The following is a 72,089-nucleotide window of genomic DNA, read 5'->3' on the forward strand; positions in this document are numbered from 1 at the left end:
GGTGTTAGGCAACAATATGTTAACTGATTTTTTGTTTGTTTTTTGAATATCACCAGAAACAGAATTTAATGCAGCAAGGGAAAGGTTTTAGGTGTTGAAATAATGAAAAAATAAATCTGGTAAATGCTTGCATCACGGCAATTAGTAACCTCGATCACACCAAAGTCTCTTTTGTTATGAAAATGATGTGAATAAAACATGAGGGAGGCCCCGTTCCTGCGGTTGCCTAAGGCCCGCGAATCACTAAACGCATCCCTGTTTGCTGTGGATTTACATACCAGCTCGCTGTCAAGCCCCAGTTCAGATTTAAATGAGCTTGTGTGGCATGACAAATGCGTTCATACCGAGGCACAAAACAGCTGCAAGAAGCAACTCTGCAACAAAGAACGTGTGTTTATTTAGGCACTCGGAGCCAGCGCGGCAGCAACACGGGAGGCACCCCGGACTACAATATTCGGGGAAACGTTACATAAGTATTACAATAATTTTATCGCCACAGTTGAATGAGTTTCCGTTAGGAGTGTCCATGCGCGTTAATGCGCTCGTGGCCTGCGTGAGGGCCATATGTGCTCGCTGTGAGTGTGCGAGCCGCCGTGGTGTGTTCCCTGCGCCTCACAAGCCCAGAACGCACGCGCAGCGGCCACGAGAGAGAGAGAGAGAGAGAGAGAGAGAGAGAGAGAGAGGGGCAACCGCCTCCCGTTATGTAGCACGAGGAGTCGCTCGCGAGGACCATCCTCTTGACAGACAGCAGATCTGCAGCCTCACTGACTGCTACACCTGAACACTCACCAAACAGTGCCGACAGCACACAAACGGAGAGCCAAGTGAAGGCGAGGAGGAGGAACGGCAGGGTCTCAAAAAATTAAAATAAAAAATAAAAACGCGGAAAAAGAAGAATAAAAAGGCGGGGGAGGAGGAGAGGGGAGAAGCGGCAGCCGGCTGGCCGGGACACGCAGCCCGTCTGAGGGGAGAAATCTCCGCCACGACCGTCACATCACATCACAGCTCGGAGATGACAAAGGTCGGTAACGGTGTAATAACAGCATCCCTGTCCTACATGGCGGCTCTAATCGCCCTAGTAGTGTAGTAGTAGACATGTCTGATGTGGTCTTTGAAAGAGAAAGGGGCTGGTGTGACACAAGCGGACATTTGTAAACGATTTATGTTTGTTTCTTTTGTGCCAGTGCTCCGCTTTTCTCGCTCTGTGCTCCTCTGTGGGGACAGTTACGCACCGATAGCCGCGCCGTTTCACTAAAACGGGATTTATGGACGCCTGCTGACACTTTTTCCGCAGGAAAAAAAAAAAAAGGAGAAAAATTAAAGGTATTCAGAACCGACATATGTGCCATTTGGAAATGCGCCGCGGAGGGATTTCACTCCGGCACGACCCTCAAATCTAATCGGATCTGGCCCACGTACATTTTGCTTTGCGAGACCTCTGGAGTAGATCTCTGTTTTATTGTTTATGCCCTCTAACAAGCGCCTGGTGTGTTACGCGTGTCCGTGTTGCGGGGAGGGAACAGGGCATTTATCTTCTCCTTGAGCGCCCGAAGCTTGTCGGGATGATTGATTTCTCTTGCTCAATCAGATGAGGATAGTGTGTACACCTATGCCGGCAAATTAATTAAACTTCACGCAGAGATTAACCGCGCGGGATTATCAGCCTGAACTCTTTTGTGCACCCGGAGCAGAAGAGGGCAACAGTTAATGACAGACTATTTATATCTTTATTGAATCGAGCACGATAGGATAGTGATCCCAACTGTTGCTTGAGCGTGTTCAATATTTTCCATAACGCAGATTTGTGTTCTCTTCCATTAGTTGATTAGTTTGTTGTTGGCTGAAGTTTTTCAGTCTGCCGCATCACTTGCTATTTTGACGTTTAAGTAGCCCTTTTTTGATATAAAATCTGCTTTGGGTATTTTGTGAATTTCATTCATCTGATAGCTGACATGCAGAAATCTGTTTTTTTATTGGGGGGGGGGGGGGGGGGGGGGTGAAGAATCAGGATTTTAAAGAAGCATGAGGAGCATCAGAGGAGGTGTCCCTATTTCAGCTCAGTCACACAATGAAATAGCTGCCACAACTGATGAATAATTCAAGTCATTTAGTAAGCTTCAAATGGAAAACATTTGGCTGGCTCCAGTCTTGTCAAAATGAGAACCCCACCCCCACCACCACCGTTTTCTCTTTTTTTTGGGGGGGGGGGGGGGGGGGGGGGCTTGTCTTTAGTACATCTTTGACTTTTGGACAGACAAAGCAAGCCACTTAAAGACATCAAGTGGCTTCAGGAAACTAAAAGGCCATTTTTCCCCCATTAAGCAAATCATCCATGACCGTGGGAATCCTTTGTAAATGCCTTACAAAACCGAAATCATTCCCAGATATTCTTATTTTCTTTTCTTTTAAAGGGATTTGACTGCCAACTTAAAATACCGAAAAAACTGTAATCTCATCAGCCCTGTCCCCCTTGTCTATCTGTCTCCTCTCTGTCCGTCTGTCTCTCTCCTCCTCTGTGGCTTCAGGAAGTAGGTTAGCAGAAAGGAGGCGAGGTGACTTAATAAACCCCTCTCGCGGCAGGTCATTTACAAGCACAGACCTAAAAAGGTTCCCTGCTCCTTTTTTTTTCTCTGGCGTGTCCACAAGAAAGGCACAAGACCGAGTGATGAATGTCCGCTCTGTTGGGAGAATAGCGATGCTGGGAATAACAATGGAGGTGAGGTGGGGGTGGTGCGTGTGTGTGTGTGGGATAGAACAGTGACACACAATTAAACGTTCACACAAACGCACAAAAAAGAAGAAAAAAAAAATTCAATATGATAAAGTGCGCTGACTAAGATTATCTGCATGGCTGTGTTAAACCTCATCACAAAAGTCTTTTTAGATGGAGGGCACCCTTTAAAAGGCTCTGAGAAAGGAGTTTATTTATACAGTAGCAGACTATGATATACTGCTCTGTGGCTGGATGCAGCACACTGTCCCCTCAAATGGTTGTTTTCAGGCCCTGAGCCAAAAGGCAGGAGTCTTTGTTTACAGGTTCCCGGGAAGCGGAAAGAGTCAGACATGTTGGTATGTAACATAAATTCCTCCATTTGTCTAAGATAGGAAGTTATTAAAAGAGGAGAGGAAAAGGCCCTTGAGAAGTAGGTTATGGAGTTCTTGTATATGACATAATGCGGTAATCTTTCATAAAATTAGTGCTGAATGACAGAAACACTTGTATTTAACCTGTCACGCCAACAAAGATGAAATTCTGGTGATGATGAGAGGTGATAAGGAGCCAGATGGTGATCTGGGGAAAATAAGGACAGGGTTTTGTGAAAAACGCAACAGTAGCAGCAAAGCTTTGATGGAAAGGGACAGTTAAGTAGCGCAGAGCTCAGCTGCACAGGATAACTTGCACATAGAGAAAAAAAAAAGAGCAGAGAAAATCATAGAGGAGCACAGATGGTGAGTGTTGTCTTTTTTTCCTCCTTCTCTCTACAGTTGGTATTGACAGGAAGGGCTTTACGTGCACGCAAGTTTCAGGGTGCGTGAGGATGTGGTGTCCAAGTCCGCCAGGGACCGGCAGGTCTTCTTTTATTGTGCATAAGTGGAGGTCATGACTGGGGTTTAAGACTGACTGTGAGCCTGTGTGATTAGAGTGCATGTGATTAAAAATTTACTTGTGGGCATCTCGGCTCACCGCGGAGAACTGAGGGAATGTGTGTGCATGTGCTGATTTTAGCCTAAGCGAGATTAATGCTCCATGTTAACAAACCTCTTGATTTGACCCTGGCCAGCCGGCAGCAGTGTGCGCACACACCACACACACACACACACACACAACACACACACACACACACACACACACACACACACACACACTCTCACGCACACACCATCCACTTGATCCCCTGTTAGGTTGATGATGGTGGCCTTGAGCAACCCTCCTTGCAGCAGCATACAAGTGTGTGCGCACGCATGCACACACACACGCGCACACACACACACACACACACACACACACACACACACACACACACACACACACACACATTGAAGACTGTCCAACTTTCAGCCACTTTGATGCATTTTAGTGCAAAGATGCATTTTCTCCTCATTGCGTCTTGGGAGCAAATAGATTTTGATGTGCAGGCGTGCACCTTATGTCAGATTAGAGACTATATTGGATACAAAAAAGGAAAGTGTAAAGTTGAAAATGCCCTCTAACACCCCACCCCACCCCACCCCCACGGTGCTGCATATCATTGATATCCCTGGGTCTGATTGATTCCTCAGAGAGCCCATCAGCCTCCCAGATAAAGAAGAAGAAGAAGAAGAAGAAGAAGAGGAGGCATCAGTAATTTCTTGTATAATTGTTAGAGAGCTAAGACTTCATAATGAAAATTGAATGCTAGGGTGCTCTTTATTCCTTGTCAAGAAATGAGAAAGGCTTTTATCCTAGTTCCCTGCTATGTGCGGTTCTGACTGTGGCTGCTGGTGCCAGATTAAGACAGATGGGCGAGGGTTTTGTCAGGGTTTGGGCCCGGCTCCAGGGAGCTGCCCTTGGTATGAACGTTTTCATCTACTTGTAGATGTCCAATAGCCAGATACCAGCAGACCCTGGATTAAAGCGGTCTGGGCAGAAAGATTATGGGAGCCTGTATCTGGATGGCCCTGCTGTTCCACACAACACGAAATGCATTATTCATATTAATACTGGGAGCTTCTCAGTCTGGCTGCTGTTGTTATTGTTGGGTAGACTTCTATATTGCAGAGTCGTCTCTTTTCCACCAAAACGCAAAGTCAAAGAGTTTTTTCATTGAGAGACTCTCTGCTCGTCAGAGTTTTGGAAAGTGTTTAAGTGAACCAAAGCCTAAGGTTGTTTTTACTCGTAACTCTGAATAGCACCATGACTAAACTGATTATGTGTAATAAAAGCAGTAAAGATTTAGTTGTTGGGTTAGTCTAGTCAGAGAAGATACAATGCAGGAGAACCTTGAAGGTTTATCAAGAAATATGCAGATTTTTATAGATTTACTCAAATATATAAAATTTCAAAATACAGTGAAATAACTGTTTTTTGTGACTCGCATAATGACGATAAGTGATGATAAGGCTTTCTTTATGATGAAAACGGCCTCTCCTAGAGTTTGACTCATATTAAATTATGCTTAATGCAGTTATCATAACAATAATTCTTTGTCAGAATATAAATTCGATCAATATTATTATAATGACAACAATTATTTATATTCTTGACTAGGAATAATTTGGGGTGGATTCCAGTTTAACTACTCCGTGACAAAACCCCTCATCTATCAGCTGCTGATGCCCCTTTAGGGGTGGCTGTAGCTCAGGAAGTAGAGCAGGGCACCTACCAATCGGAAAGTTGGCGGGTTGATTCCCGGCTGCTCCAGGCCGCATGCCACAGTATCCTTGGGCAAGATACTGAACCCCAAGTTGCTCTCCGACGCAAGCATTGGAGCACGAATGTGTGTGAATGTTAGACAATAAAAGCACTTAGCTTAGATACACATGGAAGTGCTTGTATGAATGAGTGTGAATGGGTAAATGTAAACGTATTGTATAAGCCCTTTGAGTGCTCAGACAGAGAAGAAAAGCGCTATATAAGAACTAGTCCATTTACTCTTTAAGCTAATTCCTGTGATCACATGGTAGTACTCCAATCAGCCACAACATTAAAACTTCTAATGTTGCATAACGCTGTGTAAGTCCCCCTCACACCTCTATAATCTCTGACTTAAGTCAGTGTATTTGTTTCCTTTGTGTCTGTGGTATTCTTGTATTGTCTGTACATAATATTCGTGGCCAGTGGCAACTGAGAGCCATTTCTTGTATGTTATGATTTGCAGAAAACTGAAGGCTGTACTACAAAGCAAGAATTAAGGGTTTGTGAGCTAAGCTGAGCTTAAAGTCAGTCAGTGCCATGAAAATGGCTCTCTTTTTACCTGGCTGTATTACCAAGGTAACTTGAACAGAAAGCCTGGTCAGGAGGTTATGGGTTCATTTGACTCTAGAATACTTTAGTACACAGAGGAGTTCAAGGTGATCAGCTCCTGTGGCTGCAAAACAAGCCTAAATCATCTGCCCACCACCGCCGTGCTTAACAGTTAATATGAGGTATTTTTATGCTGATATGCTGTGCTTGTTATTCTCTGAACGTAGCGCTGTGCATTATAGGCCAAACATCTCCACTTTGGTCTCATCTATCTAAAGGACATTGTTCCAGAAGGTGTGTGGTTTGTTTGCAGCTTTGGAAACTTAAGCTGTGCTGCCATGTTCTGTTTTAGAGAGAGGAGGCTTTCTTCTGGTAACCCTTCTAAACAATAAGGTCTGTAGAGTGGGAAATGTGGTTTGGGTTTTTTTTTGCCATTTCTCTGAGCATTGCACAGTCTGACCTTAGCCTCCTGAGACCTGAGCTCTTGTTTGTGATGCATTTTTAATTTCTCCCACATATTTGTGATTAGATGGACCTGATATGCGTATAAAATAAGCTTCCTCTTTGAACAGGAAGTTGTATTTTGTTAAATGGTTGTTACATAGTTTTGTGAAAACAAAAATGTCCTCAGATGTGGACATTTTATAGCATAACACAACAAAAAAACACAACACAACAAAAACAGACTTAACAAAGTATAAAACACTAATGAGCAGAATAAAGTATAAGGTGCAGCAAAGCCAAACTGTAATGTCCCCATATGTGGACGCAGGGGCTCAGGAGGTTAGGGTGAAATTGAACATTACTCCAGACCAGCAAACTCCCCACATTTCTGCTTTTATAGAGGTGCTCACACTTGCTGCTATTTAACCTCTTAATTCCTCATAATAATTTTATGAAAACTCTTTTTTCAAATGACTCTATTTATGGTCTCAACATTCATTGCAGTGAACGTACCACAGGATCACGCAAGCACATGGAAGATTCATTTTCATAAGATTATGTAGTTATAAGTTAATCCTTAATCTTGGGAACAACAATTTCACCACTGTGTCCATTTAGTTACTGCTCTGGAGCTTTCAATTCTTTTTTTTTTATATTACATGACCTTAACTAGCAAAAGCCAACGTGGATGTACAGTCTTAGTAAAATCCACTCAGTAAAAATGGATGTTTGCACGTATATAACCAAAATAAAACAAGTGATCAAACAAACAGCTACTAAATGGACCGTGGTGTACTTTTTTCCCCCCCAACAAACCACAACACTGACATAGCTGTAACTAGTTTTGCCCACCAAGTTATGATTAAACTTCTTATTCTGATCAAGATTATCAGATTAGAGTTTTTGCCATAATCGGATTATTTCTTCCAGTGGGATGAAAGTGAACTGTTGGCACAAACTTCTCTTTTTTTTTTCCTTTTTAAATTGATTTCTGTGGAACTGGACCCCACCTAAGGCACTGAAATGAAATAAGGACAGATTCAGTTGGCACGTTTGTTGTACCCTGGCATCTATTACAGTTCCAATCAAAACAGTCGGGCGGTGTATTTACATCTCATTGTTGCCCTCTGAGTAGTGTTGTTCCCATGACCCTGGATGAACACCTGGGGGTTAGAGAGACAGGGCTTACAGCACACATAAAGTCACATAAAACAAGCACAACAATGATAATGGTCAGTAAGAACACACTGTTGTTGCCATTCGATACGTTGTCTGAATCGCTGGCACAACTTCAGGCGGAAAACAGCTACTTCAAACTGAATATCACTTTTCCACACCGTGTTCAGTGCAGGGCTTCATCAGAAAGAACAAAAAAGTGTTGCAGCATGTAAGGGACTTGTATTGCCTTGCCTCAGTTTGAAAAAAAAGTGAGTCTCCTTTTAATATACTAAACCTCTTATTCATTAGATTCCAAGGAGCAAGATGAAGCGCATGGATCAATAGCGGACACCTCCAAGGCTGAACAGTGCTGACAAATGCGCTGCTATTTATGTTGAACACTGCAATAGTTCAATGATGATCATTTTAGGCTTAAGTCAAAGCAAATAATTATTTTACCAGCAGATTTATTTTACCCTTTAAGCATGTGGCGCTGTTTATTTTACCTAAGAGCTTGAATTATTGAAATTGGAGTATTTGTTGTAATTTTTATTCTCTGTGATGAGGGGGTGCAGAAAAAAACACAACACAGGTTGTGCTTTGATTTTTTTTTTTTTTGCCAGTTTCCTTGTGATTATTCTCCTTTCATTTTTACCACCCGCCTTGCACCTCTTTCATCCTAAAACAATATGTTTGGTCTAATAAAGAGGAGGAAGTGAGGGTGCTGAGCTGCCCGGGCAGGTGAGTAAAAACCTCTGTGAAGTGCTAAAGATGTTTCTTCCGGAGCCTGCCAGTGTCAGCTTAGAGACCCGTTTTACTCCCCTTTACTCCTTTCACCTGCGTCTGAATGTTTGCGATTGTAATTATGAGGTCTGCTTCCCTGTGCACGTGCATATGTGCTTTATTTATTCACAGCAGCATCTGTGCACTTATGTGTGTACTGGGTGGAGTTTTGGTGCACAGGGCTGCCCACCCCTGGGGGATTCTAGTCTGGCCCCTTAATTAATCCGTTTTCTGGCCGGAGGGCCTCTGTTATCAGGCCATTACAGAGAAGCTGGCTGAGTCTTAACAGCACGATCTCCAAGAGCAGAACACAGGTACACACACACACACACACACACACACACAGACACATACACAAAATTGTGCTTTTAGCCATGTGAGGACTCGCAGTTCACATGATAAAACGTTTTCCTTAACTCCTAATGAATACCGATTAAAAAAAGCAACTTCAATGGATCAACAACATGTTATCAGTTAACAGCCCTTTCATATGATCAAGCTTGCAAATATAGCTTAACTCATTTAAAAGAGAAAATCCTAAAATAATGCTAAAACTCTGGCTGTAAAAGATGCCTGGGTTTGCATCAGCTACTGTACACACCCCAGGTTGCACTACACTGCATGATGACACTCTGACTCTCGATCGTCCTCTTCTTTGACTTCAAAAGTCAACCTGTAGTCAAAAGTTAAGCTTTTGTCCTCAGTTTCCAGAAATGTCCTAACTTAACGTGTTCACAAACAGAATTGCAAGAGAACAGACACACAAATACAGATGCAAGAGTAAGCATGGCACAAGAGCACTGTAAATACAGGTGTGTAAGCAAAAGGATATGCACATGTGCACGCTTGCATACACAAAACTGTGCACATAAAAACAGATACCAGCATGCTCATAATCTCAAAAAAAATAAAAAATAAAAAATTCATACAAACACATTTTGTCAAAAACATTCTGTGGAAATTTTTGTGCCCTTGGCATTTACAAAAGTATTACACTTAAAAATGCATTACAAAAAAAAATGCTACACTTCAATGAAAATAAATTGTTTTCGTGTTAAAGTAAACAATGTACAATTTCAACAATTTTTAGAAAAAAAGTGTTTTTTTTGTTCTTGATATTTCCTGGATTAGTTCCTTGTTTATACTCTCAGTTTAGTCTTTATGTTTCTTTACTTCTGGTACATTTTGGAGGTAATATTATTGTGGTTATAGCTGTAGTTTATTTTCAGTTTCTAGTGTTTCACCTTCTACCCTCGTGTCGTGTCTTGTCATTATTCATCTTTGTGTTAGGTGTTTGTATGTCATGTTACTTCCTGTGTCCACTTCCCTTGATTACCTCAGTGTATTTAAGCCCTGTCGTTCCCTTTAGTAGTTGCCAGTGTCTGTTTTATCTTCCCTCTGTTTGCACGGCTGTTTAAGAGTTTGAATTTTTCTCCCTTTGTTTATAGACTTTTCCACTCAAACTAATTAAAGGTTAGTTTTTGAATTACCGGTTCTTCTGGGAGTCCTGCACCTGTGTCCTCTTGTGAAAAACTTTATTTCATGGCAGTCATTGGCATTACCTTCCTAACGGGTGATACGAGGGCCATTTCTCAGCGACTCTGTAACGCCAGCAACTCTCATGCATAAGCAAACTTTATAAATAGCTGTTCATTGAGTTGTTTTACATCAAATATTAATGGTTTATGCAAATTCTAACATTTATCACTATGAATCCTCCTGTTCTCAGATATTGCGTCACCCTCTTAAAATAATAGACCAAGTCATTTTTTTAATGAAAGTTTTATTTTTGCCTAAATCATATTTTCAGTGTTTGGTTCAGTTTTTTTGTCTTTTCTGAAAAACCTGAAAAAAATGGCTTGGGCCATTATTTTAAGAGGGTGAAGATGTTTGAAAATCAAAGTTGCTGTATGCGTGACAATGTTCGTTCAAAGTTTCAGCCGTTAACGAGCAAACAGGGTACATACAAACATAAGCTATGATCGTTATTGTAAGATTTAACTGTTCTTCAGATATTTTCATTGTTATTGCAAATAAATGTTTATGCAAATGAAAAAAATCATATAATTATACTTTTAACAAACCTGATTAAAACTGATAAAAGATAATCTCCTGATTGCAGTCTTTAAGTAATATCCAAAAAGATGGAAAAAAAAAATTTAGCTGTCATTTTTGTGAGTACATAAATCCAGAAGTGATGTAATAATGTGGTCTAAGTTTAAATGTTAGAAAAAGAAATACCTTTAAAAAAAATTAATTCTCATCATCCCAGAAGTGGACATTTCTGTAGAATGACTCAACACACTGCTTTTTATTTTACTTCTCCTGTAACACACATCACTTCAGCCACCTGACTGCAGCAGTGTTTGCTTGAGATGCTTGAGTGATGTGTGAAATCTGATTACAGTCTTGCACAGCTTCTCTCAGTGGCGGGAGGGCGATCACTGTTACTGCCGCCTCGCCTGTCCCATCTGGCTGCCCCCCCTCCTGATATTCCTCTTCCCCTCTGTGGGACTCTGTCTGCATCACTACTCTGTATAATGGTACTGTCTGGCCCAGTGGGTAGATCACATGTTTTTTCCTACAACAGCTGATGCAATCTGCTCAGGTGCTGTAGAAATAAAACTTCAAAGAAAAGGTGCAACTTTTTTGTGTTCATGTGGACATTGTTTTTGCACCACAGCAACAATTTGAGGGAAAATAACCTAATTTAAGAGCCACTGTCTCTAATATTATGGGATTCTTTTAAGACTAAGATTTATGCACTTATATAAAGCAGTGACACAGAGAACTCTACCACTAACAGCAGCGTCCTCAATACACAGCAATGAGGACGTAAATAATCTTGTGCTTTAAATATGAAAGCATTTTTTTTAAGAATTGCCACTTGGCTTTGATCTGATTCAGCAGTCTTAGTAAATTTTGGAAAGAAGTTAGGCTTTGCTAGATAATTATGGCCGTAGTCATACAGACCTAGAGACTGGTTAGCAACCATCTGGCAACCAACCGCTTGCCAGAGATAAATTATGTATTCCCCAAACGACTGCAAGTGGTTGCTAGAGGCTGCTTGCTGGACCTCAAATGTCCTTGCGATTGCTTTGGTTGCAAGCAGATTGCTGTGATCACCCAAAGTTTTTGTGGAAAATGCCTACTTGCCATTTTACTCTCCAAACTACAGTTAAGCTTAAGAACAGAGGATGTTTGTCTTCAAAGTAAAAGCTGTTCAAGAGGTACAACTTTTACTTTGAAGGTGACCATCTTCCTTTTCTGGTTTGCGGGGCACTTTTCACAGTCTCACTACCAGTTTCACCACTAGTTTGCAAGTATTTAAAGCCAATTCAGCGTCTGCCATGCAAATATGATGGCGGCAACCTGCTAGTGACCAAAGCAATCACAAGGTGGTTTTCAGTACAATACTGTATATGGTGACCCATATCATGCTAGCAACTGCCAGCAGCCTCCAGAAGCCACTCATCAGTGGTCTCAGAATACATACTTTTCCCTCTTGACTGTTGGTTGCCAGGAGGTCACTGACTGGTTTCTAGGCCTGTGTGACTGGGGCTTTAGCAACTGATTACACAAATACTGCCAGCAACCTCCAACAACCATTGGTCCACATTTTTCCCTTGCAACAGGTTGTTGCCGGATGGTTGCTAACCAGTCTCTAGGCCTTTATGAGTGAGACCCAAGATAAAGGAATATATTTTCTTATCAAGCAAATGTGTTAACTTGCTTGATAAGAAAATGCATATCACCTGGTTAAAGTTGTAGATAGGTATGAAATTGCAACTTTAACTTGGGAGAAGAGAGAGACCAATTTAAAACAAAATCTGAAAGAGCATTTGGACACAGAAATGAGCAATCCATCAGACTTAGCAAGCAGATTACGTTTGGGTCTGATAGAATAAGAAAAATACCATTCAGACATTTTTTTGCAATATAACTCATATGAATACAGTAACTGGGGTGTTTTTGGAAACTTTCAAATTTTTGCCCATACATATTTCAGAATTCATCCTGCTACCTGTATCAGCAGTCATCAATAAACACTAGTGGCCCAGTTCCACTGGCAGCCATACGTGCCCATATAAGTTAATCTTGGTTTCTTTAGTCCAAAGAAGTCATTGTTTTTTTTGTTTTTTTGTTTTTAACTGTACAGGCTCCTTTTTAGATGTTTTCTGTATTTACATCAATGAAGGTGTCTCTTGAGTGTAGACTTGATTGTAGACTCCTCAAGAGTGTTCTTGACTTGGTTAGATGTGAAGTTGGTTTTCTTTACCATGAAATTAATCCTGTCATCATGCATTTTAATTGTCTGCTGTGGTCTTTTAGGGTTTTGAATGTTGCTGAGCTGGTTAGTGCATTCATTCTTTCTTAGGGCCTCACTCTACTACTATTTGACCTATTACATTGTTTCCATGTTCTTATATTTTACTGAAAGAGATGGGCAGACAGACCAACCATTCATGCCAGGAGAAGGCTCTTCTGCTTTTCTGTGAAACTGGGAGGAAAAATTCAAACCACAAGGACTTTGTTCGACTTAGAAGCCTCGGACTTTTATCCTCCTCCATCTGCTCTGCAACTTGCCTTTATCTTTTCAGTGACTCTCTGCTTGCATATTTTCTCTCAGCTCAACACTTTTTCTCCATTTGTATCTCATCTGTGTGATCATCTGCATGGTGAATATCTCTGCTTATTCTCCTGCTTTGTTCCTGCCATCATTGTCTCTGCTTTATGTCCTGCCTGTAGTGATGCACTAATAAAAAAACATACCTCCGGCACTGTAAAGCAGTATCACAAAGGACAGTTGCATTTTTATAGCAGTATTACCTAAGAAACCCGGGTCAGTTGTTCTTCTTTCACTTGCCAAAACCCCCCCGGCCCTTCCGTGAGTTTTTTTCTGTGCTGCCTCCCTTTTTTCCCCCCCCTCCTCAGTCCATTCCCGCTCCTCTCCACACCAAAGTTTTGCCACAGGCAGCATGCCATCTGCTTTTGACATTTTCAGAATGAGGAGAACTTGTGAGAACAGCCTGTTTATTGTGGTTAATTATTCAAACTACGTCTCTCAGTTATCTGGAGGTACTGCCCGGCGCAAAACTGGACTGACACACTGTGGAGAATCCAGAATTTTGAATCCATCATTCCGATTCTGTTCTTCCCCAGTCTGGAAGTGACCGTTGGAGATGACAGCAGAATAAGACACTCCTATTGTGTGTCCAGCAATTAATCTTTGACCCCCCTGTGACACTGAGCGGAGAAACAGTAGTGTGAATGACTTAACAATGGGCCAACAATTTGCCTGTGAAAATTACAGCAGAGCACCTCTGTGGCATGCTGCCCATAGTGGGCAGATGTGTGGTGACCCACCAGTAAATGATTTTAAATGGGGTATTGGACTGATTTTACATATCAGTTTGTTTGATCAAGAACTATGAAATTTGCCTCAGTGTCATAAAAAGGCTGTGTGGATGGTGGATTAATTTGTGCACCCAGATGCACGGCATTAATAAATGTTTAGCGAAGATAATTTTAAGAACTCCGAAGTCCAGGGCTAAACCAGGGAATCCAAAAATCACTTAAGCACAGGGAATCCAGAATCAGAAAACACTCTGAACACCAACAGAGGGAGTACTCAGCTGAAAGGTCACACGCTACGCAGACAACACGACAAATTACAAAAGGCGATTGAGACAAAATATACACGGGATACCGAGGGGCAGGGTAACAGGTTGGGAACTAACACAGGTGAAGATGGTAAACATGATGAGACAGCGGAAGTTAAACTCGATACCAGACGATAAAGAGCCTGTAAATATCAGGAAAAATAAACAAGACCTGCAAACTGTGATCCTAAGAATAGAAAACTAAATTCTAAGTTTCAAAACAAAAGGACAAACCTCAAACATCAATAATTTCTCAAAATCAAAAGAAGCATAATCTCCCAAAAACTCAAAACCCAGGGACCATGACGAGGTTTAACTCTAACCTGCTCCTCATCTCCACTTCAGGCTATTGGCTCCAGGGTTGTTAAGTTGACTTGTGGGTAATGCAGGTTTCAGACTTCGATGGAAGAATGTGTCATATGAATCAGTCAGTCACTTTTAGTCATTCGGGAAAAGGAATTTAATAGGTTTATACTTTCTAAGCAATCTGATACCGCCTAGGGATGGTCTGATGGTCTCCATAGTCCAATCATCCTGTCATCTCTCTGGGAGATCACCAATAACTGACACCACCAGCTGAACAGCTAAAAGGATATTAAGCCATAACATGTGCCTGATTTACTTGCTCTTTCTGCATCTCACCTTTCTCCTCTGCTCTCCAGTGGGAACTCACTGCACACCTGTTGCAAGAGTCTGTTATATGTGGAGATGCCAACAAGTGTATCAAGTAACATTAAAATTTAATATCAAACTAATAATAGTGATAACGTAATGCATGAATGGAAACAAACTAAAAATACCAACTCAGCTAATTTTACAGAAGAATTTCCTTCCTGCTCACATCTAGCTGTACTATAGTAACCTTGTGGGACACACTTCCATGTAGCTTATTCCAGAATATTAGCCGTTGTCATCTGCAGTGAACCAGGTGGAAACAGTTCATTTGAAAATTGGGGTGTTAGGTAAATCTGTAGGCTGTTGAGACTACACTACAGTATGTACACTACTGCCTATTTGCATTTCTATAACTATCACAGAGGCTCTGGGTATTTAATTATTAAGCATCGCTGCTAGTGGGCGAGCAGAAGCCCTTGGTGCCTGTAACAGCTGCTAGTCCTCTTTAGACCTCATTTACATTATTCTGTCCACATCAGTTATCAGTACTGTGCTCCTATTAAAATATAGCAGTAATTTTAAACAAATTTCAGAAAATTGATCAAAAATAAAATGTGATTCAATGTATTTTCATCAGCAAAATGTACAACCCCAATTCCAAATAACTTTGGACGCTGTGTAAAATGCAAATAAAAGCAATGGTTTACAAATATCACAAACCCATATTTCAGATCAGATCAGATCAGATCAGAATACTTTATTGATCCCAAAGGGAAATTACTATTGTTACAGCTGCAACCGTTTCATTTAAACGAGTAAACCTAAAACACAATAACATACACTAAAGGCATAAAAGTATAAAGACTAAAGAGATATTTTGACTATGTACACATCTAAATCCATACACATATGAAAATTGTGAGTGCAAAAATTTTTAAATAGGTGTCATTATATATATATATATGCACAGTCCTTTTTTGTACAATGTATAAGTGTATGTACAATGTACAATGTATATAGTGTATGTACAATGTATATGGAAATTTAAACAATTTTATGTACAATTGAATACTGATAAGTGAATGACACTGATGAACCACAATGTCACCTATTAAGGGAGGAGTTATAGAGTCTGATGGCCACAGGTAGAAATGACCTCCTGTGGCGCTCTGTGGTACATTTTGGTGGGATGAGTCTTGCACTGAATGTGCTCCTGTGTCCCATCACTGTGTTGTAGAGTGGGTGGGAGCCATTGTTCATAATGGTTTATTCACAATAGAACATAGAAAACAGATCAAATGTTTGAACTTAGTCATTTAATATTTCATTCATTTTGGATTTGATGGCAGCTACACATCTAAAAAACTGAGACACGGGAACAAAAGACTGGAGAGATAAATGGTGTTAAAGAGAAACAGCTGGAGGAACATTTTGCAACTAATTAGGTTCATTGGCAACAGGTCAGTAACATGACTGGATATAAAAAGAGCATCTTAGAAGGGCAGAGTTTCTCAGAAGTAAAGATGGGCAGAGGTTCACCAAAAAACTGCATCTCTGATGGTATGAAGGTGCATTATAGACCTGGCAGCTTGCACGTTTGAAAAGGGAAGGCCTTGCATATTTCAGCAAGACAATGCTAAACCACAGCTATTACAGCAGCATGGCTTCATAGTAGAAGAGTCCGGGTGCTGAACTGACCTGCCTGCAGTCCAGACTTTTCACCAACTGAAAACATTTAGAGCATCATGAAATGAAATATACAACAAAGAAGCCCCAGGACTGTATCTATCAGACAAGAATGGGACAATAATCCTTTCCCAGAAGTCCAGCAGCTGCTCTCCTCAGTTCACAGACATTTACAGACTGTAGTTAAAAGAAGAGGGGATGCTATACAGTGGTAAACATGACCCTGTCCCAGTGGTTCTGAGATGTGTTGCTGCCATTAAATTCAAAATGAGCTGATAATTTTATTAAAATAGTTAATTTTCTCAATTTAATATATTTTCTGTTTTCTATTGTGAGAAAACTACGAGTTTATGAGATTTACAGATCATTGCATTCTGTTGTTATTTACATTTTACACAGCAGCCCAACTTCTTCTGAATTGGGGATGTATATGACTGTGTTACATATGTAATGAAGCATCGTAATTCCATCAATGATTGCATTAGTATTCATAGTAAGTGACATTTTTCATTTTCTTTGACTAATGAAATTTAAAATAACTTTTTCTAACCTCTGCTGTAGTTTCTGCATACTGCTAATTAGTCATTGCAAGCATCCTAAACATTATATTTGCTAAACATCAGCACTTTAGCTTAAAAACACTTTGAAAGTGCAGCATGGCTGTTGACTCTCATGCTAGTATGTACTCCAAGAGTATAATTTAAAACAAACAGGTGAGGAACAGCTTCACATACTAGCGAGCTTCCATATGATCCACAGCTTTGGTTTTAACAAGCTTTGTATGTTCATAAACTAGCAACAAAATGTAGTAGTTGTTGCCAAATTCTTCTCATTCTTTCTTTGTTTTGGATTACTGTTCAGTGCCAGTCCTTTGTGATAAGCTTCCGTTTGCCAGGTTTAATCAGAACTGGACATCCTTTCTGCCTGTTCCGCTCACTAATTACTCCACAAGTTATCCTGCAACGCTGACTGCAATATTATGGTTTATTTGCTTTTTAATTTCTCAATTATCACCGCAGACACAACCAGAATTAACCAGGGACCTCTTTTCTATCAGTATGATAAACTGTGTGATCCGCCGGCTTCACAAATAATCAACAAGCCAGACACCCAATTAAACCCATTTGACCCAATCATAATTGGGTTTGAATAAGGAAGGCGCCTTCCCCGGCGCTTTTTAATTGCGTGCAGGGATTTTCACTATAATGTTATTTTGATCTAGTATGTATTGATTGTTCCTATTGTTGCTTGCATGCTGATTATTGGCTCATTAGTCCATGTTATGCAAGGATGAAAGTTTAGCATCGGGGTAGTGGTATCCAACTGCAAGATCAGATTTTGTCTATATAATGTTGTTTTCCTGCATTTTCCTTTTTTAGTTTTGCTGTGTGGATAATACAGTTTTATGTGCAAACTACTACAACAAACAATGAAAACATTAGTTGCGTAATGTGTATAGTGCTACTTTACTTAAACTTTTAAAGTTGCACACTTCTACTTCACTGGCCTCCCTGACCAGATGAATTTTTAGGTAGGGCAGGTGAAATCCATGAAAAAAAATTCCTACTCATGACAACGTCTACATGAACAAAATTCAGGGATGTTTACCTGTGTGCTTCCTAGGTCTAGATTTCCTGTGCTTTCCAGTGTTCCCTGGATTCGTTTTGGGCTTGTAAATGTCGTCAACCTTCACCAGTAAAGACGCCACACAACACTTTATGAAGAGTGCTGATATATGCTGAGATTTCAGACTGCGAACACTTTGACTCTGATTCCATTTTGTTGATTATTCCCTGCTCTCCCCAGGGAAGCAAAGAAATCCTCATTATAAAAAAAGCATTTAAAAAATATTTCAGATGTTCATCACAGCATCTTGGGACAATTAGGCAGAGCAAAACTGATGTGACACAGTGGATAAACATTGGGTACTTTCATTACTACATGCCATCTTATTTGCTTATGCTCTATTATACCTGGGTTAACTAGCTGAGTTTTGGCATTGAAACTGAAGCAAGTGCCAATCATTTAGCTCTGACAATTACAAGCCAACTGAGGGTAAATGTCATTAGTTTTTTGCATTAAATCAAACAAATACATATTATATATATCACAACAATGGCTTTAGTGGCGTGTTGGGGGACTGAAAGTCATCAAACATCTGTATAAAATTTCACGAGAGACTGATAGTAGTAAAGATTCTGCTGGCATGGCTAAAAAAACCCACTGTAACTTGTGCAGCTGCTTAATATTAGTGTTTTGATGTGGAAATGGTGAAGATTTTTTCTCTGTAAGAGAAAATCCATTTCATGTTGAAGTACCTTTCAGTAACCGAACAAACAGAGAAGAGCAGGCCTTGGGCAGGAATGAACAATAAAGACGTTTCTACGTATTTTAGCAGGCCTCTACACTACAGGCCGCTTCCCTCTGAAAAATAAAAAAAGCAATTTAGATCATACACACTCGAAAGGCTGCTGTTTTTTGTCTGGGTGAGCAATAAGTGTCTATGTACATGCCTACAGTCCAATCCAGTGGGGCATGATGTATTTGTGTGTTTGTGTGTGTATGTTCAGGGGGAAACGCTCTTCCAAAATATCACTCCTTCCTCTTTCTGCATTCATATTCTGCTCAGGGAACTCAATGTGCCTTTTGCAACTCAGCTGTTCATTTACATAAGACACAGCCTTCTACTTTGCCAAATTAATTTGATGTTCTGAGGGAAAAGCCAGAAAGCATCTTCACAGGATGGAGCCGCAGCTTCCTGTTGGCCAGACTGGCCCTACCTGAGAAGTTCACGTGCGCTAAGCTTGCACAGTTTGTTTTGCTGCTGCTACAGAACTGCAATTGTAGGATTTACATAAAGCCCCCTGTGCCGCTGCTCTGTCTTTAAGCCCGGCACCAATTACTAGTGAGAGAGCAGAGTGATCCAGCAGGTTCGTTTGGACAAGAGCCTATTTTATATTCTTGGTTTACTGGATGACAGTTTATTCTGCTGCAGTGTGCCACTTTTTTTTCCCTCTACTCACTAAAGATGAAAGAGAGAGCTCCACTTCATCAGCATGACAAACAAGCAAGATTTGTGAATCTAAAACACACCAGCTTCTCTCATAATTACTATATATTTTCAGCAGAAATCCTTTACCAAATCCCTCAACTGGAGTATTTCAAACTGAAGAGCTTCGACTGTGCCAGCACCAGAGCAGAAAACCGAAAGAGCTGCCTGCACACTGCAATTAAGTTGAGACGCTGTCACAATAGGAGACAGAAGGAACATTAAAGACTCCTCTGCGCCGCAGTGGAATGTGTACAAGCTTGTTTAAAAAGCTTGTTGGCTTTTATCAGTGAGTTGCAAATGCTCCTGAAGTGGACAGACAGATGAGGTGGCCTTTGGTAATTAGTAAAAAGGAAAGTGTGTGGATTAAATCCAGAGCAGCCTAGAAGGCAGTGGGCAATCATTTTGTTTATGATGCAGATCAATTAAAGATGGGAGTATCAAGCCATGTTAAGATGCATACATGAACTTTAAAGCGACCACTTATGCAGTCGAATTTTGGCTGTGAGCCGCAACTAGCCTGCATATTTTAAATACATTAGAGCTTTCTAAAGTGGTGATGCAGTAGGAAAAAAATGAGCTGTTAGCTGAAAACTTGGCGTATCTCAGCAGAGTGTGCAATGTGTTCTTAAAAAATGAGGAAAGTGAACAAGTGAAGGACAAAAGAAGCTTCAGGCCTAAAAAACTATCTACAGCAGATGAACAGTATCTGAAAGTTAAGAAACAGGAAAAAAAAATCCAGCAAAGTCCTGACACAGGACCTGAAAGATGCATCTGGACCTTCATCTGATCTACTGTTCACTGAAGCCTCATCAGAAATGGTCTCAGTGGCTGTGGAGTCAGCTTCAAGTGGCCATTCAAGGAACTGCAGTTTTAGCAACCATTGCATCACTGCTTGAACTTCATGAACCCTTAAGTCTTAAAATTTTTAGGGCTGTGTTATACCATGTTGTAATGTGTTGTCTGATAAGAGTGGAAGACAAAGGCGTTCACAGTTGTTCTGAATGTTTCCTCAAGTGCAGAAGGGGAAAAAAAAAAAAAAAAGATCATCACAAAAGCTGCAAGATGTGCCATTATTGGTTTTTCAACATCCCGGTATGTTTCTGATGCCTGAAAGGTGTGGATGGAAAAGATAGGTGCAGAAAGGTTTCTGAGCCCTCTGAAAGCACCTTGGATAAAGCATACTGGAAGCTTCAGTAGTGTGTGTGTGTGTGTGTGTGTGTGTGTGTGTGTGTGTGTGTGTGTGTGTGTGTGTGTGTGTGTGTGTGTGTGTGTGTGTGTGTGTGTGTTTTTAAATAAAAAAGCTCTACTTGCTGCCGCTGTATTGTAGCGGTGAAAAGCTTTCTTCAGCCTTTGCCACTGTAATTCAGATGCTATCTCAAATCTGTTGTTGAGGCAAAAGGCAACACATTTCAGTGTGTGGATTAGGCCATAGATGATGTCTATACAAGAAGAAAAAAAAACAAAACAAAACAGAAGATGTGCCTGTCATTTGACTTTGCTGAAGGGAACATTGTGCTGCTGATGTTCTGTCTCTCTCTCGTTCTTTCCCTGGATTTGGCTTAAGGCTTTTGTTAGTAAGAAATGATCTAAAAGGCTTTCATCAACACGCACACGAGTACAAGGCCTGATGTTGATTCTGCCCGCTCATTTGGTCTAAGGCCTCTTTCATTTTCTCCTGACATGTTCTCTGGTTGTCTTTTGTCAAATCTCATCTTTCTCCCTTGCTGCCCCCCCGCCTCTCATCCTCCTGTCTCAGTCTCCCTGTCCTTCACTCACCCCACATTGCCCCCCCCCCCCCCCCCCACTCTCTTATCACTCTCTCTGGGGGGTCATTTGGGCCAAGATAAAGCCTGTATGTGTGGGTCCACGGGGAGTCTACCCTGCAGACAAGTAATGATCCAGACACGCTCTTAGGCGCAGTCATGCACAAACGCACGCACACAAAGGCAAGCAAACACCGCTGTGCGCTCACACAGACACACACCTACACATTACCTTACATGTTACAGTGTAATTCTGTCTTTATGTGTCTCTAACAGTTCCAGAAACAGGGTGGGGCACATTGTGAAAAAGCACTGTAGGGACACTGGCAAGAGAGCCCTCACTTCCTTTACTGTAAAGATAAAGGGCTGGAACATGGAGAGATGGGGAGAGGAAAAGCCCAGCAGAGGGGAGGCATGGAGGAGGACAAGGGTGGGTCAGTGAGGTGCAGCAAAGATTAAAGTAATGAGAATAGGAGAGAAGAGACTGTGGGGAGAGAGTGATAAAAGAAATAGTCTTTGGACAGGTGCAGATAGAAGCTGTGATCCTCTTCGGCTCAAGGCCTCCCCCCCAACAAAATAAGAAGTGTTTGATTTGCGCAGATTTAGCGCGGTGTTTATTGACTGACTCGTGTTGAGCCCCACCCTCCAAGTTCAGAGGGATTAACACTGCTTATCTCGTAACTAACAACGAATCTGACCTTTTAGCAAAATTCATAACAGGCAGCAGCTACTGTGAGCTTTTCAATCAACGGAACGGACGCCTGCACGAGTAAATTAAATTAATTTAGCGATTTCACTGGTTCGTATCTGCAGCGAGGAATGCAAATACATGATCCTGGTAGAAAAATCAAGGATTAAAGAGTAGTCAGATGTGAAGACACGGAGAGTCACCGAGGCTCCTGAAAGCTACCTCAGAGGCAGTTTTTTTAACCTCTGATGTGACAGTTTCGGGAAAGAAACAGTAAAACAGCAGCATGCATATTTAAAAATGTATTTTAATGCACATGTTTTACTGACCAAAGCTGGACCAGGTTTGGAAGCCTCCTATGTCAACACTGAAATAAAGTGCTTATCTGTCTCACAGTGCTATGTTTTAACTTCACAAAACTGTCAGTCATGCCCACTTTATGCAGCAGTATGTAGGGCTGTAGTTTACTCTTTCCCTTTCTTTCATTTTTCTTCCAGCTACTTCCATTATTTTTTATGTGCAGTGTAACACCGCGCCTTCCCCCGTTTTTTGCTTTGCTTTTAAGACCTTAAACTGATCTTAGTTTTTTGCTTAATGCTACAATCCTCTAAGTATGTGTACATTTTGATATCAATTATAATGGGGCAGCTGTGACTGCGGAGGTGGGGGGGTGGGGGTTCAATCCTTTTGGACGAGACACCAAACCCCAAATTACACTCAGTGCATCAATCAGTGTCACTGAATGCATGCGTGAGAGCTAGAAAGCACTTGAAGGTGTAGACTAAAGTGCTGTAATGAATACCTATTTCCCATTTTCCAACCAAAATGTAAGGAAATCAGGTGTGGCTTTTGCATGGTGATATATAGATATCAGTGTCAGGTAAAACAGAAATGAAAAAAAGTTGCTAAAAATGAAATAATTGTAATGGATGCAAATGCCTCTGTGAAGAAATTTCATACAGAAATGACAAAATTATCACATTTGTACATCTCACTCATTAGAAGAGAAAAGACATAAAGGACGATGCTGATCTCAAATCTCGTTCTAGTGCTTTTAATTCTGTCATAGTCTCATCACTGGTTGTACGCTGATACATCAAAAGGCACCTTTATCTTGCTGTCACTGGAGTGCATGACTTCCCAATATTGCCTTAAAGCACCCGTCTAACCCGAGTATGAAATGGGTTTAAAAATATCTCTGCTCTTGGAGATCTTTAGCTTCGCTCGGCGGCATTAAGTGAAAGGGTGGAGCAGTGGAGGCGTGGGCGAAGAGGTACAACTGTAGAAAATAACTTCAAGCTCAGATTGATTTTGAGGATTTCAGAGATAAGGGATCAGACATTAGCAAACAGCCTTCCTGGAAAATGAATGATTTCTTAGATTGTCCTGAAGCCTCTGAGGATTTCTGAGAACTTGATTAATACAGTAGCTCCGAATGGCATGCTTCATATTTTAAACAACAGTCTAAGCATTTCAGTGTCCTGCTCTCGAGTAAATCCCTTTGATCGTGAACAAAAAAAAAATCTTTGTCCTTAAGCAGCTGCAGATATTAATGGCAAGACACATGTCTGCATCAGGCTGCAGCTGTCAGCACAGCTTCGACTCCACTGCCGCTCATCCAAATATTGATTCATTCTTGTCCGACAAGGGCACCCCATGACATTCTACAATTTGAAAACAAAGTCAAACCTAAGTCACTGTACCTTGTAAACAAAAAATAATAATCAGATGTGATACTTATTGATTCCTGCAGGGCAGAAAATTGCTGGACTGTGTTGGGAGGTCAGATTGAAAGGCCAGGAACCCAAGGACTTTTCACCACCACAGGGGTTTCAGTACAAACCCTATTGATACACTATGTTCGTAAAAATATTCACTCGTCTGCCTTCACATGCTTATGGACTTGAATGACATCCCTCTAAAGAGTTTAATATGATCTGAGGCCACTCTTCTGGGAAGGCTTTCCACAAGGTTTAGGAGTGTTTATGAGAATTTTTGACCATTTGTGAGGTCAGACACTGATGTTGGATGAGAAGGCCTGGCTCACAGTTTCTGCTCTATTTCATCCCAAACGTGTTCTGTCAGGTTAAGGTCAGGACTCTGTGCAGGCCAGTCAAGTTGTTTCACACCAAACTCACTCATCCATGTCTTCATGGACCTTGCTTTGTGCACTGGTGTGCAGTCATGTTGGAACAGTAAGGGGCCATCCCCAAACTGTTCCCACAAAGTTGGGAGCATCAAATTGTCCAAAATGTATCTTAGTATGCTGAAGCATTAAAAGTTCCTTTCACTGGAACTAAGGGGCTGAGCCCAACTCCTGAAAAACAACCCCACACCATAATCCCCCCTCCACCAAACTTTACACTTGGAACAATGCAGTCAGACAAGTACTGTTCTCCTGGGAACCTCCAAACTCGTAAATCGGATTGCCAGATGGAGAATGAAACCCATTCCATTAAGCTCTCTATTAGCTCCTGAGAGCGACCTATTCTATAGGTGCTTGGTTTTACACACCTGTGGCCATGGAAGTGATTGGAACATCTGAATTTATTGATTTCAATGGGTGAGTGAAAACTTTTGTCAGCATAGTTATCTAGTCTTGGAGGTTCATGCAGTGGCCAGCATCTGATTGAAAACAATGTTTTTTAGCTCTTCAATTTTAATTTCATGATTTCAGCTTCTGTCAGTTTATAAAAAAGATGATCTAGAGAGGATGCTTTGTTAATTTTCACAATGGTGATCTCATCTTGTATTATAAATCCAGCAGACAGCTTTTCTTTACAGTTGGGAGCTTACACCTCTTCCTATGAGCTCAAACTGTTGCACAGATTAGTTTGGTTCAAGCAAGATGAGGAAAAGAGAGCCTTTGGTCCCCAAGTTCTGTCTAGAGGAAGTAAAAACTTTAATGGAAGGATTATTAGCAGTTGCCTGCTCCTTTTTTTTTTCTCCATTGCTCTCTCTGTGCTGGTCTCCTGAGGCCCAGAAGTCTGCTGCACTTAGAGGTGGGTGGGCAAAAACACCCCCTGGTCTGTGTTTAAGTCTGAACCAGACAAACCTGTGTCTTCTCCCACTAACTTCATCTCATTTTTGTTATATTTATTCCAAGTTCAAGTTCAATAAATGCATGATGTTTCTTGTGTTAAATAATGGCAATGGACCAAGAAAAAAAATCATTGTTATAATTTTATCATTGTCAAGCAGCACTGATAGTTTTTTTTAATTTTTTTTTATCTTGCAGTACACACACTGTGATAAAAATTCTCAGTTCGAGTTACTTATCTGTTTTACTGGCCCAGAGCATTATTCAGCAGATGGCACTTTATCACTGTTTTTTATGAAATGACCCTTTGACCCAGGTTTGCCGTTATGGTCACTGCAGCTCTCATTACCAATGCGAATGAAGCTTGAGATTGCCACTGGAACACGTGGCTCTTACACCAGGATCACTGGCTTGCTAGCTTCTTAAAATTTTCCACATGCAGTAGCTGTTGAAGGGCAATGCCAGCGTAACCTTTGATCGAGTGTGTGTGTATCTGCTCAGTTGTTTGATGCTTTTCCCCCCTGCAAACGTCATTCTGTTACTGGTGGCTGGGGCGGGAATGGCTGCACATGTGAGTGTGTGTTTCAGAAAGAAGTGGGGTGGCAAAGTTGATGCATGCTCACCGGCCACTGCATTATGGGCCCATTGTACCCACCAAAAGCGACATCACATCCGCTGGCAGTTTTGACTTCTTCTCTGCCCATATCAGCGCTAATGTGGAGGTTTAGAGTGAGTGGCAGTATCTATTGATCAGAAGAATACTGCATGAATACTTGCACCTTCAGTGCTGGTATAAAGGATGTGGTACTGTAGCAGTGTCTCTGTTGTTGGTGCGTGTGTGTGTATGTGTGTGTGTGTGTGTGTGTGTACTGTCATGCTAGATTCATGGCAAATGTTGTGTGTACCCTCATGTCTTATGCTGCTGGGCAATCATGTTGGCAGACTGATATGGTGCTTTTCAGGTCTCTTCGTGTCAACTGATGAGCTCTTCAGGGAAGATGATATGATAGAAGACAGGTAGCTCCTTAATAATAAAAAAGTTGTGTTTCTCTCTTTAGGTGAGGTGATACTGTAAGTGATTGTGTGCTCGTCCCATTTTAAACTTCCAGCTTAACTGTAAAATAACTGCAAGTGGTAGTGGAAATATATACTGTATATATTTCAGCTGCTTGTTGTATCTGTTGAACAGGATCTCAGAGATTAGAGATCAGACATTAGCAAACAGCCTTCCTGGAAAATGAATGATTTCTTAGATTGTCCAAAAGCCTCTGAGGATGTCTGAGAAATTGATTAGTACAGTAGCTCCAAATAGTAGTCTTAGCATTTCAGTGTCCTGCTCTTTTATTTTTGTATTTTTAAATTTTAATACAGCCATTTTTTTTTCCCAGTAAAGGTTTTAATGGTGATCACCGGAACAAACGCTGCTGTTTTGGACACTAGACACCTGAGCTCACCGTCTCAGTAACAGCTCTGCCTCTTTGCGCTCTGCCGTGTGTGTGTGTGTGTGTGTGTGTGTGTGTGTGTGTGTGTGCGTGTGTGTGTGTGTGTGTGTGTGTGTGGAGGGACTCCATATTAAACTGTGACAGCATCATCATCACTGCTGCAGTTGTGTTATTAGTGTTTTTGTTGAAAAAACTGGGGGCTGCATTGGCTTAATGTTGTAATGCTTTTTATTCACATGCATGCTCATAGATACTTTTCTACTGCAGGTCTATTTTTAGTTGCAAATGTGGGTGAAACGCTCACGTTTACATGGTGAAAACTGAGTGCTACGGAGTCGTGGATTAAATTAAGATTATAAAAAATCTTTTTTATAATTGACTTATTCGAGTTACTCAATGAATTGTACTTTGAGCTAATATGAAGGCAACAGTAACTCATATAACAACTTGTTAGAAACCAAGATATGCAGAATGGCATTCCTGAGCAGCAGCAGAAGACCATACCTGGTGCCACTCCTGCCAGTTAAGAACAGGAAGATGAAGCTACACTTCACACAGGTTCAGCAAAACGGGACGACTGGAAAAACTTGGCCAGGTCTGCTGCAACATTTGGATGGTAGGGACAGAATTTGACATAAACAACATGAAAGCATGAATCCACCCTGCCTTGTATCAATGGTTTAAGCCAGTGTTTCTCAAACTGTGGGGCATGCCCCACTGGTAGGGCACAGGGTCATTACAGGTGGGTCGCAAATGACCTGGGAGAGAAATCATATGGAACAAATATTGAACATTAGATTAATTCTGATAGTGGAACAAGGAAACATTAGCAAGTACATTAGCACAGCAACTAGCGAAACACTCCACCGTCACCATCTGCTGTGTACATAGAGCCGTCGTGCCACTGCCGCCCCATCGCTTCGCCACCCGGACCTCACGTCACGTGGGGCATGAAAACATTACATCTGGCAAAGTGGGGCATGAAGGAAAAAGTTTGAGAACCACTGTTTTAAGCTGGTGGTGTAATGGTGTGGGGCATACTTTCTTGGCACACTTTGACCCCTTAGTTCCAAGAGAACTTTATTTAAAGTCCACAGCCTACCTGAGTATTGTTGCTGACCATGTCCATCCTCAACTGTCCATCCTCAACCTCAAATGGCCTCCACAGTCACCAGATCTCAATCCAGTAGAGCACCTTTGGGATGTGGTGGAACAGGAGATTTTCATCATGGATGAATCTGTGCCATGAAGAATGAAAGTAGCTCTGAATGCAAAATGGGTCCAACCTGGTACTAGCGAGGTGTACCTAATAAAGTGTCCAAAGCCACAGCAGCTGTGTGTAATGCTGTCGTTACAAAATCTCTGATGAATGTTTCCAGCACCTTGTTGAATCTGTGCTATGAAGAATTAAAGCAGTTCTGAAGTCAAAGGGCATCCAACTTAGTACTAGCAAAGTGTAACTAATATAGTGCTGGTGACTGGGTGTGACTGTGTTATATTGGCTGGTTAGGTGCACATAGGCAGATGATATGATGATGATACGCTATATGAGAAAATATAAATTATGCATGTGGGCAATCAAAGTCTAGACTGATGTGTGTGAGTTTATTTCTTTGAAACATTAAAGGGCTTTGCATAGAGCTGTAAAAGTCCCTTCATGGTCAGAGATCATCATATGGCATCAGTGCAGATGACAAGATTATAGAGTGTAGCAGCTGCTGTTGCCCTGGAGTGAGGAAGCTACTTATATACGCTCGTTAGATAGAAGTCAGCTTTGTATTTGTGTGTGTGGGTCGAAAGTCTGCAGTGAACATCTGTTTAAGTGTGCATGGGAGTTTGAGAGGGTTTTTTTTTTTCCTGCTACTGGATCAAGTAGTGGCTGTTGAGTGTTACTCTGTGTGTTAGCTTCTCTCTCTCTGCACGTATTATGTGCCTTTGAATTGTAATTCTCTTGTGTCGCTGCTGGATTTCTGCAGAGCCGGGGTACTCTGACACTCACCCCTGGGTTCACACATAGCGAAAGAAAATATAACTTTTTAAGAGCTTCTCCCCTTTTGTTTTCACTGATTCATGAAGAGTTGACATTTTGTAGATATTTTATTTTCACATAACAGCAGCAGAGATGTAAAAAGAAGACCTCTGGGGGAAATGGAGGTACACTCTCTGAAAGATAGACGAGACAACAGGAGAGAGTTTGAATCACCTGCAGGGAAAGTTTTAAAGAGATCTCATTCCCTGACTTATCGCCATCTCAGATCAAATTGTGTTTGCAGGAAAAACACATCTAGTGCTCACACATTAGCTCTAATCCAACATGTCCCGAAAACAAAAACAGTTTAAATATTGCAACAAAGCAAATGCAGCTTAATCTGAAATGCCAGTTTTTGGAAAGGCATTTCAGTGACTTCAACAATTAGTTAACCAAAACTTCGCAAATCAATGCTTTCATTTTAAAAATCAGATAAAAATTTTAAACTCAAGCTTTGTTGGCTTGGTTTGCGTTATCATACATTCAGCTTGAACATCACTCTGAGCCTGGGAGTCTTTCTCTACTAGCTTTGTGTTAGTATGTTGCATTTGGAGTTGCTTGGGATGGGGTGGTGTGTTCACAGCAGTGGGTAGTTGTTTCTGATCTTTCTGTCCTTCAAAATTTCAAGTTCTTTGCTACTTTCATCCTTTCTACGGCACAAAGTCAGGTAAGTTTAGAGTCACACTTGTAAGTTGGTAAAGTTGGCAAATTGGTCACTGCAGCTATTTGCAGTCGGTTGTTGGATGCAAAAAAATTCAATGAAATCACCACAATTAACTTTTATTGTGAGTGTGAGCAGTAAACTATCCATTTGCAATTACACGCAGTCGATTTGTGACAGTCTGCAAAAATCTCTAATCTGTTGCCATCTGTCGTCGATGTACACAGAAATTCACATTAAACAGAAATTCACCTGAACTACCTACATTCAGAGTTCAGGCAGAACAACATAGATTTGAAGCAGAAATTCCTTCATAGCAGTGACGTAATTGCTGTAGGATGGTGATTTAACTGCAAAATGACAGAGGCAGCCGGCAACCATGCCGTGAATAAAACTGGAATACAACCAATTGGCAACTTGTTGTGTCGAGTCTCTGATTACAGAGAGACTCACTGCACTGCTCATCAGCGCAGACTGACTCAGATCGATGACAATATGTTGGCAATCTGTGTGCATTTATAAATTAGACAGCAATTATTTGCAAACTTTTACCAATCTGTCTGAGAGTGACTGCAGTCAGTCTGAGTCAGACTGTTTGCAGACAGGTTGCCTCCCACCAGGTGACCTGTGTAGTGAAGTGGTTGCCCAGAGGTTGAGGGTGTCGCACACTCAACCTCAGGCAAACCAGTTGGTCACTTCAGCTGTTTGCAATCAGTTGTCAAATGGAAAAAATGTGAAACAATTCAGTGCAATCACTGGGCAATCAATCAGTTTTTTTCCTAGTTGCAAGGACATTGCCACCCTACTCTAGTGTGACTGAAGCATTAGCCCATTCTGTGGACAATTAAAGAAATTATGTGATACAAGTAATGTCATAATTGTAGTGTGATTTTTTTTTTTAATTTAAGAGCAATATTATGTCACATGAAATTATTACAAACAAATATAACGTCACACTGGTGTTAAAGGATTAGATAAGGCAGCAGCACTTCACTTCCTGTGAAGTTTTTTTTTTTACATTAATGATATGTCACCTCTTAAAAAGAAGGATCATTATCATATGATTAAATCAATACACAAATAAGAGTCTTCTGTCTGCCCACTTTTCTAAAATAGAGGGATCGGGTGTCTTATGCTTTTGTATCTGAAGAAATCATTAGAGAAACCTAATCAGACTTTTTTAATTAAAGAGGGCAGAGTGTTTATGCCGAAGGAGGATAAAGAGGAGGAAGATGATTACGAGGTGAAGCGGCGAGAGGGTGGCAGCGGCTGAGGGTGGATGAAGGGGAAGAGGTCGAGTCTGCCTGCTGAAAGCCACTTAAATCCCTTTCTTATTAACTCTCTGTGACACATGATCTTCCTCCATTCCCTCACGCACATGCACACTCACACACACACATCCACTCTCGCAGGGGTACGAACCTGCTCTTCTTACCGCAGGAAACAGCCCCTGCATCTCTACTGCATGGCTTCATTGTGTCTTATCACTGCCTTGCATCAGCCTTGATCTCATTACTCACTGAACCAGGATGGATCGGTCTGTGTTCCTGTGTTTCATTCAAAACAGGTATTCCATTGACATTTTCTTATGCAAATGACATCCACCCTTGAGGTGAAGAATCCAGTGTAACTAAATGTAATTAATCAGCCTGGAGAAAGTAACATTTCTTAGTATAGTGATGAAAATTTCATGCAGCTCCACTTCACGCAGGTGTTTCTTAAAGCAATGCAGACATGTTATTGTTAAACACACAGCTGGTTTTTGCTTCACTTTGTGTGGTCACAGAAACCATACAGAAATGAACCATGAAATAGACTGTGCGGCGCACTATGAAACAGCTATCTCTTTCTATGAAATCTTATGTTCTTGAATGAGACATTACTTCTTGATGAAGGAGTTTTCATTTAACTTTTCAAAATGCTGCATTATCTTTACTTCAGCATCTGGTTTGGTGTTACGGGACTCATCGGACCAGGCAGCAGTTTTCCAATCTTCTGTTGTCCAGTTTTGAGCCCATGTGCGTTTCCTGTTCTTAGCTGACAGGAGGTGCACCCAGTGTGGTCTTCTGCTGCTGTAGGCCGTCTGCTTCAAGGTTCGACATGTTCTGCTCTTCTGCATACCTTGGTTGTAATGAATGCTTATTTGAGTTGATGTTGCCTTCACATCAAGTCAAAGCCATTTTCCTCTGACATAAACAGGACATGTTCATCCAGAGAACTACCATGCATTAACAAACAGTTGAACGGGTGTACCTAATGAATTAGCGAGTGTATATAAACCGTGAGTTAACTAATTAACCCTTTAGATGGTGTAAATTAACTGTCTAGGATTGCACTTGCCGTCATTCCCAAGATTTGATATCCATGACTGGAAGTTTACTGGCTCAAGGTCGCCCTCTCTCAGAGGTAGTAGATAATACCTAGACTACTACAGGTGTTGGCATTCCTGAGGTGTGGTGTTGAGCACACCACTGTGTACAAATAGTATGTCTTAATATCCGCGTGTCTGCCATATGAACCTATGCGCACTGTACTTTTAAAGTACAGAGTATTTTTTTTTTTGTCTCTGCAACCTTAATATCATTGGTATGAAAGCATTTTAATCATACAGAAATAAACATTAGCAGCAGCCCTGCTGTGCAGCTGTGTGGATCGTACGTTCAACCAAACTGACACCTCTCCTAAATTAGAAATGCTCAGATGGGACTTAAGGCTGTAAAACAGGAATGTGAAATTATGAATGCGTAATTGAGAGAAAAAAAAAAAGATTGAAATAAATAGATTCAGTTGTGGTCAGATGGCTGTGTCATCAGGAGCTCAGAGTGCAAGCTGTACAAATCAAACTGTGTGTCTGCACAGTCTGTGTCAATTAGTATGAGAGCATCGGTTCCTGTTTGGTATCGGAGCAGGCTTAAGGCTTTGTGCATTTGTGTGCCCACACATTTGTGTTTACGCACATTCCTGCAAAGCACAGCCAACAGCTGTTCAAGCCTTTTAAAGCTGAAAAAGAGAGAGAATGTCAGTATACCCTCAGCTCATTCTGTCTTAATCTTCTAGAAATCAACATGAGGTCAGCTGTTTTTTCTTCACTGAAAGCTTAATTACTTTTTGGGATACATTTTGAGATATGATTTTGAATTCGCGGCTTACTGTTCTCCACCAATTGTGCCTCATTTGCACAATAAAAAAAAAAAAAATCTTGTTTTTATTTATGAGCTTTGGATTTCGAGCAAAAGCCCGACTCTGTTCTGTATCGCTGCATTTATTGTCTTTTTACAGCAATCCATTATCTGACAGCTTTATTGAGTGCTCGCTGGTTTTCTCTGCTCTATTTTGTTATGAATTTAATATTTGAGGTGTATTTGGATTCTTGATCAGTTAAAAAAAGCTAAATGAAGTCATCACTATGGGATGATTCATTAAAAGAAAAACATCTAACCATCTTTTAAATCTAAATAAAATGATGTTTGACCAGATGTAATGCTTCTTTTACTCCTACATTCAAAATCTGCATCTGTGCAGCAAACCTTTAATGATCGTGTTTACTTGAGTGGGTGGCAGCAGCTCTGCCACGGTCAGTTGTTTCTCCCACTGGGGCCGCTGATGCTTGAAATTGATGCACTCATGCTCCTTCACCAAATGGCATATGCAGTGTAAAATCCAGCTGCTGGGAGTAATGCGAGCTGGCGTTCTCCTCTGCTGGCATCCATACAGATGGTAACATCACAGTGTAATCAAGGAGAGAGACATCAGCTATTGTTATACAAGTGAGATGCTGCCGAGAGAGGCTTGGACTCCTTCCCGGGTTCCACTGCTGTCATAGCTTTTCAGCGGCGTGGGTCAAGTGTCACGGGGAGTTTCGGCTGCAGAGCGATCTCACCGTGAAGTGCAGTTTTTTTTTTTTTTTCACATGTGCATGCTGCTCATTTCTAACAAGATCTAATGTACGAGGCCATCTGCCCAGTGTGTCAGTAAATGTGACTATTACAGCTGTGGAAGGTAATGAAGGTATCGTTCACTGTGTTATTAATGAGTGACAAAAGCCAAGCCACATCACTCTCTCCTGCTAATGGATCCCGGCAGTTATTGAATAAATCATCCTCGCTGTGTCCGTCTCTTGCTCTTATTCGCTTTCTCTATTCCCTTTTCTTTTTGTCCTTTCACTTTTCATTACTGCTTCCTTTCATCATTTCTTTCTCTTAACCTTCCCTTCTTCTTTGTTCTCCTCTTGTCCCCCAATTTCGCGTCGCCCATTTTCTCCGTCATCCTCTCTCCACCTCATCTTCGTATTTGCTTTCTCATTACACCTCCATCTGCTCTCGTTCTCGTCACCCTCCGCCTCTATCTTTGCTTAAGTTCTCACTCCTTCTCTTCTTTTCTCTGCCTCCCACAGTCCCAGTGAAGCAGAGAGAGATGTCGCAGAAGAAGATATTCCTGGTCGTCATTGCCATCAGTACTGTCAGTCTTCTGCTGCACCATGGGGGTCACTTGAACTGGTGAGTGGCCCACAATATGCAAACACATTAAATAGCCATTATTCCTCTATAAATCCATATGGTCCTCATTACAATGAAAAATCTGACAATGGCAGCTCTGCAATTTTGCTTCATAGACAAATTAATAGAAGGACTGGCTTATTATTAAAGTCAAACATGGAAACTGTGAGCGCCTGAGCACTGCCATGCTGATCGAGGGACCAATTATAAAAGTAGAGTACTGTAGATTTTTGACAGCCCAGTGTTCTGTTCTCTTTCAACTTGCCGTTCTCAGCGTCTTTACCGTCTCACTTCACTGAACGTTCTTGTTTCCACATCTTATCAATGAGTCTGCAGTGAATACTGCATTCTGTTATATTACTGTATTCAGTATAATTACCACACACCACACATCAGAGGACTTAGACAGGATTTAGAGCGGCTCTAACTTCTTTGTTTTTAGTACATTTGGTGCTGTTTGCAGCACATGTAGCAGCATCACAACTGGCCAGAGAGTGGTGCTGAGTCAAGCTGTGCTTTCATGTTAACTCCTAGCATATGGAATACATTGCTTAAAAGGTGTTTTCCATTATAATGGCTACATACATTTACATACACTCACTGGGCACTTTATTAGGTACACCTTGCTAGTACCAGGTTGGACCCATTTTGCATTCAGAGCTACCTTCATTCTTCATGGCACCGATTCAACAAGTTGCTGGAAGCATTCCTCAGAGATTTTGTTCCATTTTGACATGATAGCATCACACAGTTGCTGCAGATTTGTTGGCTGCAGATCCAAGATGAAAATCTCCTGTTCTACTATAATCGAAAGGTGTTCTATTAGACTGAGATCATGTTCAAGAAACCAGTTTGAGATCATTTGAGTTTTGTGACACCATGCTTTATCCTGCTGGAAGCAGCCATCGGAAGACGGGTACAATGTGGTCATGAAGGGATGGACATGGTCAGAAACACTCAGGTAGGCTGTGGTGTATAAACAATGCTCAGTTGGTTCTAAAGTGCCCAAAGTGTGCCAAGAAAATATCCTCCTACACATTACACCACCAGCAGCCTGAACCATTAATACAAGGCAGGATGGAGCCATACTTTCATGTTGTTTACACAAAATTCTGACCCTAAATTCTGTTGCAGGAGAAATTGAGACTCATCAGACCAGGCAATGTTTTTCTGATCTTCTGTTGTCCAATTTGGGTGAGCCAAACTGCAGCCTCAATTTCCTGCTGTTAGTTGAAAAAAGTAGAGCCCAGTGTGGTCTTCTGCAGCTTTAACCCATGTGTTTCAAGGTCTAATGCAGTGGTTCTCAAATCCAGGCCTCATGGCCCAGTGTCCTGCAGGTTTTAGATGTGTCCCTGATTCAACACACCTGAATCAAATGGCTGAATTACCTCCTCAGTATGCAGTCAGGTTCTCCAGAGTCCTGCTAATGACTTCTATATTTGACTCAGGTGTGTTGAAGCAGAGACACATCTAAAACCTGCAGGACACTGGGCCACGAGGCCTGGATTTGAGAACCACTGGTCTAATGTGGCTGTAGCTCAGTGGGGTGGCTGTAGCTCAGTAGGTAGAGCAGGTCACCTACTGATCGGAAGGTCAGTGGTTCGATTCCTGGCTACTCCGGGCTACATGCCAATGTATCCTTGGGCAAGATACTTAACCCCAAGTTGCTCTCCGACCGTCCCGTCGGAGTATGAATGTGTGTGAATGTTAGCTAATTAAAAGCACTTAGCTTAGTAAAACATGGAAGTGCTTGTATGAATGGGAGTGCATGGGTGAATGTAAAACGTGTTGTATAAGCGCTTTGAGTGCTCATACTGAGTAGAAAAGCGCTATATAAGAACTAGTCCATTTACCATTTAATGTATTGTGTGTTCAAAGATGCTCTTCTGCATACCTTGGTTATAATGAGAGGTTATTTGACTTACTGTTGTCTTCCTATAAGCTTGAAGCAGCCTGGCCATTCTCTTCTGAGCTCTGACTTCAACAAGTTATTTTCACCCAGTAAACTGATGCTCACAGGACAATTTCTCTTATTCAGACCATCCTCTGTGATTGTTGTGTGGGAAAATCCCACGAAATCAGCAGTTCTGAAATACACAGACCTGCCAACCTGACACAACGAGGCATGTTCAAAGTCACTTAAATCACCTTTCTTCCCTATTCTGATGCTCAGTTTGAGCCTCCACGGGCCGTCTTGACCATGTCGAAATGACTAATTGCACTGAGTTCCTGCCACGCGATTGGCTGATTAGATACTTGTGTTAACGAGCAGTTTAACAGGTGTACCTAATGAAGTGTCCACTGAGTTCCTGAGAAGGAATATCATCCAATATATGGATTTAGTAGGAACATTTTACTCATACTCTTTAATTGAAAATTGATATGCATCTCCCCCAAGATCCCTTTATAGTCTGAGGTAAGATCACATTTCATAAGAAATATTCCTGGTTATAGTTTAACAGGGCTGGAACATATAGTTCACGGTAAAAATAAGAATACACAAAAAAGGGAATGTGCAAGACACTTTGAAAAGTAATAGGCCATATAATCAGCTATATGTTGAGTGAAAGTCAGTAAACTATAATATTGTTTTCACTCTATTCTTTGCAGTACAAACAGACACACCAAATATCATATATTATATTTCCAGCCTCCTGTCCTCCCGTGGCTTTACCCTGCTTCTGTATCTTTCCTACTTTCCTGTTTCTCTTTTCAGTCCCATTTATGTTTACTATTTTTGCCTTCCTGTCGTGCCGTCTCTGTCCTGTTCTACACATTAGTCTCTTCCATTATCTGTCCAGTGTGTGCAGCTTTGCCTCTGTTATTATTTTATCTGCAACAGCTACAGTGCCTTAAAAAAAATATTTGCCCCCTTCCTGATTGGTTGACAAAGATAACCCGAGTAAATACAAAATGCAGTTTTTAAATGAAGATTTCATCTATTAAGAAAAAAAGCCATCTAAACCTACTTGGCCCTGGCCCTGTGTGAAAAAGTACACTATATTGCCAAAAGTATTCGCTTGTCTGCCTTAACATGCATATGAACTTGAGTAACATCCCATCTTAATCCATAGGGTTTAATATGATGTTGCCCCACCCTGTGAAGCTAAAACAGCTTTAACTCTTCTGGGAAGGCTTTCCAGAAGGGTAAGGAGTGTGTTAATGGTAATTTTTTACCATAATCCCCCCCTTGACCAAACTTTACACTTGGCACAATGCAGTTAAACAAGTACCGTTGTCCTGGCAACGGCCAAGCCCAGACTCATCCATCAGATTGCCAGACAGAGAAGCATGATTCATCATCCCAGAGAACACTTCTCCACTGCTCTGGAGTCCAATGACAGTTTGCTTTACACCACTGCATCTGACACTTTGCATTGAGCTTGGTGATGTAAGGCTTGGATGCAGCTGCTTGGCCCTAGAAACCCATTCCATGAAGCTCTCTAAACACTGTACTTGAGCTAATCTGAAGACCACATGTGGTTTGAAGGTCTGTGGTGACTGACTCTGCAGAAAGTTGGCAACCTCTGTGCACAATGTGCTTCAGCAGCTACTGACCTGGCTCTGTGATTTTACGTGGCCTACCGCTTCATGGTCGAAATTTCATGACTGGACTTGTTGCACAGGTGGCCTCACGGTACCACGCTGGAATTCACTGAGCTCCTGAGAGTGACCCATTCTTTCACAAAGCTTTGTAGATGCAGCTTGAATGCCTAGGGGCTTGGTTTTATACACCTGTGGCCATGGAAGTTATTGGAAGTGTGAGTGAATAATTTTGACAATATAGTGTAATCCATGCCCTTGTTAAATCCTGAATTATCTGTGATTAAACACATTTTTTTGGAAAGCTGAATTTCACTAACCATACCCAGGCCTGCTTACTGTCAGACCTGTTGAATCAAAAAAATCACTTAAATAGAACCTGTCTGACAATGTGAAGTAGGCTAAAAGATCTCAGAAAGTAACACATCATGCTAAAATCTAAAGAAACAGATGAGAAGCAAAGTCATTGACATTTATCAGTCTGGAAAGGGTTACAAAGCCATTTCTAAGGCTTTGGGACTCCAGTGAACCAAATGGTGAGAGTCATTTTCCACTAATGCTTAGAAGAGTACCCTTCCCAGGAGTGGCTGGCCTAACAAAATTACTCCAAAAGCACATTGATAACTCATCCAGAAGGTTACAAAAGAACCCAGAACATCTAAAGAACTACAGGCCTCACTTGCCTCAGTTAAGGTCAGTGTCCATGACTCAACAATAAGAAAGAGAATGGGCCAAAATGGCATCTATGCAGAGAAAACTAGACTTTTGGGAAAATATTTTGTGGACTGAAAAGACAAAAGTTGAACTTTTTGGAAGGTTTGAGTCCTGGTACGTCTGGTAGATAACTAACAGCATTTCATATAAAGAACATCATACCAACAGTCAAAAATTGTGGAGGTAGTGTGATGGTCTGGGGCTGCTTTGCTGCTTCAGGACGATTTGCTGTAATTGATGGAACCATGAATTTGGCTCTCTAGCAGAAAATCCTGAAGAAGCATGTCTGGCCATCAGTTCATGCCCTGAAGTTCAAGCTCACTTCAGTTATGCAGCAGGACAGTGATCTGAAACACACCAGCAAGTCCACCTCTGAATAGCTCAAAATAAACTAAATGAAGGTTTTGGAGTGACCTAGTCAAAGTCTGAACTTAAATCAGATTGAGATGCTTTGGGATGACCATAAACAGGCCGTTCATGCTGGAAAACCCTCCAATGTGGCTGGCTTAAAACAATTCTGCAAAGAAGAGTGGACCAAAATTCCTCCACAGTGTTGTGAAAGACTCATTGGCAGTTATCACAAACGTTTGATTGCAGTTGTTGCTGCCAAGGGTGGCACAACCAGTTATTAGGTTTAGGGGTCGTTTACTTTTCACACGGTTTGGATGGCTTGTTTCCTTAATAAATAAAATCTTAATTTCAAAACTGCATTTTGTATTTAGTCAGTTTATCCTTAATATTAAAATCTGTTTGATGATCTAAAACATGTTAAGGTTGACAAATATGTAAAAAAAAAAAAAACTAAGAAATCAGTAAGGAGGCAGCTACTTTTAGAGAACTGTACTCTTTGTAGTCTTTGAGCTAATTTAGCTTAAAATAAATTGTCATTTTTTTTCTTTACCTCTAGGCCCATGGAAGCCTTCCACCTTGGTTGTCCAGCCCTGCGCTCTCACCCAGCCCCAGGCCTGAAGCCTAAACACACCAATGTTGTTTTCCTGAAGACCCACAAAACAGCTAGCACCACCATGCAGAACCTGCTGTTCCGATTTGCAGAGCGCAACAACCTGACGGTGGCATTGCCCGTACAGGCCTGCAGTCACCAGTTTTGCTACCCGCGCTCCTTCACATCTCACTTTGTGCATCCGCACACGCTACCACCAAACATCATCACCAGCCACATGCGCTTCAATAAGGCTGAGCTGCAACGTCTGATGCCAAATGATACAATATACATCACAATCTTGAGAGAGCCCGGCTCCATGTTTGAGTCCTTGTTCAGTTACTACAACCAGTACTGTCAGAGTTTCAAGAGGGTTCCTAATGGCTCACTAGAGACGTTCTTAGAGGAGCCCTTGCGCTACTACAGGCCAGATGAGAAGGACTCCATGTATGCACGCAACACCTTGACCTTTGACTTGGGTGGAGACAAAGATCGTCCAGCGACAGATGTGGCTTATGCACGAGTCTTTGTGGCAGAGGTGGAGCGAGTGTTCTCCCTGGTGATGATTGCTGAGTACTTTGATGAGTCGCTGGTTCTACTTCGACATCTCCTATCCTGGGATCTGGATGACATTTTGTATGTTAAGCTCAACATGCGGACACCAAGTTCCAAGCGGAGCCTGACTCCTGGTCTTCGTGCAAAGATCCGGGCCTGGAATTCCTTAGATGCCCGTCTCTATGACCACTTTAATGCCTCATTGTGGCACCGACTCTCTGCTTTGGGCCCAGCCTGTGTGGCAAGGGAAGTGCGACTCCTTCGTCGGGCTCAGGAGAGGCTGATGAGAAGCTGTTTCGGTGGGCGGATGCCACTTCTCCGTTCAGCTGCTCAAATCAAAAACAAGGATCTCCGCCCCTGGCAGCCTAGTGGAAAAGTCGACATAGTGGGTTATGACCTCCCAGTAAATCTCAGCCACGGCTTCTCGAGCCAGGCTCAGGAGCTCTGCCTCAAGCTCATCATGCCAGAAGTCCAATACACACGGGTGCTCCTACGCTCCCAGTCTCTGCGATACCGTCGAGGCTATCAGCTTCGGCCTCAACAGCAGTCACATCCCCTCCAGCAGCCTGCTCGCACAGTCCTGCTTCGGCATCAAGTCCACCGCAGCCAGCCACCACCCGCTGCTGCTCCAGTCCCTGCCTCAGGAACGGGGTCCACCTCCACCTCAAAGGCTGTTTCAGGAACTCAAGGTCAGGCAACAAAGCAAGGGCCTAAATCCTCACAAATTCAGTCCTCATAGGCTGAAAAACAGACTTGAAAATAATCAGAGTGCCCAGCAGACTGCATTGTTCAACTCATCCTAACTCATGAAGCTATGATTGTTGGCTGGTGTGGGATTTTGGAAACAAGGCTGTCCTTGGGAAAATGTTGGATTTGTTCTTGAATTAGTGTCTCTTATGTTCCTTCCTGCCTTTGAGATGACAATAAATAAAGGAAAAAAGGGGTTGGACATATCTGGACTTGAACTTGAATCTCTCTCCTTTCTGGTCCGTCAGATGGTATCAGGGTTTGAAGGCACAAAAGCCGGAGGAACACTGGAACTAAACTGAAACCCTACTGCATGCCTCTGCACCCCTGACTGCGGTGAATGCGAGAGGGTTTTAGGTGAAAGTGGTCCTTTGAAGAAAATCTGTTATATGCGTCTGGGACTCAATAGGGAAGTGGCGATATCAGGCCTATTGTGCAGCACAGAGTGTGCTTTGTGTGTATCACACTGGGATAGTATTATGTTACTTGTATTTGTTCTCTGTTTCTCAAGCTCTCATTCGCTCTCTCCCTAACATATGCCACTTAAAGTCCATGAGGAGACGTAATGACATAAAGGGATCGGCTGTCAGGCCTCCGAAGAGCTTCCTAAGAGGCCAGACAGGCATTGAAATCAGCTCCAACCATTAATATGACAGCACAAAAACAACTCTTCTTTTTTTTTTTCTTACTAACTCTAGAACCTAAAGCAGTGGCGGGAGAGGGGATAAAAAGGCCAGAGAGATAGAGAAAGATGAAGACTTTATCCAAGGGGGCAAGCCTAAAAACTGCTGGATACTCAATTTAGCCACCCATTATCACTATAAATCCCACAGAGACTGAGCACACGTACAAAGCCTATGTCTCGTCAGCGTTTTGACCTCCCTCGCTTCCTCCTAACATCCTTCTCTCCATTCACCACCTTGTCATTGCTGCTGTTACCCTCTGGTCAGGCTCTCCATCCAGCGAGAAACACTAACATCGTTTTTCCTCACCCCGGTCTTCATCGAACAGCTAGACGAGATCACACCTCGCCTCGCGGAGACTTTATGTTAAAGGCGAAGCTTCTAGATGTGGGGATTCATTTTAAAGCTTGGGCGTTATTGCAATAAGATCTCCAGGCCTTCACCCTCATATGAAAGGTGTATATTTAATAACCTACCAGCAACCCCATGTCACACATACACTCAGACACACACTGGCACAAACAAAAACATAAAACTCCTTGACAGGACAAAGACTTGAAGCCTGTGGATCACAGTGTTTGAATATTTAATCACCTCCTCTCACAGCCCGTCTATGGCCCAGGTTCTAGGGTTACGCGGCTGTACATTTTAATTAAGGACATGTTCAACCAGGTGAAAGCTGCTCATTCTGGACCCTGAAGCACAGAAGGACAAAGAGAGAGTGAATCTTAAAGCCTCTTAAGGCAGCTGGGCCAGCTGGGATCTTAGAGAGTCTTCATTTATCTCGGCTGTGATCCATTTTTAATGCTTTCTGCTCATGTTTAATGTGTCATTTATTTTCTTTTATTACTCCAGTGATCAGTGAGGTTCTGTTGAGGAAGTGGAGGAACAATATAGTTGTGAGGCTGTGTGAGAGAATGTGTTTGAGCCAAGAAACGGTTTTCTCGGCTCCCGTTATTTTCTTTTTTCCTGTGGCCTGCAAGATTTATTAAACTATGTATTATTTATTATCGGGACTTAATGAGTCCCATTATTGTATTTTTAACTGTTATTTTTCATGAATCACTGGATAAAAACTGCTTTTCCATCGATTTGGTGGCCCATCGTGTGTGCAGCTTACCTCTTCAGGCAGCAGAGATGGAACAAGGCATGCGGAAACGGTTTAAAATATTAATTCTGTACATGTTTTACAAATGCAGAACTACAACAAACCGCACATCGAATCAACTTTAGTGGCTTCAGAGTTAATCTCCCATTCAGCAGCATTAAGTGCTTAACCACACTTTGCTTTTGTGGTTTGAGTGTGTCATACCACAGGTAACAATAATAAACACACACACACACACACGCTGCTGCTGCTGCTGCTGCTTTGACAGGGATAAAAAAAACAACGAAGCCATTGAGAAATAAACGCAAAGAGAGGACACAGTTTTCTGAAGTGGCTGTGAGTGTGAATGTGTGCATGCATGACATTTTTTATTTATTAGACATTTGAAATGTGTTCGGATATGTGTAAAAAAAATTCTTCAGGATATATACGCTGTAAATCGTGGGTAAACATGAAGAAGGCTGTGGTTTTGTATTTTCTTGCTCCCATGAAAAGACCCAAACCAGCAATATGTAAATTGGTCTGCCAACTTCCTGCTGTGAAAGCACACCATAAATTCCTAAAAAGGTTCACACATAAGGTACTGGGCGAAAGTCTTGAGTCACCATTCATTTCTTTTTATATCGTTAGAAAAAATGTTAAATAGGTACGTAGATTTATTGAAACATGGACACACATCCATGAAAATACATTATATAAGTTAAAAACAGAGTTTGTACAATTCTAGCAAGCTTGAAAGTGAATATTTGGTATGATCACCTTTGTTCTTCAGCCTGAACTCTCTGAGGCAGCTTTCTTGTCATTTCTTTAAGTAGTCTTCAGGCATAGTTCTTCAGGCTTCTTGAAGGTCATTTAAAGCTCTTCTTTGGATGTTGGCTGCATTTTGTTCTGTTCTCTGTCAACATGATCCCACACTGCTTCAGTAATGTGCAGGTCTGGGCTCTGTGGAGGCCAATCCATGACTGATGGTCTTCCACTGTGTGATTTTCTATCCAGGTATGCTTTTACTGCATTGGCAGCATGTTTTGGATTATTGTCATGAATCCACTACCAGTTAGACGCTTTCCAGATGGTATTGCATGGAGGATCAAAATCTGACGACACATTTCTGTGTTCGTAATCCCATCAGTTTTGACTGAACACCACTGGCTGAAATGCAGAGCCAAATCATGTTTTAAACACTGTAAACACTCACTGTTGTACCTCTCTGCTGACCTCTGTATATACTGATGATTTGAACAAAAATGTCAAATGTGGATTCATCCCTCCATAACACCTGTTGCCACTGATTTTCAGTCCAGTTCTTATGTAATTTGCATACTTCAGCTATCCTTCCACTGAAAGCATTTCTGATGAGGCTTCAGTGAATGATGATATATCTGAGTCTTCAGATCAACTGATGGTCCAGATGTATCTCTCAGGTCCTGTGTCAGATCTTTGATGGACTTTTTCTTAAGGACATGACTTTCAGATCCTGTTCATTTGCTGTGTGTGTGTGTGTGTGTGTGTGTGTGTGTGTGTATATATATATATATATATATATATATATATATATATATATATATATATATATATATATATATATATATATATATATATATATATATATAATTTTCAGGACACTGCATCAAAAATGGTCAGGTACAAGGACTGGACTGAAGATGAGTAAAAAATCAGCCAATGTCCAATGAAAAGCTTTGAAAGACCACCAGAAAGCCTGGAGAACCATTGCTCTTGCATTGTTGTAATGGTACAATAAAGTCTGTTGCATTGGAAGCAAACTATAAAGAAATGAGGGGTGGTGCAAGACCTTTGCACAGCACTGTATGGTACTGAAACAGTTTGACTCAGTGTGTTTCAGTGAGAGGAGCTGAACGGCACAGAGGACATATCAAACTTTGAGATCATTGATTATATACTGGAAGATCAATGTATCGTTAGGTTTTGTTGTGTCACAGGCTTTTTTTAGTAGCCTTTCCTTTATCAAAACAGGGCCTCACAAACCTTTGGGCTCCTGGGACTCCTTACAGAGTAGAATATTTCCAAGCATTCCCCTCCTCCCGTAGTCCTAACACTGATTGTTTCATTTGGATTAAGCATCATTTGAACATGAGCTGACTGACTCAAATGTTTGTCTACTAGATAGCTGCTAATAAATCCAGCTATACAACAGCAAGAACACTTTGCTGGATTTGTAATGTGTCAGTCTTATCAGGGTTTCCATTGGCCCAAAGATAATATGGGAGGGAGTAATGGAAAAATAACCTAACGACATAAATGGTACAAATTAAAGGATGCAATATTACAATTTTATTTATTTTAATTTATATGGCAATTTTTTTAGCACGCTGGACCTTGTGGTCCTCAGATCCCTCTTCTAAGAACACCACTGTAAAGGAGCTGGCAGCTGATGCTGATTTTCATCTTTATCAACTATGGTTTGTGAAAAGAAAAAAAAAAAAAGGTGACCTTGAATGCAACTCCTAAATTGCTTGAAGCACATTTCAATCTGCTATGGAATAACAGGAAGTGAACGTGCTGTTAGACACTAAATATGAATTTGTCCAACACTAATTAAGCATGTGTGTAGAGACCCAAAGTATTCAACATTAAATGATACATTGTCAATAAAAAATATTAACTAATATAAGCTAAATATATCTTTCAACCATATGAGACTTTGAATGCAATTTTCTAATTTTTAAAAAATGTATTTACTATTTTACAAATGCGAAAAAGGCTGTTAATACATAAAGATAAACTCACTTTGGAAGAAGGACAGTTTGGAATAGAAAAAGAAGTAAAAATATGAATTAGCCCGTATTTTCTTGGTCAAAATACAGATTTTTCCATATACAACCAAAGAGCACATATATATTGCTGCAATTTTGAACACTTTGGGTCTCCATAGAAGTTTCCAGTAGTCGAATGTATTCCTTTCTGCCAACTTGCAACTCATATTTGCTGCCAAAAAATAAACATATGGACACGAGCATTGCAAATGCTCTTCCTCAGACTTTAGCATCTGACTGGGATTCAGATGAAGAACGTCTGTTTCCCCTCAACTGTTCATTTAAGAGCCAGGCTCTGAGTCGCTGTAAGTGCTCTTTTGATTGTAGGAGACGTTTTCCTGCCTGTTCTGCTTCATGTCAGAGTGTTTCACTAATGGTCCTGCTGTCATGGCTAAAGTGTCTGCTATTCTTTCTCAGAATATGTCACAGGGCTGTGAAAATGGTATACTAAAATCTCCTCATCTCTACATTAGCTGCCCCTCCTTTTCTTGTGTGAGAGAAATGTGAAGCTGTTTTTTTTTTTTTTTTACATTATTTTCTGGAAAATGAAACCATTGTGGCATCAAATCCTTTTTTTTTTGGTCTCTTTCAAGCCACAGAGAAGTAAACAGGAACTTCATTGTTGTCCGCTGTCCTCTTTGATGTGCGCACCATTTATTTCCATTCTGTTTTTTGGGGCTTTATCTGTGAACTGAGAAAAATGAGAGATTTTTTTTCTTTAAATTTTATTTTGTGGATGGTTGGAAGAGTTTGGGTGGGTGACGGAGCTCTGAACAAATGGCTAGTGACAATCAGAGCTAGGGGCCCCAAAGCTTTGTAATGATGGTTGGTAAGAGTGATGAATAAAGTTTGAATGATTCCAGTTCATCTGCGAGTGAACGGCTTTGACTCTGCCATTACGCTTTTCTGTGCAGATTTATTCAGATATGCAGTGAGTTGAATTATTCTGGATATCACGCCAACACACACACACACACACACACACACACACACACACACACACACACACACACACACACACACACACACACACACACACACACACACACACACTCTTCATCAGCAGTGAAACATAACACACAATGACAGTCGCTCAATTAAGATTCAGATTCTAAACGGTTTCTATTTCCCTGAAGACTGAAACCAGACTTTTCAGCCTGCAATCAGTCTTTGGAAATTACCTCCATTTAGCATGGCTGCCTAAATGAATGAACAAATTGCTTCTCAGAGGGACAAAAACAAAATGCAGAGCGGCGTGTGTTTGATATGACTGTGATTGAAGCAATCACTATGCTGTGTCCCCCTCCGACGGCCTGCTGTTGCCATGGCGGTGCCTGCTAAGAGGTGGCCGCTGCCTCGTCACCCCTCAGCTTTTCTCTAACATGGTGGCACCCTTTCTGTTTATTGCTCTATCACGGGTATAATCAGGGTTCCAACCATGCACATAATTATAGCTATAATGCTAACTATAATAATAATAACATAGGATGAAATGATCAAAGGAGAAATATAGGTACTTTCTTTCATTTTTCTATCTACTTTCTCCTAAAAGAAACCTACTATGTGCGTGTCTGCAAGTCAGAGGATGTGCAGTGACAGCCTTCAACAGCTGTAAACAGCAGCTTAACAAATACTAGACAAGAATGTGGAGAATATGCGGGCCTCTCTGCTCTCGTTACGCGTCAGATATGTTCATGCCTGAGCAGTCTCTGACGCGTGAAATTCACTTCAGCTTATATAAATGACTGTATTAGTTGAGAATTTACTCTAATGTCTTTAGATTGTTTATTTCATTAGTTATTGGCTCTTCTGGCACACGTGTATTACCCAGGATGAATGCTAATAAAACTGGTCAACACTTTTTCAAAATTGTGGGGGAATCAAATGTCAGCACAACCAAGATGGTGACTGATTAATATCAGTATGTTATCATTTTAATTATGAGGTTTTCAGCATTTAGCACCATAGTGCTGCATGTCTACTATAAAAGTATTAATTACAATGTACAGTTAGTGCCATAATGTGTTGCACAAAGACACAATATAATATTTACAGTTTAACTCTGTGCTGACTTTGACAAAAATTTTGTGTTAACTTTTTAGGAATTGCAGCCATTTTTATGCACAGTCTGTCATTTTCACAGGCTCATAAGTAACATAATTTTAAATACAAAGACTGTTTTTAAATCTTGGATGAGTCTGTTCTCTGTTCGGTTCTCTGCCCGGACTTTACTGCATTTGCTGCTTGTTTTCAGTGTCTGTGCATTCAGTTTTTATTTAATAACTGAATGCATCCTCTCTCCTGGAGCATATGAGAGCACTGGATTCCAGGTGGAGGAACTACACAAAACAAGGAAGGAGACATGAGGAAAAGAAAATCAAGAAGGAGAATTAGTCATTCGGGAACATGTCAGAGACAGAAGTCAGAGATCAGGTTAGTGTTTGAGATACTTGTGACCATGTTTGCATGCATATCAACAGGTGTAGTTTGTAGTTCTTATTGGCGCAGTTATGCCTGTTGTAATAACTATGCTGCAGTAGCAGGATGAGCAGAAACAATAATAGCAACAAGTATGAAGGTATTTGACAAAGAGACAAAACAACAACAAAAAATTGTCTTACATTTAGGTCCATAATTTGTTGGACAAAGACATCTTAAATCTGGGCTGCACAGAGAAGCAGGAGAGTGTGACAGCAGTGCTTGCAGTGTGTGACATAAGCAGACTAGAGTGGAGGCACAATCAAACACACCTGCCTTTAATTAACCCAACCCAAGTGCAGCCACTGCCTTCAGAGCACATGTGAAACTCACCTGCACACACACACACACACACACACACAGACCCACTCTCAAATCAGTGCCAATTGCTCACTGCAAATGTGGAAGTGAATTAGTGTGCAGATGATACAAGCCCACCCAGTTACGCCCCCCCGCCAATTACTGCTTAAGGGTATGAATGTCAATTTTAGAAACTTACACAGACTTTACCTTTTTCTAAATTATGAAAGACCTCGTAGGAAGAGGCTTCTGCAGTGGATTGGCACTATTCAACCTCACAGAATGACCGATATGATTCGTTCATATTTTCTGAATATATAAACCTGTTAGCACACCTCCATATCATACACTTTGTAAATGATATGCTGGCATAAACAGGGTTGTCTCAAATTAAAACGTTAATTTGTGGATTCTGATTGTCACGCTAGTTTTTCTCCACTTCTGACCTCAAATCTAAAGCTTAGTTTATGGTTGCAGAGCATGCTAACAGTGATGTCACCACAGTTCTGTAACCCTTCATGCTGGTGCTGAAGTGCTGTCATAGGGCGAGAGGCACAGTTAAACACTAAACAACATAAGTAAAGCTAATACTTCATAAAAAAAAAAAAAAATGCCACTGTTAGCTAGCTAGCCTTGGCATTTTCATGAAGGCCGGCAGGCCCGCTGCTCCTCATGCACTTAATGTCAGTACTTGTCAGTGTGAGCACATATGTAATCAAAATCTTAAGTACGGAAGCACACAACTTCAGACAGAGTATACAGCGGGCTCATAGGCTGCAGCAACAAAGAATAGAATTACCTCACAAACTGAGTAAGGAGCAACAAGATTTATTTAACCCAACAATAAACATGATGTGTTCCAGCCAGAAACACAAATCCCCTTCGGGTTGTGTCAGGAAGGACATCCTCTCAAACCAAGCAGCAGCCGATACTACCTTCTTCTTAACGTGTGTAAATCCCTGTCAGTGGTGTAAAGCAGTGTATGGATGGGTTGGCAGGTGTATGGTGTTTGTTGTATGTGCCGATCCAAACTAAAATGCTAACACAAATAAAAACAACCAAATGAGGTGCCATGGCATGGATGCAGAGCTACAGGAGGAGAGTGGAACAAGAGTGGGGCTCCAGTCCATGCAAGGAAGGATTTAAAGAGTCCTGAAGAACACTGGACATGTTTTCTGCACTTCCATCCATCCATCCATCCATCCATCCATCCATCCATCCATCCATCCATCCATCCATCCATCCATCCATCCATCCATCCATCCACTTATCCTTTTCAGGGTTGCGGGGGTTCTTTAGTCTATCCCAGCTGTCATAGGGTGAGAGGCAGGATACACCCTGTACAGGTCTAACACAGAGAATTTCCTGCCATCTCCACATGGGAAACTTCTGCAACCCAACACACAGAGCACTGCCCAAGAAGGCCCAGGGCCATAACAATTAGCAGAACTAATAAGACGAGCCGCATGAACTAATTAAAACAAGCGAAGTACAGCTAGCACACCAGTTAATAATGACTGGTATGCAATATGCATGTAAAACACACAAAAACTGTTAATAACTTCTGTATTAACATCACTGGACTAGCACAGCCACATTATAGAGCAGTCTACTCAGTTTAAACGCTAACTGTCCAACATGACAAACTCTGTATATCACACAAATGGGGACAACATTTGGAATATTTCAGAATATTACATTCATTAATTATTGACAGGAGCTGTACTGTGGTGTGGACGGCTGAAAGTACCTGCCCATCCTGCGCTATAAGAACGTGAGCAAGGAGCAAAAGTAAAGCCTTTCTGTATGTACAAACAGCAAATGAGAGTGTCAGACAGAGTAATAGAGTGGGCAATAAAATGCCCCGCTCACAAGATCACATTTAACCCCATAATAACACAGCTGTGTGCTGTGCATCATGCACTCAAACCCATTAAATCACTTATTAATGTCTAAATGGGTTTTTACAAATGCACACAAGAGCCCGTCAGACACCATCAAACAAATTCCCTCGTGACACAAAACCAAAATTGGACCTCAAACACCAGCAGCGCAACAGCCACTGAGACAAACTGAAGAAAGTTCAAGGATAAATACACCACTGCATTGGATTTTATTAATGCCACGACCATGTATTTATGAGCTGTGCACATGCTGTTCAGTGCAGCGGTTTATTGGAATTATTCATTTGAAAGTGCACAAGTGGAATTCTGGGTAAATTGCAGGCACTGAATTGTCATAGCTTAGCTCAAGTGCTTTGCCTTGATTACCCTGTGATTGGGTCTAAAATGTCAGGCACCTATTCATCATCGAGTTTAAAGTGCATTTTCTTCTCTTATGTATTCCAACTCTGTAACTCAAGTTGTATTTGAAGAAAAAAGGAACAGAGGTAGAAACTCAGATAGTAGCCACAGGGTGAATTTAGTTATTGTATGAAAAACTAAAACTTTGTGATTTACAGAATTAAAACAATGTTTAGGAATGAAATGCTTGTTGATATGTTGCCTTATAAGAAGGCTTTTCCTGGCTGTGTTTTCATCTTTATGCCTGCTGCTTACTGGTAGTAAGTATATCAAGAAGGAGAGCTGCAGCCTGGAGAATTCAACTTAACTCACAGCAATTCGATTTACAAAGGATTTTGCCCTCTAAAGACTTTGTTTGGATTGGAAGTGGAGCCTCAGTCAGAGAGTCAAAAGACTTGATTTGGACTTGCTGGGAATGTCTCTCAAGGCTGGTGATAAACATCAATAAAGCAGAAGTGCAAACTTTCAAACTGGACTTGAGACAAAGTCAAAAACCCCCAAAATTGAACATAAAAATAACTCCTGCTAACGACCCAGTTCTTAACAATATTATTGTCTGTACCAAAGTAAAAAGTAAAAACTAAAACACAGAAGAAGAGAAGCTCTGAAAAACACGATGATTCAAATATGTTTTAAAATTATTATTCATTTTTTAAAAATCCTGGAAATTGCCCTGATTTGCATGGCCCCATGCACATATCTTTAATAAAAATGACTGATTTTGCTGATGGAAGGTCACCTATGACATTAGCTTACTGTAACTGACAGATTTGAATATCTGGTGTGGACTTTAAACAATCTCATTCTTCTATTTGACATTAATTTATTTCACATATACAGCTTCAAAGCTCAATTACAAGCTATCTGCCTTCAAATTTGATCAAGTGTTGAGGATCTCAGGACAGATTCAGACGTATGTGCAGAATGTCCTGAATGTATTTTTGGGAACGTAAAATATTACTGGTACTTGTATCAATAAATTCAATCCATACTGACCAAATTTACCAGTGAGTGCTACTGAGAACAAAGGGAACATTCAAGGAACTCATTGCAGATCGGTGTAAGAATGAGACTTGTAGATTTACACAAGTTGTGAAAGTCTCTTGGAGCCATTTTTAAACAACTGCAGATTCCTGTACTGTACATAAGTACAAGTCATTCTGATGTTTCACCACTTTGCCAAAGTCTGGAAGAAGACCCAAGCTGTCACACTCAGAGGGAGAGGGAATTGGTTAGGATGTTCAGGAACAACCCAGGAACAACCAAGGCTCAGTTCTGCCATGAACTGGAAACTACTGCCCACATTGAAGCAAGTTTCACATTGTCACGGACTGAGAGTGTGCTGACCAAGAAAGAAACCTTCTGAAGACAAGTTTGATGGTAAAACGAGACAAAGACTGAGCTATTTGGCTACAATGACAAGAGGTATGTTTGGAGGAGTAACCGTGAGGCTTTCAAACCTAAGACCACTGTACCAACTGTCAAGCATGGTGGTGTTAGCATCGTACTCTGGGGCTGTTTTGCTGCCAGTGGTACAGGTACACTGCACAAAGTGGATGGAATAATGAAGGAGGAGGTTTACCTCCAAATTCTTCAACTTTACCTCAAATCAACAGCTAAATGGTTGAAATATGGACATGGTTGGGCATTCCAGCAGGACAAGGATCTCAAACACACATCAATGCTGGGTTGAAAGGGATGAAACAAGCTAACACTGAGTTTCTGCAATAGCCTTCCCAAAGCCCTGACTTCAGCCCTAGTGAAAATTTGTGGACTACGCTTAAAAGCTGGCTCTGTGCCAGAAAACCAACCAATTCTGCCAGGAAGAGTGGTCAAATATCTGCCAGACACTTGTTGATGGCTACAGAAAGTGTCTGGTTGAGGTGCAACTTGCTAAGATTTAACCAAATATTGGTATATTTGACACTCAGTGAATCTGAGAAAAATCCAAAAAGATGTATGCTGCACATCACAACAGTTCAAAGAAATCATTAAAAGCACAGAATTACCATGACATTCATGCCCGTGATGAGTGTATGCAAACTTCTGACCACAACTGTATCTTGATCTCTTAGATAAAGCAAAGCCTGAAGGTGAAATTCCCTTTCAAAATGCTTAACTGGGCCATATTGAGTCCTGTGAAAGCTTTCTTTGTCACATGATTGTACAAGTTCATGAATGAGCAACACTGAAATGTTCCTTTGAAATCGGGGAATGTAACTCTGTAGTTCACAGTTTTCAAAAAATCTAAAATGAATGAAAGGTACAGTTAAAATGTTCTGTGATCATCGGACTGTAAGGATTGTGTTTAAATGTAACAAGGCATCAGAGGGTAATTTTTGAAGTAAAGCTTTATAAAATCACTCTCTCTTCTAATTGCAAAGGACAGCCATCCCAAAGACCATCATCTCATCACTGTACCACAGTGCTGTATCATATTGTAAACAATATCACCATAATTAAGCACACACAAAATTGTAGATTGTGCAATGATCTAGTGACTAGATCAGAAGAGAAACATGATTTGTTTCTGTACAAAACTCCAGTTTTCACCCTCATTAATATGAGCCTCCTCCACTGTAATAGGATGACAGAAAAAATAGGCACTGTAATTATGCTTTTCTTACATTTCAAAGCCGTCTTTTCATAATGACATTTCTTTTCTTGAAGTTTGAATTTCCGCTTGAGTTGTCAGCCGCTCTTATTAGCACTGCCTTAACATTTCGGCTTTGCGGCACCCCAGCTCGCCAAGGCTGTGTTGGCGGCAGATGTTGCAGGCTAAATGTAGTCCAGCTTTGTGAGTCACAGAGAGCAAGGAGGCACCGCAGCACAGAGGTTTCTGTGTATTTTTGCCTTTTGTGAGTCAGAGTGTGTTGGAACAATGCAGGAGCGCAGGAGGCTGGCTGGGTGGGCTGTTAGAGCAGCTTATCCCTGATAATGTGAGCTCATCCCTGCTCTGAATAAGCGCTCTTCTGGGCTCAGGGTGCCACTGACATCAAATCTACCATTTGTTCTTGCTTTTACTCTCTCCTCTGCAGAGGAAGAATTTATAGTTTAACATGTGTTTCTCTCAGGCAGATATTATATAACTGAGTAAGTTAAACCTCAACTGATGAAGCCAAAGAACTGGAGTTTTTTTTTTTTCTCAGTTTTCAAACTCCAGTTCAGAGGAAAAAGCAAAGAGGTGACTAATTTTTCAGCTGTGCTAGTCCAATGTTTGCATGCTGCTGTTTGTTCAAACAATGCTGGTCACGACTGAACAAATTAAAGAAATATGTGACTTCCTTTTTTTGCCAATTACTTAGCAAATGACATTTCCATAAAAGAATTTCTTATGTTTTCTTAACAAAAACATCAAATGCAATCATAGATTTACAGTGTCTTAACTGAACCATATCTTTAGTTGCTTAAGTCTAAATGTTTTCAGGAGATTAGGGTGCTGACTCAAAGATGATTAAACTGCCTCTATGATTGTCTTTGTTGGGTGTAATTAGCCACAGAGCAACGTGTTACTGTAATCACATACATTTTTCAGTAATGCAGTAATCTAATGAATTGTAGTCACACATTACAGTTACAAGTACAACCTCAAGTTCCCAAAAAAGTGGGACAATGTAAACTGTAAATAAAAACACAACGGAATGAATCAAATCTCATAAACATACACATTTATTCACAACAGAACACAAAAAACAAATCAAATGTTTCAAGTGAGAAAATCTGGAGGAATCTCTGTGCGCCAGGGACAAGGCTGAAAATGAAGATTGCCTGTCTTGTTCCTGTGATCTTCGGGCCCTCAGGTGACACTGGAAAAAAAAACAGACTGATTCTGTCATGAATTGTTAATTGTTAAAGCTCTATCATGCAAAGAAGAAGCCAAAGTTAATTTAAAATAGACTCAGTCTGGAAAACTGTTTTGTTGTCAGATGAATTGAAATTTGAAATTCTTTTTTCTAAAACATGGACCGTGCATCCTCCAGACTAAAAAGAAGAGAGACCATCTAGTTTGTTATAAGCACTCAGTTCAAAAGCATATTTAAAAAATTTTTTTTGCTTCAGCTCCTCAGCGGAGATGGATGCACTTTTCTTCTCTCCCCAGCCCTTCCTTTTTATCCTGCTTTGCTGCTTTAGAGCCTCTCTTCACAAAGCTTCCGAACTAGAATTTATAATTATGGATCTGGTCAGCTGGTCTCTCAACGCCATTATTTTGATCAAATATTCACCATGGGGAGATTGAGGAAAGGAGAACCCTATTCCCTCTTATCCAATTGACATTCCCGGCTGGCTACGTTATGGATTCCTGTGTGGGTGGAAGGTGACGTGCCTGGTCGTACTGATGATGGAGGACATACACATTCGGCTCATTGACACTAGGATTTCTCCGAATTGGACCTGGAGACACCTGGCTTGTTACAAATCAGGAAGCCTGGGCAGCTGTTGGGGCGTGGTAAGGCTGCTTATGATGGGTTATGCAGAAAGGTACAGAATCAAACTCAGACTCAGTATATCTGGAGCTGATTGGAGGGATTAGATCTTGGAGAGGTACCTGTTTCTGCATGGCGAAGGATGGAACAAGAGGATTCGGATGATTGGATTGGATTTTTTTTTTTCACCACTGAGAGGTTCCAGAAAGACTGAAGGCTGTCAACAAATTAATAAGTACAGCCGTACCAAAACAAGTCATTGAATCAGGAATTTGGCTCCCTGGCAGCCTTGGACAGTTTTTCTCCTGGATGTTTTGTAAACAGATGCTCTACACCCCCGCTGTCCTTCTTCTGATCTGTGTTGGACTGATCTCCCTTGACCTAGCTGCTGATGAACTCCACATCTTATCAGAACTATTAGCTGAGGAGGGGAGTTTGAGTCACCAACTGAAAACATTTAGAGAATGAAATGAAAAAAAGAACAAAGCAGACCCAGGACTGTTGAGCAGCTAGATTCCTCTATCAGATAAGAACGGGACAACATTCCTCTCCTAAAAGTCCAGCAGCTGCTCTCCTCAGTTCCCAGATGTTTACAGATTGTTGTTAAAAGAAGAGAGGAAGCTACACAGTGGTAAACATGACCCTGTCCCAAATTTATTGAGCTGCTGCCATCAAATTCAAAATGAGCTAAAAGATTTTCTTTAAATGGTCTATTTTCTCAGTTGTGTTCTATTATGAATCTGTGTTCTATTGTGAATGAAATACGGGTTTATGAGATTTGCAAATCTGCATTCTGTTTTTATTTTAATTTTATACAGCATCCTGGCTTTTCTGGAATTGGTGTTGTTTGCCGCAACTGGTGTTACAAAGGTTCTTCAGGTATTTGACACCCCCCCCCCCCCCCCCCCCCCCCCCCCCCCCCCCCCAGACACACACACACACAAACATTTTCACACTCAGCTGATATAAAAAAAATGATGGAATGATCTATAACTTTTGAGGAATGGACATATGGATATTACTTTTATTTTTATTACACAAAGGAACAAGAGCATGCTGGTAAAGTGCAGTCTGCATCCAGGACAGAAACTACTGATAAAAAACATCAGCTCTTTGCAGACATCTCCTCACGCAAAGCTAGAGTGACGTTAAAGCTGAGTGCATGCCGACCCCAGCCCAGCAGCCAGAGCCTGATCTTCAGCAGGTAACAAAGGCAGTGATGAGCAGTCGGGTTTGCAGCACTGCAGCATTCATTCTACCTGTGCATGTTTCTACAGTTGACTTGCCGTGGTGATCACTTTGAAGTCTCTTTGGACTGCTTCTCAACTTTGCTTTGTGTTGTCGGCTTTGTGTTTGTACTTAAACGCTAAAAGAAAGATAGTTTGTCCTCATTAATGACAAGGATATGTGTCAGTGTGTGGGACTGTAGCCTCAGGTTTATTTTGTTAGCTTGTAATTATGTTGTAACACATTTCAGGTCATGCTACACAAAAATAATGTAATAACTGGTGTATCAAATTTCTTTCTTCAGCAAGCAATTTAGTAACATAATGCATAACAAAAAAAAACTAACAAAAACAATTAAAGTGCAATCCATTATTTAATTTTTTTTTTTTTTTAGTAATGACCCCATTCTGATCAGGCATCAAAGTTCAGCAGACCAAATCCCTTAAAGGCAGGCTGATAACAGAAGAAGACTGAAACTAAAACAAACATTGTGGGTGGAAGAAACAACCACCAAAGGGCTGGGGACTAATGAGGCAACTGGGAGCAAGTTAGAGTCGCACAATTTATAGCCACAAAATGACATCTGTCATGCAAATCTGTGTTGAAACATTGGATCAGTTTCCTTTTCTGGTACGTTTTGTATTCTCCCTCCATGATAACAGTTTCACCAGCACACCCTCATATTCATCTCTCTCTCTCTCTGAATGGTCTGCAGCCTTTCACAGAAAAAGTGGATAGGAGGTGGACAGATGATATGCAGAAGGGATGCAGAGACAAGAGGATCGGGGATCAGAGGAAAGCCCGATTCTCCATGCAGTGGACTGTTGTCGGCTCTCATATCCCACAGCAGATGGCTGGAGCTGTGATCAAGACTTTCGCCAGAGGCACAGACGGATGGACGGCCATGAGCTCTTGTTATTTTTGCTGTTGTTTATGTTCACTTGAGCCAGGATGGGCGTTGTGTCCTGATTTCTGTGATTTAATTACTCCCCATTCTTCAGTGTGTGTGCGTGTGTGTGCATGTGTGTGTGTGTGTGTGCGTGCGCGCGCGCGCGTGTGTGTGTGTGTGTGTGTGTGTGTGTGTGTGTGTGTGTGTGTGTGTGTGTGTGTGTGTGTGTGTGTGTGTGTGTTTTCTACTATCTAAATGAGGCCCAGTTTTAGTTTTAGACTAAGCTGGACCTCACAGGAAAAGTGAAGACATCCTGACATTTTCACCAGCAGGCATCAAAAGCAAAGTTCTGTTTGCTTGGGATGTGCAGACGTGCCCGAGGAAGAGAAGGAAAATGTGAAATCCGCTCTGCATAAACATAACATGAATAAATACTTCAGGACTTTGCACACTTGTAAAGGCATGGCAGAAAAATAGCTGCTTTGCAAATGCCTTAATATAAAGTGACATGCACAGATATTCATATTCACAAATACTCGGGGGTGTGAGGATCAACTGGCTGCTTTTTATCATCTAGCTACATAGAACCAAAGTCGCTATGCTAGGCTTTGTTTCACACACAGACCCCATTTTAAAAATGCACGCAGCCACCATGGTGTCACTGACTGCTTTGCAGACTCTTGGTTTGAGGCTTCATGTTGAACATTGTAGTCGTTTCCATTTTTTTTTTTTTAAACCGGACTTGACTAGCGAGGGGGTGGATCAGACAGAGACACTGGCATGCATACTGTGCTTTATTTTATTCTAATGGGGACCATAATTTGCAAAATGAACATTGTATTAAATAAGAGTTGAAACTGGCAGGGGACAGTCTAATCTCATCAGGAAAATGTATACTGAGGTCATAAATCATGTGAGAAGTGAAGTCCTTTTCTCATTGATTTCTATACACTCCGACTTCTTTCTGCACCCATACGAGTCAAAAAACACAAGTAAAATTGAAGGTACATCTGCCTTTCCACATCTCATATTTCTTTGGTTTGGTTTGAAATACAGCATGTTGTTGGGATTTATCTTCTATATTCTATTACAAATCTGTGTCTACTAGAACTATCCCCCCCCCCCCCCCCCCCACACACACAAAAAAGAAAGAAATTGTGATTTACACCAAAAAGCAGAAAGCTTTTTCAAGAACACTGTTACTTTGTGATACAGAAAACCAAAGGTACTCTAGACTGATTACGTATTTCGCCGGGGGTCACCACAGCACATGGATCCACATATTTGGTTTGGCACCCTTCCCCTTCCCCTTCCTCTCCCAACCCTCCCATTTATCTGGGCTTGGGAGTGGCACAAGGAGTACACTAGCTTGTTCCCACCCACCCTCCCCAGAGGTTGGGTTTGTGTCTGTGTACAGAAACCTGTGAGACACTGAGTCAGAAAGTATGCTGCTGTTGCACTTATCTATAGACTTGCCTCTTCTTCTGTGTCATATTTAGACAGTGAGCATACAGGACTTAAGGGAAATTCACAAAAGGCCAAGAAATTTGCAGTATTATTGAATTTTTGCTATTGAATATGTTGCTCAGGAGTTTTAGTTATTAGTTGCAAATGTCAGCGAGCTTTTGAATGAAGTTTTCTTATTTGAGGAAAAGAAACCTTAAGGCTGTAGTCTCGCTTCAGCTCTCTGTGGCATTGAGAAAATTTACTCAGATTATTAATGGAAGTTTGTTAGCTGTCATGAACAGAGATAGTTTACACTGTGACTGTGCACTAACTACTGGAGCATTATCTCAGTGGGTGCAGTGGCTCGATGAGTCAAGCTTTTGGAGAGCAACTGAAGCTTTATAGGTGAAAGAAAGAGTTTAAAGTGCTGAAAATGATGAGGACTGGTGATTTTAGATGATGAGAAACATGAGAAATGACAGGAAACACTGAGAAATCATATGCTATCAAGCCATTTGTTGGCTGTGTGCCGGATGCTCGTGCTGATTGCAGATCGCATGCCCCTACCAACGTGTCCTTCTACTCCCTGCTTGTACTGTACCCTTTTTACCCAGACCGAGTCTGCACAACAAAAAACACACACAGCCTTCATCTTCGTCAGCCACGGGCGGCTCCAGCAGCTGAATCCACCACAGACCTAAAGCTTCCACCTACAGGCCAGTTGTTTACAAAGACTCATAAAGACTCATACTTAAACCCTCTGCAGAGCACCGCTCTCTGACCCTGTGCCCACACAGGAGCTGTAATCAAAAATAAAACAAGCACTTTGTTATCTGCAGAGTGAAGCCCAGTCAATATCCTGGAGAGGAAGAGAGGGCTAAAAGAGGAGAAATCTCCAGGGGTAAATGTGTGCTCCTTTACAACTGGGCGAACGTGGGTAGGGGCAGGAAACTTCAAGGTGTGCAGCATCCATAGCAAATATGAGTATATTTGTTTGCTGCAGTGGCTTCAAAGCAGTGAGCTGAAATGTGTGTATGTACTCATGTACACGTGTGAAGACGCATAGGCTACATGCTCTACATTCCTGTAGTGTGTTTCTCTGCTTTGTTCAGTGTACATTTCAATCTGTGTGTGTTTTGTCTGTAATGCTGAGCTCTGAAGCAAATTTTGTGTATATATGAATGCATGCATGAGGTTTGTGCCACTATTATTGGCTTGTTTGTGGAAACTCCTCCATAAACATTCATTAGCTCCAAACATCAAGCAAGGAAAAGCAAGACCACAGCAGCAAACAGAGTGAGTAGGTGTGCAGCGCAACAAAGAGCATAAGAAATGCCGCAGACTAAAGTTTGGAGGTTTCTTTTGAAGTTTTTTTCTCTTTCCATCTAAAGTTTAGGCAGATATAATTCCATAGTGCTCCTTTACTCTAGGTAAAGCTTGTGTGTATGGATTTATGTCAAATTTGAAGGATGCCTGAATATCTGCGGACACAGATATCCCACGAAGACATCGATTTTTAGTTAAAAAGGTTCTGAAAATGTTTTCTCAAAAGCGGACAGAGATGTGTTTTTGATTTGGTCTTCGTGAAAGTTAGATCTACATATTCTATGTTAATGAAAGACTCCCCCCCCCCCCCCCCAACCAGCTGACTGAGCTCAAGCTGCTCAGCTCTTTACTTTTTACTGTAGCAGTGAAATTCAGTAATGAGACAGCGGCCCTCCACAATAAGAAGCAGATTTCCTGGGGATTTCTGCTGCGTCTAAAAAGTTTTCTTTCTCGACAACTTACATGCTAAACAATTCATAAAGGAACCTTCAAACAGAGTTATGTTTGTTCCATCGTGTACAGTTGTCAGCAGATGGCATAATAGAAAGTCAGCTTTCAGCTCGGAGACAGCCTGGAGGCAGACTGGCCTCCCACTCAGGTGTCTTCACTTATCTTGCTTGATTGGACCCCTCTCTGTGGGTGTGCACAGACAGAACTGACATATACTTCATTTTCATGTTAGTTACACCTGGTAGGCGTGCGACAAATTATACCTTCATCAGTCTTAATTAGTGCTGTCAGTTTAAGAAAATCACATCATTAATAAATCCTCGGTCTGAATTGTTGTTACTTGTTGTGTAAGGAAATCTAAACTTCAATAGAACAGTTGAGTGTGGGCGTTTTCCTTGTTTTCTCATTTTCCATTTTTAGCAACACTGGTGGCTCTGCAGATATGCCAGTCTGTCAGTTGGTCCACCATTTTGCTTCTGCAATATCTTAATCGTCATGCTTCATTTATTCACACTTTATGTACAGTTTCCAGAGGATTAATGACATTTACTTTAAAGATCTGTTTTCTTTTCCACAATGTGTTCAAAGCCAAGATTTCACCCAGGAGACTGGGGTTTATTCCCCTTGATGAAGCTGGAGATGACTTTGGCCCCGTTTGCACTTGAAAGTTTTCAGTGGAAACGGTGTTGTTTTACTGTTTTCGCTTTTGGATGGAAACGTTTCAGAAACAGAAATGCAGGACATTGAAAACGCTGTAGTTCCCATTGCCAGGCCACAAGTGGCAGTACCCGCATTTTCAAAAAGTACCGTTTTTGCCCGTTTACACGGAAGCAGACACAGGAGTGTTTCAAAAACGCTCCACTTTGGAACCTGCTTCTGAAACAGCCAGTTTTAATCTGCAGTACCCCTCAAAAGTTTTGAGGGGTACTGCAGATTACCTCTTAAAATCTGCAGACATGACTTGGCATGGTAGTAGTAACATTCAGTAACTTCCCCATTGTGGGATCAATAAAGTATCATCATCATCATCATCATCATCATCATCATAACTCACACAAGAGAAACACAAAAATTATTTATAATGATCCACATTATCCTCAATAAAGGTATGAGAGGGTTTGCCCAGGTAGTCTACATGTTTGTTGTGTAAGTTCGAACGTGTCCTTCAGAGGATCCTTTGGGAGGTGCTTTGGGAGTTTGGGATAATCTAGCCTATTGCTATGAGCCATTCATTCCCTGCACAGCTGCAGTGGAGCGCTTGGTTGACATTGCCAGAAGTAAGTCAGGCCTGTTCCCGGTGGGTACTGGACTCCGCCAGGGCTGCCCTTCGTCACCAATTCTGTTCATAGTTTTAATGACAGATTTGTGGAAGAGAGTTTCTGATTTCACCTCACTGCCTTTTGTGGGTGCTGAGGTGCTGCTGGCTTCATCAGGCAGTGGCCTCCAGCTTGCACTGAGGTGGTTTGCAGACAAGTGAAAAGCTGTTGAGAATTAGCACCTCCAAGTCCACGGCCATTGTACTGAGCCAGGAAAGGGTGGAGTGCTCATCCCTGGTTGGGAACGAGTTGTTGCCCCAAGTGGAGGAGTTCAAGTATCTCAGTATCTTTCTACTATACAGAATAGCTCAGAGCGTCTATTGAAAAAGGTTTTACGGCTTGTCAACATAGTTTCAAATCAACAAATTCTAAATGCAGTTCATTTTAATCTGTGTGACTGAGGCAGCTCTGAAATCTGAAACTACACAACACTATAGTGGGTTTACTCTGAAAACACTGTAATGTGCACACATATATATATATATATGACATAAGGATGTGATATATAAAAACTATTTTTCATGAATTTTCTCATCTGAAATCCTGAAATCATATATATATATATATATATATATATATATATATATATATATATATATATATATATATGATTTCAGGATTTCAGATGAGAAAATTCATGAAAAATAGTATATATATATATATATATATATATATATATATATATATATATATATATATATATATATACCAAATGTGGACCATGCAGAACCCAAAGGTTTTCTCTTGCATGTCTGACAGGAGTTTTTTGTTTCTTAATCATTCCAGCTTTTATTACTTTGTCAGTTTGCTTCTAATGAAGTGACATTGTTTCTATTTCTGCTCTGATTAGTGCTTTTATCAAAAATACAATGTTTTGGGGTGCCAGGAGAGCCGAATCAAAAGCACCCAATGCTGCCTGTGCAGTTTTAATAAATTGAACTGTTTATTCAGTTATTGTTTGCCATGAGTACTAAATTAAATCATCACACAGTATCAAGAGGAGTGAGGGTTCTCTTTCAGTTGTTTTAAAGAAGAAAGATGCCACTGCTGCCTTCATCGTCTGGATGGGATCTTCCCAGTCAGAACATTGGAGGCAAATCTAGCCCCACACAGCTGGGGCATGCCCTGATCATGCTACAGAAGGAGAGCTGATGGTGCTACAGCCCCAACATGTACAGCAATGACCCTCCTTGGAGGGAGGAAAACTCCACTTCTAATGTGGCTGTCCAATACTTGGCTGTAAAATCTACTTGAAAAAGGTGTTACCTTGGCTAATGAAACAAAAACAGGAAGGCAGCAGTTGTTTATTCCTCCTGTCACATGCCCTGAGCATAGCACAAGGAGAACTGTGCACTATAAGTGCCTGTGTGTTTAGCTTTAGCTGTTTTTAGTTGTTTCCCGTTCCTGTACAACTGTAGAGATAGCTTCACTTGGCAGCAGTGAGTCAAACTTGTTTCTGGTGGGTGTCTCTGCCAGTGTTAATCCTATATTACCAATTCTGTTCATAATTTTTAGCTGCAGTGTGGAGGGTGTCGGTTCAGTGATCTCAGGATCTCATGTCTGTTTTTACGGGTGATGTGGTCCTGTTTGTTTCATCATTATGGTTTGATCATGAGTGAGAGGGATAGGAGAGTGGGAGATTGACAGACCGATTACAGTGATGCAAACGAGGTATCGGGCTGTTGTGTTGGCCGAAGGGGCAACCGGGGGCAGACCCAGGCTATACTGGATAGATTACATCTCTTGGCTGGCTGGTTTGAAAGCTGGAGGTGGAGAGGGAGGTTAAGGCTTCTCTGCTTAGACCTCTGGGCACCTCCTAGGTGAGCTGTGCTGGGCACGAGGATTAGACCCCTGCAGCCCGGATGCGGATAAGCAGCAGAAAAATGAATGAGTGATCCAGAGTCTTCATCTGACTTTACCTAAGCAGACAAGTAAAAGCACATGCATGCTTAAAGGCCCTTTAAACCGAGTCTGTATTTATGAGAAACCTTTCATACAACCAAAAATGAGTCATGCTTTTGTAAAATGCTTTTGCTTGTTTTCATTTTTGTTGCACAAGTACACAAATTGGTTTAAACAGTATATCATATAAATAAAATGTGAGCACTGTTCTCACCGGGTTGTGAAGCCAGTGCTTCGTTTTTGGACATTCAGTTTGGATTTAACTACTTCTATTGAGCAAAACTGTAAAATCAAACTTCATCTTTACATTTTGCCTTCAGTATAATTATTTATTGGTTGGAAATTCTTCTAAATGTGAAAAAAGTCTGTGTGTTGAATGCAGCCTATTGGCAATTTATATGTAAATTGTACTTTGATCGATTGTACGCTGTTTTTGCTCCTCTGGCCTCACACCAAAGATCTTTGTTTTTTTCCCTGTTTTTCCTGTAATACTTTCATTAAACCTGCCTTCACCTGCAGATAAACGAGCAGAAGAGGAAGACAAAGGGATAATTAGAACAGCAATATATGCAAATATTTAGCCATTTAGATGATTTGGGATGTCTGTGTGTGTGGAAATGGCGGGTTGTTAGGCTTGTGTGTGTGTGTGTGTGTGTGTGTGTGTGTGTGTGTGTGTGTGTGTGTGTGTGTGTGTGTGTGTGTGTGTGTGTGCCTGCACGCTCTTGTACAGGATGCTTTAATGTGTGTCTTCTCCCTAAGCGGCTGATGTCACTCAGTAGCTGGGCAGAGGAGCATCTCTGGTTTCCTGGGCTCACAAAGAAAATAACGGCCGCTCTGTTGCAGCGCTGCATTCTTTGAGAGGTCTGCAGAGACCCGGTGAGCCTTACGGGGGATCCATCGCCCCCTCATTATCAGCCCCTCTTCTGCCCTCTCTCTCTTTCAGTCTCTGATTTTCTCAGCCATTTCGATGTCTCATTCTCCTCCTCCATCCCACCCGTTTTCTCACATTCTCTTCTTTTCAGTCCTCAGATCTTCACTGACATTTTCTGTTCTCAAAGAAGCTTAAAAATGATTTCAAAAACAGATTAAAGTGTAAATGCATCGCCCTTTCTTTTTCTCACACCACCTTTGCATGTGCTCTCTGACTTATACACCTGTCTGTGACAAACACAGGTAAAGAATTACAGCTATTGTTGTGTTTCAATACAAAAAAGATGTGTTGCTGCCTGAATGCAGCAACACATGCTCCATCAAAGATGCAGTCACTGCATCTTTGATGGAGCATACTTCTCTGTTGCCTTGTTTTAATAATGCAGCAGTCCAAAGCACCCTTCCATACATCATTCAAGAGATTGGACTCCACTTTCTACCCTTCTTCTTCTTTCTCCTGAATTTCCCACAAAAAAAAATTTTCTAAACAAGGCTTTTTTATTTGTGGGGGGGGTTACAGATTTCAAATGAAAAATGCACTTTCTTTTTGAGGAGCAGATTATTTGAACAGATTTTAACTTTAGTGTTATGTTCCAGAGCATTAAGCAGCTGATTTGCAGCCTTTTTGGCCGTGACCGGTGACCGGCCGGTCAGTCTCATTTATGTGCGATTACAAGCCAGTCTGTTTCATACATGGACAAAATGTGTACAACAGCGCAGGCACACAGCAACATGCTAACATAGTAGCATGGAAGTTGCAAAGTTTGCCAAAAGATGCTGCGTGGAGATCACCATGAAAAGGTTTGCAACAACAAAACTAATCAGAATCTTAAATCATCGTCACCCAGCCGAACACGAACATTTTAAAGAAGCTAACAAACGCAAAGTGGCTAAAGCTGTCCGGCGCTCAGTGCCAGCCACAAGCTAGCAGCCTCGGTATGAGCAAAGGATCAAAGCAGTTAGAAGGAAACTTACAGAGATGAGTGAAAAAGAGAAAAGGGTGGATTGTCCTGTTATCTGGTGAATTTATGAACATACTGGAAAATTATGTGCGCATCTGACATTTTTTTCTGTAAATCTGCTGCTTTTGTTTGGTAAAATATGTCAGGCAAAGGTGGGTGTACAGCTGTGCATTTTCAGGCTATTATTGGTACCTCTTTCCAGCAGCAGAGCACTTTATTTTCAGAAGATCCTGTAACTTAGTGCAGTTTGGGGAAAATTGTAAAATTCAGTAATTTATTGTATTGTAAAAATATTTCTTTACATTGAAGTTGATTTTCTTCTTTTTTATTCTGTGAATTATAGTTCTTAGAAAGAAAGTCGTAATCAGACAAGAACATTGCTATCAGTACAACTCTAAAAAAACCCCCACATTTTAACGCATAAATATTTGCATGATTTCTAACTGTATCCTTCAAGTCCGAAAAGAGCCAGCAACATCTGCAACAAATCTGCAATACCACATAGAGTTGAAGCCTTCAATCCTCGGAAACATCCATGAATGATTGATGGTAACAGGAAGGGTCAGTGACAGCTGCAAAAGTTCTTACAGAAATATGTTGCATCTGTGTTTTGAGTTGTCCTATTTAATGGCATGCTGTATGTGTAAAACATCTATTACATTGTCTTTTCTTCACATTTAGTGTTGGGTGTAATCCATTGCAAAGTAGCGAATTAGAGTACTTTTTAAAAAATTTTTAACCACTATTACTGTTCAAAATATGTCTCCGTCTGACTTCTTGGCTTGCAGCTGCATGGTGGAATGTGCATTTGCATTATTTTATGGGCAAAAATAAAAGAAGAAAAGGAAAATTTTGATGAAGCACCTTTGCTGCTCTGAAACTGCATTGACTTGCTTTTAGTTCAGCTAAAGCTGTCACTCTGAGTGAAATTAACAAGCTGTGTGGAGAAAATACTATCAATGCTAAAATACTGTGCAGCGAGGTTTGCAGGAGGGCTTTTTTGGCATCTGCACATGTGTGGTTCATCAGTGCCTTATCCAATGAGACAACATCCTCATGTTTGGGAAGAAAATTAAAGAATGTTGCACACCACTGAGAACTTAGTGGTTCTAGTTTTGACTGAAGTCACCAAATGTTTCTCTCCCTTTTTTCTTTTCAGTCTCTCTCCTGTCATGTTTAAGATCCCCAGACAGGGAGAGGGTGAAACTTGAGCCTCAAATAAAAGGACTCGGTTATTGGGTTATCAGACATAAGGACACAGAGCTTGCTCATGGGTGTGGTGAAGGCAGGGGGGTGGGTGAAGCAGTGTGGTTGTAGCTGTCTGCAGTGGTCCTCTTGAGGGTGGGAGTCATGGATTAAAAAAACAAAACAAATGAATGGTTACAAGAGGAGAGTGGAGAGGAGTAATCTGACCCCTCCCCTGCTTTTTAATTCACATTAAAGAACTACTCCCTGCTACCACTACCACCACCCATCACCTCCCCCCACCCAGTCTGGTCTGAACACACACACACACACACACACACACACACACACACACACACACACACACACACACACACACACACACAGCTCCTCTGAAAGACAGCTTTCAGAATTGGATTACCAGCTCTGAATGGGGTCGGTTCCCCTCCGCTGGGCTCCGTCTCCATCCCCTGCCGGGACTAGTGGTCTGCACACACACACACACACACACACACACACACACACACACACACACACACACACACACACACACACACACATGCACCAATCCTCCTTAATTGGTGGGCTGTGCCCTCATTACAAGTCCAAATATATTCATGTGCTGCTGTTTTCTCTCCCTGAAGACTCTCTCCTTCTCAAAGTGTGTACCATACTCTATGTGTGTGTGTGTGCGCGCATGTGTCCTTGATGGTGGTGAACTTGAATCTCATTGTGACCCTATTCTTCTCTGTGGGGGCTCGGTGACAAAGCTTCACAATGTCTACAGAGACGTGTTGAACAGTCTTTTACAAAACAACCTTCACCCGCACATGCACACCCACACATGCACACACACACACACACACACACACACACACACACACACACACATGCTGGTGAGCTCGGTGGGAGAACTGGAGATCTGGTGCCTTGTTATTGGCTCCAGGCTATTGCTCTCACTGCTTCTCGGATAAATACCTCGGCATAATTACCATAAAAGTAACAAGATAGTAAATTGGGAAACTCTCTTTAGCAAAAAAAACACAGTTGCCTCCCAAGCAAACTGCACATTGTGGCTGCACATAAACTAACACACTGTATGCACTCTCTTTTTTTTTTTGGCACTCTAAAACCAGCTGCTTGCTGCTGAATATGTTGGAATTAATACACCGTCAGACAAGAATCTATGCCTCTCTTAGTTAACCTATTTATCTTTCTCTGGTAACAGTACACACAGAATCTGTCAGGCTAACAGGGACTGAGTCAACAAACTGTAAAGTAATATATAAATAAAAGTACAGCTAAATGGCAGTCTCCTTTGCATTAAAAAATCTGTTTCTTTCTCCGCTTTTTTCTCTCAGTACATCAATCACAATGTTTGTTTTATCCCTGCCGGTTATCAGGATAACAGATATTTCAAACAGTATGAAGGGGAACACATTTCTGCCTTCCTTCAAGGAGTTCAGGCTGTATTTGTGCATGAATTATGGGCAAAAGGCTCAAAGGCAAGTGGCCACCTTCAGGGCTTAAAAATCAGAATCTGCTCAAATGGCCACTTGAGGCTGGCTTGAAAAGCTCAGTATTTCTCCACAGACTCCTGTGTTAAAAATGCCCAACTTTACATCAGATGTAGCGAATAAAAGACAAAAAGAAGTTTTGATCTCTAAATTCTTTCTTCGTGACAGCTGTAGGGGTGGTACATTTTTGTATAACTCACTAGTTTAAAGTTTGCATTATTACAGGTACTATGAACAATAACTGAATGCTGACTAGGTTGATACCTGTTTGCAAGGCTCCACCTCAGCTAATTTGATTCAATGAACTGGACCTCTCAACCATGTTTTTGGTGTTGGTGTATAATATTATATTTCCTGCTGTGCAGGGAATAGTACCAACAGCACATCCAAGAAGCCTGCCCTCCAGTTTTGCATGGTACATTGCACTAATTAGCGGGTGTCTGTCTCTGGGGGATGCACCCATACACTGTATTTATTCACTTTGCTAACAAAGCAAGATAGTGACTGAGAACTGCTACAGTAACGTAGCACTGGTCCAAATATGGTCACCACTGGCTAAAAAAACCCAGATAGCAATTGCCATGATTAAAGACTTTATACTGAAGTTTCTCGGACGATGCCATGCATCCATTGTTTGAGAGTTATCCACCATATTGGAAGTGATACAACCACTAGTCATAAGAGAAAAATGTTGGTTCTTGGAGGTTGCTGCCTGTTGCCTGGTGAGGTCAGTTGCAAAGAGGGTGCCTCACAAAAACCTCCTTGTGATTGCTTTCTTTTGCAGCAGATTGCTGTGGCTGTCAGCAGCTCTCATGGAAGACTTGTCTGCAAACATTAACTATCAGCCGACCATAGTAAGTACTTGAGAAAGTGAAATCAGAAATGGAGAACATTGTAGAAGCTGTGCCTCACCACTGCAACAACATGTTTAAAAAGGTGCAACTTTTACTTTAAAGCTGCTGTCGCACTTTTCACAGTTTCAGTATTGCTGACAAGTGTTTGCATCTTCTATGCAAACTACAGGCAAAACACGGCAATCTGCTAGCGACCAAAGCTACCGCAAGGAAGTTTACACCAGCTGGTTGGGAGATACATGTTTTTTTTACCCTCATGAACGCTAGAAGCCGTGGAACCGTGGTTTCTAGGCCTTTGTGACTGAGGTCTTTTTCAGTGACTGGGGTCACTTGTTGTTACAGGGTCACATGTCCAAAATGGCAGACAAGTTATCACGTGGTTATGAAGGAATTTTAAATAATACCAAGAAGAGTGTCTGTGCTGTTGCTGTTTAAGCCTTTAGGTTTCTGCGTGTTCGTTTCATCGAACAGGAATGACAAAACAAACAAACGGAATAAGGAGTCCTAATATTAAATTTAATAAAGCCATTTTCAAACAGTTTACAGATTAATCCGGGTCAGAACTGCATACCATACTCGTGTGAGATGGCATGAACTACTGGCGCTTTCTAATTCAAGTTACAGTTGTCATATAGTCAGAGCATATCAGTCTTGATTACATCATTTACAAAACAGAATGTGGAAAACAGAAAATTTCAACAACAGGGTGACCTCGAAGTCTCCATTTCTATCATTGTGTAGTCTTCATCAGTGTGGCTCATTGTACAGTCAGAACACAAAGTTCATGATGACACAGAACATTATAAGCTTCTGTATTTTTAATCAGTTAAGTTATTTTCAAGACAAATTTCTCAGGGAAGTAAACGTACATAAGATATATAGGTGGCATATACTATGAATATTCCAACAGCAGTCATCTGACTGCTAACATAGTTAAGCCAATGTGGAAGTTCCTTATTGTCTGTGGGAAAATGGCTCTTGGTTCCCTCGCTTTGTGTAAACACTCCTGATGAGTGCTCAGCTAATTTCATACTGAATGCAAACATGAGGTTCATTTTGCAAACTATAAAAAAGGGAGAGAGGACACAGCTGGGGAAACAGAACACAGGTGAACAGAGTCAAACTCACAAGACAAGGAGAAGCAAAACTAAACACGATGCACACGAGACAAGAGACTAGCAAAATAAAATAAGAAATGACTAAACATGACAGAAACAGAGATTTGATGCAGAACACCGGGAAACAAAGAATTGCAGTATAACCCAGAAAAGAACTCACATAACTAAACTAAGAAAGCCTGAGGATCAAGAAACCAACCAGGAATTAGTAAAATAAGAAACAACACTCAAATCTGAAAAAAAAAAAAAAAAAAAAATCACAATAAGAAGACATATCAAAATATCTGAATTTGAAAGTCCATAATATAAAACACTGGGACACAGACCCAGGATCATGGTAACTGACTAATGTCTTCTCAGTTATAATTTATGATATCCTAAATGTGCTCTAATCAATATTTGGACAGATCAAATGAAGTCACCAGGGTAACTTGTAACAGTCTCAGGCTCAGAGTGTTTAAATCAACTTTATAAATAGATATAATACAGTATATCAATGTTGTGTTTACAGCTGCCCGAAGTGGCCAAAAAAATTTAATAAGCTTTAAGACTGAAAATTAATACAAGTTGAAGCACTCGCTGACATTTAATTTCTCACGGAATGAAGCACAGAACCTGATTTCATCTGAGCAGAGTGCAAATAGCAATTATGAATGCACCGCAGATTAGATTTTGATGTGTTTACTACCAGCTGATGAATAAAAGATAAGACTTACCTTTTAAGGGATTTCTAAAAGGTAGTGATTTGCACTTAAAATGTCATTTCATTTCATAATGTCACAGTATCTATGTGTAGATTTACACACATATTAGTACAGATTTTCTTATCGTTCGTCTTCCTTGTCCTGCATTCAGCAACCACCTGTCAATCATCCAGGCCTCTCATCGTTTCACAGATTAATTTGCCAGTGGCAGAGGAGGCATAAGTCAGCCAGGGGTGTGATTGTCACGCCTGTCATCGCTCACTTTACACATCCCTCGCTTCACATCGCCTCCTCAATAAAAAGAAGACCCCCTCCCCCCCCCCTCCACACACACACACACACACACACACACACACACACACACACACACACACACACACACACACACACACACACACACACACACACACACACACCTGTTTGATGTCTCCATCACTCCCTCTGTCTGCATCTCTGTCTGGAAGACTTTCTGTAAGATGACCCGATGGTGCCGGCAGTGACGTGCTTATGCAATACATGTCAGAGCTTCTGGTGACACAGACAAAGAGGAGAGGACTGGAGGTGGAGTGTGTTTATGTGCTTTGTGTGGGACGCTTGTGTGTGAGAGGATAGCTATGGATCATTTTTATATCCCGTCTTTGCTTGGGACTAAAATGTGACCTACTGACAACAACAGGCTGTGTGAGTCAGGAAAAAAATCTATTTTATTTCAGTACTGTGTGTCTTAGCAGAACAATTTAGCAGACACTTTCTTATCGTTACATAACACACAGCTACCAGTAAATGGAAATCATTACCAGTCACTTGAAATTGCTGAGACTGTAACATCACTTTTCCTCCAACAAATGTAAAATCACATTTTTAGCCAGTGCCTTCCTGCTTGACGTGTATGACTACTACCTATTACCTGATAAGACTAATGAGGGGAGGGGCTCATTGTAGTACTTACAATGGGTCAAATAATTCTGTATATTGTAAAAATGATTCCTTCTGCTGTTAAAACCTCAGACAGCTATCATCCCACTGTGGCATCCTCCGGATTATGGAGCCTTAAGTGTGTTCTGTCTTTATAGCCGCACTGTCATCAACACATTCTTATCAGCTCCTCACACATCGATCCACAGTCAGGACCTGTAGGCATGTCATTTTGAGGAAGATGAGGAAAAATAATATCTGACATATGCCCTCATATACAGTAACGAGGCAGATGGGGTAACACAATTTGGAAGCAGAAGGCCAGAGTTTGAGTCCCATCTGGGAAAGCTATTTTTACACACTCGTTTGTGAGTTTTCTTGACTTTTCCTCTGCTCTTCGGTTCAGGAGGGAAAAAGGCCTACTTGGTGATGAAAAGCAAAGTTTATGGTATGGGTTAAAATAATGAACAGACAAGATTTATTTATTCCAAATTTGGGGAAATTCCTCTGTCACAGCAGTTGGACTGCACAATCTGCAGACAGAAGGAAAAGAAACATCAAACGTGTCTTTTTCCTCCTGCGCTCGCTCTACAATCGGCTGATTCACATGCAGGGAGGAGGAAAAACGTGGAGCATCTCCAACTGTTCAGGCGGCCATGGGCATTACTCTTATTTTCATTGCCTGAAAGGACGGGAGCGTGATAGTTTAGTGCAGCTGCATCATACTGCTAACACAAACAGACAGCATGCTAACACAAAGCTAGCAAACAACCTGGAGTGATGTTAAAGCTGAGTGCATGCTGACTCCAGCCCAGCAGCCAGAGTCTGATCTTCAGCAAGTAGCAAAGAGATGCTCGGTCAGGCTCACAGCACTGAAGCGTCACAGCGGTGATGACTCTGAGTCTCTTTGGGCTGGTTTTCAACTTTGCTTCGTGTTCATATTCGAACACATATGTGTCGTCATTAGGATAGAGATTTGTGTCAGTGTGTGGGACTATAGTCTAAGGTTTATATTGGTAATTATGTGACAGTGCATCTCAGGCCTTATTAGAGAGTAACCCAATAATGTAGTGTAGTGGTGTACCAAATTACTTTCTCTGAGGAGTAATTAAGTAACACAATGTGTAACACACTCCTTTTTACAATAAGGCCACCAACACTGGTAATAATAATATATAACAAATAAAATTTAAAAATATTATAAAAATTATTGCCAGACTGATGCATCATATTATAAATAATTACATTACATGTGGTTTGACTGATTTCCTGTGTTTGTCCTTGTGGCAGCAGATAA

At 41.2% G+C, this 72,089-nt stretch overlaps 1 protein-coding gene across 1 annotated transcript; it reads left to right on the forward strand.

Annotated features, from left to right (window-relative positions):
- The first annotated feature begins 739 nt into the window (after positions 1 to 739).
- On the forward strand, positions 740 to 42,511 carry gal3st3 (galactose-3-O-sulfotransferase 3). Its single transcript, XM_030753437.1, has 3 exons — positions 740 to 1,021; positions 33,362 to 33,464; positions 38,629 to 42,511. The coding sequence occupies exons 2-3, from the start codon at positions 33,382 to 33,384 to the stop codon at positions 39,953 to 39,955; spliced, it is 1,410 nt and encodes a 469-aa protein (XP_030609297.1). The 5' UTR covers positions 740 to 1,021; positions 33,362 to 33,381; the 3' UTR covers positions 39,956 to 42,511.
- Positions 42,512 to 72,089: the final 29,578 nt, after the last annotated feature.

The sequence above is a fragment of the Archocentrus centrarchus genome, chromosome 18 (genome assembly GCF_007364275.1).
Source record: "Archocentrus centrarchus isolate MPI-CPG fArcCen1 chromosome 18, fArcCen1, whole genome shotgun sequence".
NCBI classification, from domain to species: Eukaryota; Metazoa; Chordata; class Actinopteri; order Cichliformes; family Cichlidae; genus Archocentrus; species Archocentrus centrarchus.

Coding starts and splice junctions, on each gene's coding strand:
- gal3st3 (XM_030753437.1), top strand. CDS start 33,382: ATGTCGCAGAAGAAGATATTCCTGGTCGTCATTGCCATCAGTACTGTC. Junction 33,465..38,628: donor CATGGGGGTCACTTGAACTG/GTGAGTGGCCCA, acceptor CTTTACCTCTAG/GCCCATGGAAGCCTTCCACC.